This window comes from Aotus nancymaae, unplaced genomic scaffold, assembly GCF_030222135.1.
Source record: "Aotus nancymaae isolate 86718 unplaced genomic scaffold, 86718_ANA_hifiasm-v0.15.2.pri h1tg000004l, whole genome shotgun sequence".
Classification (NCBI taxonomy): Eukaryota; Metazoa; Chordata; class Mammalia; order Primates; family Aotidae; genus Aotus; species Aotus nancymaae.
The window spans coordinates 65,127,398-65,199,486 of NW_026988415.1; the positions used below are offsets into that span (position 1 = coordinate 65,127,398).

The 72,089-nt window shown below is 37.6% G+C and overlaps 1 protein-coding gene across 5 annotated transcripts; it reads right to left on the reverse strand.

Moving 5' to 3' along the window:
- Nucleotides 1–19,171: 19,171 nt before the first annotated feature.
- On the reverse strand, nt 19,172–31,260 carry LPAR4 (lysophosphatidic acid receptor 4). 5 transcript variants are annotated; one of them, XM_064362866.1, is made up of 5 exons: nt 30,965–31,260; nt 29,797–30,037; nt 28,812–28,861; nt 27,735–27,836; nt 19,172–23,111 (listed from the first exon to the last, which is right to left on the reverse strand). In XM_064362866.1, the coding sequence occupies exon 5, from the start codon at nt 23,030–23,032 to the stop codon at nt 21,920–21,922; it is 1,113 nt and encodes a 370-aa protein (XP_064218936.1). In that variant the 5' UTR covers nt 23,033–23,111; nt 27,735–27,836; nt 28,812–28,861; nt 29,797–30,037; nt 30,965–31,260; the 3' UTR covers nt 19,172–21,919. The 5 variants fall into 5 exon arrangements, 4 of the variants coding, with proteins under 4 accessions (XP_064218936.1, XP_064218938.1, XP_012311168.1 ...); XM_064362868.1 differs by lacking the exon at nt 30,965–31,260 and adding an exon at nt 30,812–30,914; XM_012455745.2 differs by lacking the exon at nt 29,797–30,037.
- Between the last annotated feature and the right edge of the window lie 40,829 nt (nt 31,261–72,089).

Consider the following 72,089-nt stretch of genomic DNA (forward strand, 5'->3'; position numbering starts at 1 on the left):
AAAGCAAACGAAAATGTAAAGTGGGAAAGGGACATCCTTTTCAACAAATTGTGCTGGGATAATTGTCAAGTCACATATAGGAGAATGAAACAGGATCCTCATCTCTTATCTTATACAAAAATCATCTCAAAATAGATTAACAACTTAAATCTAAGACCTGAAACTATAAAAATTCTGGAAAATGACATCAGAAAAACCATTCTAAACATTGGCTTACACAAGGATTTCATTACCAAGAACTCAGCAAATGCAATAAAAGCAAAAATAAATGGTTGGAACTTAATTAAACTAAAGAGTTTTTGCATGGCAAAAGAAATAGCAGAGTAAACAGGCAATCCAAAGAGTGGGAGAAAATCTTCACAATCTATACATCTTACAAAAGACTAATATTCAGAATCTATAACAAACTCAAACAAATTAGCAAGAAAAAAAACAAACAATTCCATCAAACTATGGGCTAAGAACATGAACAAATGATTCTCAAAAGAAGATATGCAAATGGCCAGAAACATAAAAAAATGCTCCATTTCACTAAGGATCAGGGAAATGCAAATCAAAACCACAATGCAATACCACCTTACTCCTGCAAGAATGGCCATAATCAAAAAACAATAGATTCTGGCACAAAAGTGATGAACAGGGAACACCCACACTGCTGAGGGAAATGCAAACTAGTACAACTACTTTGGAAAACAGTGTGGAGATTCCTTTAAAAAGTAGAACTACCATTTGATCCAGCAATCCCACTACTGGGAATCTACCCAGAGGAAAAGATATCATCATACAAAAAAAATAATTGCACACACATCTTTATAGCAGCACAATTTGCAATTGCAAAAATGTGGAAGCAACCCAAATGCCCATCAATCAACGAGTGGATAAAGAAAGTGTGGCATATCTATCTATCTGTAGATATAGATATAGATATAGATATAGATTAGATATAGATATAGATACACATTGGAATACTACTCAGCCGTAAAAAAGGAATGAATTAATGGCATTCACAGCAAACTGGATAGAGATTATTATTCTAAGTAACTCAGAAATGAAAAACTAAACATCAGATGTTTTCGCATATAGGTAGAAGCCAAGCTATGAGGATGCATAGGTGTAAGAATGAAACAATGGACTTTGGGAACTCAGGGGGAAAGGGTGGGAAGCAGGTGAGGGATAAAAGGCTATAAACTGAGTGCAGTGTATACTACTTGGGTGATGGGTACACCAAAATCTCACAAATCACCACTAAATGACTTATGTAACCAAACACCATCCATTTCCCAATAACCTATGGCAATAAAAATTTTTTAAAAATTAACTTACAAAAGAGACATATGTTTAAAAAAAAAAGTTGAGATTTTAACTCAGGTCTGTCCAATTCTAAGGTGGGTTCTTTGCTGGCTCTCACCTGGTGGTGAATTAGCCAGAGTAACTTCCCAGCAAATAGTGGATTCATGAGCCACGTACTCTGCTCTGGCTGTTGTTCTTCCCAAAGATAAGGTAATGGTTCCCTTCTGCGTTCCAGCAGAAATACCCTTCGTGCTGAATGTTTTCTTTCACCAGATCAGTAAAGCCACCACTCACAATCCATTGCCTGAACCTTAGAAATGCTTCTGATAGAGTAAATTTCTCACCACAGAAACACTTCTTACTGAAAGGTTTGGTGTATAGAAGTGCCTGTAACTTGGCTTGAAAGAAACTGAACACACTATTGACAGTTTACGATACAAATCCCACAGGCTAAAGACAACATTTTTAGAAGTTTCTTGGAAATGCTTGGTAGTTACATTATATGCCTGGAGAAGGCAAAAAAAATCAGAGGGGGATAGGGACTACTCAAGCCTTTTCTTTTCTTTCACAGTTCTCTGCTCCATTCTTGTGCTGTGTTTGACTAGGCCTTCTTCTTTGTCCACTCAAATGGAAGGAGTATGTTTCTACAATTAGAACTATACAAGACATTTTCTTCTCAAGAAGCATAAACTTGTAGTCATTTTTGGTTTTCCCTTGAGGCAAGAAGTGGACAAACATGAGGAAAAACCTGAACTATTTATGTAGGGCAGGGGGATATTCAGGAGCAGACTTTAGAGCGAGTGAAAGCACATGTTGGTTTCTACAGGCCATGCACATATATGAAGTATTCCACACATAGCTCATAAAGCGGCCTCCAGAAAAATGTATGACTAGCAGGTTTTCAGAGGCCTGGCCCTCAATCTCTTCACTTCTCACTCCCATGACCCCAGTTGCATGGCGTCATTTCAAAACAACCTCAAGATCCAACAAGAACATAAATACTCACTGACACTTTTGATTACTTGCTGAGGTGGCAGCCCAATCTCGAGCTGCAGGAGTCCAGGAGTGCTGTTTTTTCTGAGAGCTGTTTTCCTGACAACTCCAATGTCAGAGGGGTGGCAAGTTCATGTTTTACAGGTCTTACAGTCTGAATGGCAGTAGATATATAGTAACGTATGTCACTTGCAGTATTAATGGCAGGCTTGCTCCTGGGCACTGCTGAGAAATGTCTGAGTCCTGTGATAAAAAGGAGGGAGTCCATTATGGGGGAGGTAACCATAGCCCAGCCCCCTTTGGGTAGAATACGAAAAAGAGACACATGTGGGCTCAAAATATACTCAAGAGTGGCTGGGATTTGAAAGAAAACACAGTAAGTGAGTGTCAGTGTTGAGCGTTGGAGCTATTATGCACCAACTATGTGACTTAGACAAATTATCTAATTTCTTTTTAACCTAAGGGACGTCAGTTTCTCTGGATATGAAATTCAGAAAATAATATCTACCTCGTAAGATTGTTTTGAGGAAGTGCATTAAATGTGGTAAGCTACATGAAAATTTCTATCAATGTGTTTAATATATGGTAATGTGTTTTGAAAGACAAAATATTGTAATTGCCAGAACTGCTCTGTAATTTGTGGGGACATAGGATATAACATTTAAAGTCTCTTTCTGGCCCAGAGACTTTAACCATCTTTCTGGCGACCTCAGCCCTTCTTTGACCCTCATCCTGTCAGATATATTCCCTAAGAAAGAGTCCTAGATGTGTCTGCATGCCTGTCTTGTCTGCTCTTAACCATTTGCTTTGAATATATAGACTTGTGTTAATTCAATTTGTTAAGGAGTCACCAAAGTGCAGTGGGTACATTATGATCCTTGAAGTAATATAAACATAACTTTGAACTCTACCTCCACCCCTTTTGCTGTTATTCAGACTGAGATGGAATCCCAACTCCAACCCTCTCAAACCTTGGTTTTGTCATTTTCAAAAATGTGATTATATCTGTACCACAAAGTGGTTGTAAGGTAAAATTACATGAGATAATGTACAATAGAGTCTAAGTACAGTGCTGGGCACATAATAGGCACACAATAAATATTAACACCTCTTCCTGTCACATCCACCAAAGCCTGTGGCAGTCTGATTGGTGAAAATATATTGAGTATTTGTATTTTCTGTACATACAGAAAATAATGTATTTTATCCTTTCTATGTAAAAATATTTCAAAGAGTTAATTTTATATCATCTGGGCTCACTCCATATATTTCTGTACCCCACAGTCCATGTCTACAATAGCCCTGGAGCACTACCCATCTTTCGAGGAGAAGAACCACCATCCTTCACCCTACAATGGAGGATTGCTCACATTTATCAGATCAAGTGCATGCTCTCTAAGCATTCTTTAGATTCTATTGCTGTGGCAACCATACATATCAGTTTTTCCAGGACAGACCCAACTTTAAGTATTGTATCCTATGTCCCCATAAATCAGAACAGTCCTGGCAATTACAATACTTTGTCTTTCAAAATACATTTCTACCTCTGCTACTTTTACCCAGAAGCAGCATAAAATCTTTGATAGGCCATAGGACCACATAATATACTCAGAAATTAAGGTCACTGTACCCAGAGTGTTTTGCTGTATGTCCCACATGATGTAACACCTTCCCACTCACTCATTCTTTCACACAACAAGCATTTATTGAGCACTCACTATTTGCCAGGTGAATGGGGCCACAGAAGTAAATATGTTCTACAAGAAAGGCAGACATAAAAGAAAAGAAATTATAATATAATATGATAAAGAGGATGCTGTGGTAATCAAAAGTAGAGAATGGCTAGCTAGTTCTACCTGAGGATAATAAAAAGACTTTCCTAGAGGAAGAGGCATTTGGACTTGGATTTAAATGATAACTGTAAATAATAAATGAATGATAATTAGCTAAAATTTTGCTAAATAGATGCTGTTGTGGAGTTAAGAGGTATTCCATTATATTATTGACTTTCATTTTAAAAGCTCATATAGTATTTTATGTAATATTTCAGTTTCTCTAGAAAGCAACACAGCAGAAATATTCCCATAATAATAAGCCTACCCTCACTCCTATCTTTCATTAAAGAGAAATTCATAATACCTACTGTTTGTGGCCATCAGGTAGCTGAAGTTGCACTCCTATTAGAAACTGTCCTTTTCAAATATCATTACCTACTCACAAAACATGAGTTTTAAGGAAAGACATATAACATACATACCCCATATAAAGACACATTTGCCTATAACATATAATGTGTAATTCTATGACTATGTGCACATACTACACACACACACACACACACACACACACACACAGAGTAAACTCTATGTGCAGAAACAAAATTGGCAGCCAGAACTTCTTGAGCACAGTGTTTTAACTGGGGCTTAAACAACACTGAAATTGGTTGTTATATGCTATTTAAAATATTTAAAGGTTAACTAAAAACAATTACATTCACTAAAACAGTTTTGATGCCTTTGAATTTTGACTTTATAAAAAAATATATTAATTGCATTGATATTTGACTCACCATTTGTTAATTGAATGAAGATGGCCCTTCTTGTTAACCTTAATTGTCATGCCCTGTTTTCTAACTTAGTAAAAGGGTTTTTTCATTTACTTTTTTCTCTATAGCCTCAGCCCTAGCTTGCTGCCTAGCAAAGGCATGCCATTTGTCATGGGGGCCAGGCAAGACAGAGTGAACAGCTCACTGAAATCCATCTCAGCTTGTGAGAACAGCTAATCCCCAGGCATGCCCTGCTTTAAGGCGGGGTGTGTCAGGCACTCCCTATATTAAGGCTTAAACGTGAAGACAAAAATGCGCCCAGAACAAACCAAAGCTGTGGACAGAAACATAACTGCAAGTGTTTCAGCAGGAAAAAAAAACTGTTGAATTAACAGTGAAATAAAAAGTCTTCATGACCAAGAAGATAGTACCATTGGTTTTGCAATTTTCATCTCTTTCTTCTTGAGAATGAATCCAGGAGAAAACTTGGAGACTATGGTTAGAAATGAGTTAACTTCTGGTCAATATTTAAAAGCCAAGCACCTTCAACTGTCTGCAGAGGCAGCCAATATGAAAGGTGAAAAAAATAACCAAAAACACATCCAGCCCTGCTTAACCAAAACGGAATTTCTCTGTCCTTCAAGCCCTGGTCAGCTTTCACAATTCACCTTTGTTAGGAAACAAGCAGCTATACATTTCTCATATAAATTTCAACTAGCCACTGCTCATTTGCATCTCCTCCTTCAAACTCAGTCATCCCAATTCCTCTGAGGTTAGCTGACCAGCAGCTGAGAAGAGACCTTTTCTCTATGAATGCATAACTGGTCATTGATGAACAAACAGGCACTCAGTCTATCTGACCTAGGAAAAAAAATCCCTGACCATCATTCCAGATGTCCCTGTCGGTCAACACAATCTCCATATAATTTATAAGGTATTAAATATCAAAAATAATGGATCTTTTCACTTAGCATCTTGGCAGATGATGATAGCAGTGCATTTTATTTGAGGAGCCAGCACAGACTTCTCCTAGTAAAACTGCAAAGAGAAAACTGTGAGGATTGGCCCCAGAGCCTCCTAGAAAAATGCTGCCATTATACTCCATTACAGTTAAAGCTATGTAAGCACTTCCTGGATGACATCCAATCATACAGCACTTTTCCCTTCCTTCTTGCTCACTTTTTCTTTCTTTTTTCTTTTTTACTAAAAACATGTTCTTTCAATGGCTAGACAGTGGTTTCTAGTAAAGAAGCAGACTGCAAATCAACCAAGAAAATGTGTGCTGAAAGGAATGACAGATTTTTCAGAATCACCAGTAACAAGATACTTCTTTGTAGTCAACTTTATGTGCTTTGTGACATGCCATGTGGACTGGGAGCTCCAGTCTGATATGTAACTCAGAAGTGCCAACAAATACCAGAAGGTACAAATTAAATGACAGGAGACTACAAAAGGAAAAGTGGAGTTTTTTACTTGAGACCTGAATATAGTTTAAGAGTTTCAAATATGTTCAAGGTCTGTCTTCTTTCTTTGAGATCTTCCTTGAACATTTGGATATTTGGAAACCCTTGTAATCTGCAAAATACCCCAAATTAAAAAAAAAAAAGATAGTGTAATGACAGTAGCCACTCTAGGAAATTAAGTATGTAGTTTGCTAATTGTATTCTAAAATGAAAATACTTTGCTCTTCAATGTTCATATTCTGCTAAAAGTTTGCATAAAGCAATGTGAAAAGATGTCACATTTTGGTGTAAAGAGAAGGCTCAAGTGATAAATTGAGAGGCAGTGCAGTATAGAACTAGAGGATTAAGGCCATAGAGACCTGATTTCCCATCCCAGATATGCCACATTGATTCCCTGAAGAAATATTATTTGAGTGTCTATATACTAGATACCATATTGAAAAAGAAAATCATGATTGCTATGCTGATGGAGCTTACATTTTATGTGGGGTGGGGGAGTGATGTAGACAGACATGAAAAAATAAATCAAAAAGAAGAATTTCAGAGAGCACTATGAAGAAAATTAAAACAAGGTAATGTGATAAAAGTAACTGGGTGTCTACTATAGATTGGATGATCAAGGAAGGCCTCTCTGAAGAAGTAGCATTTGAACCTAAATGATGATATGAAGCCAGCCACATGAAGACCTGGTGGGAAAGTGTTCTATGCATACGAAACAGCAAAGACAAAGACCTTAGAAGAATGAGTTTCACTTAATATAATAAAAGAATGGAAAGAAGGCTAGTGTACCTGGAGTTCAAATGTGAAGGACAGAGTAGTAAGAGATGTGGCTGACCTCTTTTTAATGTTTTTTTTTCTTGTAAATTTGTTTAATTTCTTTATAGATGCTAGATATTAGACCTTTGTCAGATGCATAATTTGCAAATATTTCTCCCATCCTGCAGGTTGCCTGTTTTTACTCTGTTGATAGTTTATTTTTCTGTGCAAAAGCTTTTTCGTTTAATTAGATCTTATTTATCCATTTTTGCTTTTATTGCAATTGCTTTTGGCATCTTCATTGTGAAATCTTTGCCCATGCCTATGTCAAGAATGGTATTGCCTAGGTTGTCTTCCAGGGTTTTATACAGCTTTGGGTTTTATATTTAAGTCTTTAATCCATCTTGAGGTGATTTTTTTGTATACAGTGTAAGGAAGAGCTCCAGTTTCAATGTTCTGCCTGTAGCTAGCCAGTTATTGAATAGAGTCTTTTCCCCGTTGCTTGTTTTTGTCAGCTTTTTCAAAGATCAGATGGTTGTAGGTGTATAGCCCTATTTCTGGGCTCTTTTTTCTCTTCCATTGGTCTATGTGTCTATTTTTGTGTCAGTACCATGCTGTTTTGGTTACTTTATCCTTGCAGTATAATTTAAAGTCAGATAACATGATGCCTCCAGCTTTGTTCTTTTTGTTTAGGATTGCCTTGACTATTTAGGATCTTTTTTGGTTCCCTGTGAATTTTAAAATAGATTTTTCTAGTTCGCTGGCGAAGGTCTTTGGTTGTTTGATAGAAATTGAATTAAGTCTATAAATTGCTTTGGGCAGTATGGCCATTTTAACGATATTGATTCTTCCTATCTATGAGCATGGAATATTTTTCCATTTGTTTGTGTCATCTCTGATTTTGTGAGCAGTGTTTTGGACACTTTTCAAAAGAAGACATGCATGTGGCCAAGAAGCATAAGAAAAAAAAACAACATCACTGATCATTAGGGAAATGAAAATCAAAACCACAATGAGATACCATCTCACACCAGTCCAAATGGTTATTATTAAAAAGTCAAAAAGTAAGAAATGCTGGTGAGGTTGCAGAGAAAAAGGAACACTTACATACACTGTTGGTGGAAGTAAAAATTAATTCAACTATTGTGGAAAGCAGTGTGGCAATTCGTGAAAGAACTAAAAACAGAACTACAATTCAGTGAGAAATCCCATTACTGAGTACTTACTCAATGGAATGTAAATCATTTTATCATAAAGACACATGAACACTTATGTTCATTGAAGCACTATTCATAATAGCAATGATAGGGAATCAACCTCAATGCCTATCCATGGTATACTGGATAAAGAAAGTGTGGTACATATACACCATGGAATACTATGGCATCCATAAAAAAAAATGAGATAATGTACTTTGCACAAACATGGATGAAGCTGAGGCCATTATCCTTGGCAAACTAATACAGGAACAGAAAATGAAACACAACATGTTTTCACTTGTAAGTAGTAGCTAAATGTTGAGAGTACAGGGACATATTGATGGGAACAAGAGACACTTGGGTGTGCCAGAGGGTGAAGGGTGGGAGAAGAGAGAAGTTCAGGAAAAATAACTAATGGGTACTAGGCTTAATACCTGGGTGACAAAATAATCTGTACAACAAACACCCATGACACAGATTTACCTAGATAACAAATTTGCACATGTACCCCTGAACTTAATATAAAAGTTAAAAAAAGAAAGATGAGACTGAGCAGCAGGTAAGGGCCAGATCATAGGGTCCTTACCTTGATTAGATGTTGTACTTCATATCAAGACCCACTTACTATTTATGATATTTTGGGCATATTTATTAACACTTTGTCTCAGTTCCTTCACTTGTAAAGTGGAGATAATAGACTACCTACTTCCTAAAGTGTTATAAATATTAAAAGAGATAATATATGTAAAACACAATATCTAAGACATAGAAATAATTCAATAAATGTTTGTTGTTGTTATTATATATTAGAAATAGTCTATCCATAACTGATAGGAGCTTAGAATCAGATAGTCTGCGTTCAAGTCCTGGTTTTGTCACTCACAGGCTATGCAAGTCACTTAGGCTTCCTAAGCCTCATTTTTGTCATCAATAACAATAATAATATTAATAAATACATTTTCAAATGCTCAATATGCATCAGAAAGTAGCACACAAAATTATATGGCCTTAAATGAGCATTTGAAAATGCATTTATTAATAATGTTATTGTTATTGAAACTCTTTCTGGCCTTACATATAAGTGGAAATAGGCAGCCATTTTGTGGAATGTTTTCCAAAAAGTTTGACCTCAGGGATGCTTGAGTTCAATCTGCTGATTTTGGTAATAGGGGAACTCAGGCACAAAGAAAGGAAGGGACTTGCCCAAGCTTACACAGTGAGTAGAATTGAGTACCAAACCAGATTTGGGCTTCCAGCCCAAAGCTCCTTGTTACAGCACAGAGTTTGCACTCAGATCGTTCACTGGGAGCATGTTTTGCTGAAAGGAAAGGTGAGGAGGCAGTAAGGGAAGGAGGAGTGGAGAGAAAAGAGACAGCAAGAAGTGGGAGGGTTTGTGTGTGGGGTGGAGGTGAGAGAAAGAGAGAGAGAGAGAGAGTCTCTTGCCTAAAGCAAGAGAAAGCACAAGAAAGAGGATGTTTAGGCCATAACACGATTTGCATTCCTGACCAGAAGTCGGCTAGGCTTGGGCCTTCATTAGTCTTCTGGAATCCCTGTGGCTTGAACCAGAGCATAAACACCCAAAAATGTATTAACTAAGTGCAAATTTTGGACAACAGCACTTCAGGGTCTCATAACCCATTTAAAAACAAACATTAGAAATGCGATATTTAAGAATCAACTTTTTCGTACTTCCTTACATTCATTCAGAAGTTTAGTATTGGTTTTCATTTTATATATTTATTGAGAATAGAGCATCTTCATCTTGAGAATGTATACAACCATTAAAGTTAAATCCAGTCCTCCTATGGAGCATGAAATTCTGTTTCATGTACATTTGCTCTATTTCAGTCTATACCACTTATTATCATCTGTTCTTGTTACATTTTTTTATTTCAGTCTGAGAGCAAGTACTTCTTATTAACTGACCAGATTAGAAAAAATAATTATGGTGGACATCTTAGTCCATTCTTCTAATAAGCCTGTTGATCTGGTACTCCTGTTGCCAGCATCTTCACCTTCTACAAAATGGGTGGTCTTTTTCTTCATTCCATCTCGTGGAGAGGATAATTTGAAGGGCCACAGAAAGTTTTCAACAGTGTAGATCTCATGAATCAGATCTCCCACGCAAATGACACCATATTTACCAAGAGATCGATCAGTTAAAGAGTTATCTGTCAAAGCAATTCGCTTCTTATTAATTTTGCCATAAGCACACTTGTAGATTAGTTCATTTACTGACTTCAGATTTGGGTACTCCCATGCAATATATGGTTCTACAATCCTCAGCTTGTTAATTGAAGCCTTATTGAGTTTCACAAAGGTTCCATTGAAGATTTGATGAAGGCAAAGAAGCTGCAACACCTTGCAGACCTTTGGCCTCACACCATTAATACATCTGATCCTTATGATGAATGCCTATTTGGGTTCTGTAGTTATATAAAAGTTGCCAGCTTTTCTTGTCATCCTAGCCATTTGAATTTCAATTCTGTACACCTGCCTATATTCCTTGTGATAATGCTTTGCTGTTTCATAGATAAGCTTCCTCCTTGTTTTTTAGAAGCATTCTTGAGCAAACTTCTTTCTCAGGTGCTTGATCTTCAGCTTTGAGAAATTCCTCTGTTTTTTCTTAAGGGTTTCTGGCACCACAGAAACTTTTTTCTTCTTCTCTTTAACACCCTCCATGGTTCCGGCCAGAAAAGACTGTTATTACTTTATTTATTTTTTTTTTTAATTGCATTTTAGGTTTTGGGGTACATGTGAAAAACATGCAAGGTTGTTGCATAGGTGCATACGTGGCAGTATGATTTGCTGCCTCCCTCCCCTTCACCTATATCTGGCATTTCTCCCCATGCTATCCCTCCTCAACTCCCCACCCCCCCGCTATCCCCCCTCCACCCGAACAGACCCCCGTGTATAGTGCTCCCCTCCCTGTGTCCATGTGTTCTCCTTGTTCAACACCCGCCTATGAGTGAGAACATGTGGTGTTTGATTTTGTGTTCTTCTGTCAGTTTGCTGAGAATGATGTTTTCCAGGTTCATCCATGTCCCTACGAAGGATGTGAACTCCTCGTTTTTAATGGCTGCATAATATTCCATGGTGTATATGTGCCACATTTTTCCTGTGGAGTCTATCATCGATGGGCATTTGGGCTGGTTCCGGGTCTTTGCTATTGTAAACTGTGCTGCAATGAACATTCGTGTGCATGTGTCCTTATAGTAGAATGATTTATAATCCTTTGGATATATACCCAGTAATGGGATTGCTGGGTCAAATGGAATTTCTATTTCTAGGTCCTTGAGGAATCGTCACACTGTTTTCCACAGTGGTTGAACTAATTTACACTCCCACCAACAGTGTAAAAGTGTTCCTATTTCTCCACATCCTCTCCAGCATCTGTTTTCTCCAGATTTTTTAATGATCGCCATTCTAACTGGCGTGAGATGGTATCTCAATGTAGTTTTGATTTGCATTTCTCTAATGACCAGTGATGATGAACATTTTTTCATATGTTTGTTGGCCTCATGTATGTCTTCTTTTGTAAAGTATCTGTTCATATCCTTCGCCCATTTTTGTATGGGCTTGTTTGTTTTTTTCTTGTAAATCTTTTTTAGTTCATTGTAAATTCTGGATATCAGCCCTTTGTCAGACGGGTAGGCTGCAAAAATTTTTTCCCATTCTGTTGGTTGCCGATTCACTCTATTGACTGTTTCTTTTGCCGTGCAAAAGCTGTGGAGTTTGATTAGGTCCCATTTGTCTATTTTGGCTTTTGTTGCCAATGCTTTTGGTGTTTTGGTCATAAAGTCCTTGCCTACGCCTATGTCCTGAATGGTTTTGCCTAGGTTTCCTTCTACTGTTTTTATGGTGTTACGTCTTATGTTTAAGTCTTTGATCCATCTGGAGTCAATTTTAGTGTAAGGTGTCAGGAAGGGGTCCAGTTTCTGCTTTCTGCATATGGCTAGCCAGTTTTCCCAACACCACTTATTGAACAGGGAATCCTTTCCCCATTGCTTGTTTTTATCAGGTTTGTCAAAGATCGGGTGGTTGTAGATATGTTGTGTCACCTCCGACGCCTCTGTTCTGTTCCATTGGTCTAAATCTCTGTTTTGGTACCAGTACCATGCTGTTTTGATTACTGTAGCCTTGTAGTAGAGTTTGAAGTCCGGTAGTGTGATGCCTCCCGCTTTGTTCTTTTTGCTTAGAATTGACTTGGCTATGCAGGCTCTCTTTTGGTTCCATATGAAGTTTAAGGTGGTTTTTTCCAGTTCTGTGAGGAAGGTCATTGGAAGCTTGATGGGGATAGCGTTGAATCTGTAAATTACTTTGGGCAGTATGGCCATTTTCACGATATTAATTCTTCCTAACCATGAACATGGAATGTTTCTCCATCTGTTTGTGTCCTCTCTTATTTCGTTGAGCAGTGATTTGTAGTTCTCCTCAAGAGGTCCTTTACGTTCCTTGTTAGTTGTATTCCTAGGTATTTTATTCTCTTTGTAGCAATTGTGAATGGCAGTTTGTTCTTGATTTGGCTCTCTTTAAGTCTGTTATTGGTGTATAGGAATGCTTGTGATTTTTGCACATTGATTTTGTGTCCTGAGACTTTGCTGAAGTTGCTTATCAGTTTCAGGAGATTTTGGGCTGAGGTGATAGGGTCTTCTAGATATACAATCATGTCGTCTGCAAATAGAGACAATTTGACTTCCTCCTTTCCTAATCGAATACCCTTTATTTCTTTTTCTTGCCTGATTGCTCTGGCTAGAACTTCCAGTACTATATTGAATAGGAGTGGTGAGAGAGGGCATCCTTGTCTAGTGCCAGATTTCAAAGGGAATGCTTCCAGTTTTTGCCCACTCAGTACAATATTGGCTGTCGGTTTGTCATAAATAGCTTTTATTATTTTGAGGTACGTTCCGTCGATACCTAGTTTATTGAGAGTTTTTAGCATAAAGGGCTGTTGAATTTTGTCGAAGGCCTTCTCTGCATCAATTGAGATAATCATGTGGTTTTTGTTTTTGGTTCTGTTTATGTGGTGAATTACATTTATAGACTTGCGTATATTGAACCAGCCTTGCATCCCCGGGATGAATCCTACTTGATCATGGTGGATAAGCTTTTTGATGTGTTGTTGTAATCGGCTTGCCAGTATTTTATTGAAGATTTTTGCATCTATGTTCATCATGGATATTGGCCTGTAGTTTTCTTTTCTTGTTGAGTCTCTGCCGGGCTTTGGTATCAGGATGATGTTGGTCTCATAAAATGATTTGGGAAGGATTCCCTCTTTTTGGATTATTTGGAATAGTTTCAGTAGGAATGGTACCAGTTCCTCTTTTTATGTCTGGTAGAATTCGGCTGTGAACCCATCTGGGCCTGGGCTGTTTTTGGGTGGTAGGCTCTTAATTGCTGCCTCAACTTCAGACCTTGTTATTGGTCTATTCAGGGTTTCGACTTCTTCCTGGTTTAGGAATGGGAGGAGGCTACTGTCCAGGAATTTATCCATTTCTTCCAGGTTTTCTAATTTATGTGCATAGAGTTGTTTTTAATAATCTCTGATGATGGTTTGAATTTCTGTGGCATCTGTGGTGATATCCCCTTTATCGTTTTTTATTGCATCTATTTGGTTATTCTCTCTTTTCTTTTTTATTAATTTGGCTAGTGGTCTGTCTATTTTGTTGATCTTTTCAAAAAACCAGCTCCTGGATTTATTGATTTTTTGTAGGGTTTTTCGTGTCTCTATCTCCTTCAATTCTGCTTTGATCTTAGTTATTTCTTGTCTTCTGCTAGGTTTTGAGTTTTTTTGATCTTGCTCCTCTGGCTCTTTCAATTTTGATGATAGGGTGTCAATTTTAGTTCTCTCCTTTCTTCTCATGTGGGCACTTATTGCTATATATTTTCCTCTAGAGACTGCTTTAAATGTGTCACAGAGATTCTGGTATGTGGTGTCTTCGTTCTCGTTGGTTTCAAAGAACATCTTTATTTCTGCCTTCATTTCAGTGTTTATCCAGTCAACATTCAGGAGAAAGTTGTTCAATTTCCATGAGGCTGTGCGGTTCTGGGTTGGCTTCTGAATTCTGAGTTCTAACTTGATTGCACTGTGGTCTGAGAGACTGTTTGTTATGGTTTCTGTTCTTTTGCATTTGCTGAGGAGTGATTTACTTCCAATTATGTGGTCAATTTTAGAGTAGGTGTGATGTGGTGCTGAGAAGAATGTATATTCTGTGGATTTGGGCTGGAGAGTTCTGTAAATGTCTATTCGGTTTGCTTGTTCCAGGTCTGAGTTCAAGTCCTGGATATCCTTGTTAATTTTCTGTCTTGTTGATCTGTCTAATATTGACAATGGTGTGTTGAAGTCTCCCACTATTAATGTGTGGGAGTCTAAGTCTCTTTGCAAGTCTTTAAGAACTTGCCTTATGTATCTGGGTGCTCCTGTATTAGGTGCATATATATTTAGGATCGTTAGCTCTTCTTGTTGCATTGATCCTTTTACCATTATGTAATGTCCTTCTTTGTCTCTTTTGATCTTTGTTGCTTTAAAGTCTATTTTATCAGAGATGAGAATTGCAACTCCTGCTTTTTTTTGCTCTCCATTTGCTTGGTAAATCTTCCTCCATCCCTTTATTTTGAGCCTTTGTGTATCCTTGCATGTGAGGTGGATTTCCTGGATACAGCACACTGATGGGTTTTGGCTTTTTATCCAATTTGCCAGTCTGTGTCTTTTGATTGGGGCATTTAGTCCATTTACATTTAGGGTTAATATTGTTATGTGTGAGTTTGCTCCTGTCATTTTGATGCTAGCTGGCTGTTTTGCCCATTGGTTGATGCAGATTCTTCATTGTGTTGATGCTCTTTACCTTTTCGTGCGTTTTTGGAGTGGCTGGTGCTGATTGTTTTTTCTATGTGTAGTGTCTCCTTCAGGAGCTCTTGTAAAGCTGGTCTGGTGGTGATGAAATCTGTGAGTACTTGCTTGTTCACAAAGGATTTTATTTTTCCTTCACTTATGAAGCTTAGTTTGGCTGGATATGAAATTCTGGGTTGAAAGTTCTTTTCTTTAAGGATGTTGAATATCAGCCCCCACTCTCTTCTGGCCTGTAGGGTTTCTGCTGAGAGATCTGCTGTGAGTCTGATGGGTTTCCCTTTGTGGGTAACCCGACCTTTCTCTCTGGCTGCCCTTAGTATTTTCTCCTTCATTTCAGCCCTGGTGAATCTGGTGATTATGTGCCTTGGGGTTGCTCTTCTAGAGGAATATCTTTGTGGTGTTCTCTGTATTTCCTGGACTTGAATATTGGCCTGCCTTGCTAGGTTGGGGAAGTTTTCCTGGATAATATCCTGGAGAGTATTTTCCAGCTTGGATGCATTCTCTTCGTCACATTCAGGTACACCTATCAAACGTAGATTAGGTCTTTTCACGTAGTCCCATATTTCTTGTTGACTCTGTTCATTCCTTTTTACCTTGTTTTCTCTAATCTTCCCTTCTCGTTTTATTTCATTGAGTTGATCTTCGAGTTCTGATATCCTTTCTTCTGCTTGGTCAATTCTGCTGTTGAAACTTGTGCATGCTTCACGAAGTTCTCGTGTTTTGTTTTTCAGCTCCATCAATTCACTCATATTCCTCTCTAAGTTGTCCATTCTCGTTAGCATTTCATCAAGTCTTTTTTCAAGTTTCTTAGTTTCTTTGCATTGGGTTAGAACACGTTCTTTTAGCTCACAGAAGTTTCTTATTATCCATTATCTGAAAGCTGATTCTGTCATTTCATCACACTCATTCTCCATCCAGTCTTGTTCCCATGCTGGTGAGGAGTTATGCTGCCTTGTAGGGGGAGAGGTGTTCTGGTTTTGTGTGTTTTCATCCTTTTTGCGCTGGTTTCTTCCCATCTTTGTGGATTTATCTGCCTATTGACTTTGTAGTTGCTGTCTTTCTGATTTTGGTAATTTTAAGTCTGCAGCAGCTGAACTCATAAACCCCCTTTTCTTCTCCCCAGGTGTTCTGGCCCAGGGGGTTAGCGCTTTATGCTTTTCAGCTGTGTTGCTACCATTTTCCCTGCCCACAAGGTGGCAGTCTAGTCACACTCAGCCTGCAGAGGCTTCGCTGAGCTGTTTTGGGCTCCGCCCAGCTTCCGTGTGAGCTTCCCTGCAGTCCTGTGGGTGTAGTTAGAACTGCTTCCGCTATGCTGGCCCGCCCCTGTAGTGACGGAGTCTCTGTAGTGGCAGGTTGTCTTGGTTATGGAAAATTGCCCCGGGAACTGCAGGGTGTTTCCTGATGGAGGACGCCCCTCCCCCACAGAGCTGGACCGTCCTGGGTTCAGCCGTGTTTCCAGAGGGGCCCTCTTTGCCTGGTAATCTCTTGGCTTGCCTCCTTGCCACAGCTCCCCTTGCTGGCCCAGAGGGGACACAGTCTCGTTCACTTTGCTCAAGGAGCCGCTGCTCCCCACCCCCGGTGCAGGCCGAGCGGCTGCTCTGGTCCAACCAGCGGTGCTGGGAACCCGTGGAGCTTCTCCACCTGTGAATCTCCTGGTCTGTGGGCAGTTAAAATCCGCTGCCCTGTGTGCCGCTGCATCAGCCGAAGCAGCGGCTCTGAGATTCGTGGCGCTCCCTTGCCTGGGGGTCTCCTGGCTTGGCTCCCTGCTTCAGCTCCCCTTGCTGGCTCAGAGGGAACACTGTCTCTCTCGCTCTGCATAAGAAGCCACTGCCCCCCGCCCCAGGGCGTAGGCCGAGGGGCCACGCCACTCAAACCAGCGGTGCTGGCGACCCGTGGGGCTTCTCCTGCTGTGAATCTCCTGGTCTGTGGGCAGTAAAAATCCGTCTGGAAATGCGGCATCCACTCACCCTCTGTGCCTTCTCTCAGAGCTGCAATCCCGACTTCCTCCTAAGCGGCCATCTTGGATCTAATCTCTGTTATTACTTTTTAACTTGTTTGTTTGTTGGTGGCTTTCTTGCTCTGACTCCAGAGCATAAGTTTAAAATGACAAAAAAATTTTATGTTATTATCACCATTGTAGCCCCAATGCCTGGAAGAATGCCTGACACATGGTTGGTATTCAAGAAATTTGTTGAATAAGTAAATGAATGAACTCTGCATCCCTAGAAATTCTCCCAGCCAACTTGTTTCTCAGGAACTTCAAGCTCCCTTGAACTGGGTCTATTCAAGAAGTTCCAGGTTCCCAATTGAGGAAAGCGACCCATACTTTTGGTTTTGCTACCACCAACTTGAGGAAAAGCAACAATGTGAGGAGGAGACAACTTACCCTGGAACATCATTAGAAGGCATGAGGCCTCTTTGAGACTACCTTCTCATCTACAAGGTCTGAGCTGCTGGATGATAAACAGGAAGGAAAGCTGTCTGCTAGTGCCACACAAGGCATGCCAACTTGAAAACCTACTTGACTTCCTTCACTGCCACATTTTATGCCTCACAACATTAGACCTGCTCTTCTGAGGTCCTATGCTCAGTATCTCTCTAGATATTTGGGAAAGAAGAGCTTCATTCCCAGGCCCTCAGAGATGGAAGGAAGCAAAACAGTAGGCAGTATACGGTTCTTAAAAATCTGCATGCAGTGGAGATTTTTGACTCAGTAGCCTGTGCTCTTTTGGTTACTTGCTCTTAAATTATAAACAAACTGCTTCATATTTTATAAATAATTTCACCAAATCCACCAGAATTAGGAAACATTTGGAGGAAAGATTCCATGCCTATATGAAATGAGAACACAAGCTCCCAGTCACTGCAGGTGGTTTTGAAAAAAAGGGCTGTCTAGAACAGGTGGTATATGTTTTGATCTCAGTGGAACACAAAATGAGTTCAAGGGAGCAGGACAAGAAAGTCTGCAGTGCAAAAGCTCCACCACAAGCCAAGAGAGGCTGAGGCTTAAGAGATGATTTACCATTTATCAGGACAATCATCTCTTCCCATCCTGATCCTACTTCAGACAGTCATTTGAATTAACCAGACTCCTTTTCTAAGATGCAAACACCAAAAAAGATTAAAAACAGTCAAGGAGGGAAAAATGAGGGATCAATCATTCACACCTTAATGTAAATCTGTTCAGCCTATCACTGTCTTGCCAGAGCTTTATGTGTTGTGTTTTTGTTCAGGAAGAAGCAATATTTCTGGAGAGGCTGGGAAGAGATGTTGGAGAACACAAAGACCACAGGAAAAATAAGTAGAGAGCATGAAGTTTGGGAAACCGTATTAAACATAAGATGCAGGGATTGGGGGTGGAGACAAAAGGTAGAAGAGGGCATATAAAGATGTGAAACCAACAGCTTCTGTCCCTGTGTTTCTGAGGACCTGGCCTAGGACATCATTAGTGACAAAGCTTCTCTAATTTTAAATGTAGCCTAAGGCTGATCAAGCTAGTCATGATCAGAAAATGCAGAGTTTGCTGTCATCTCATGGGGAACTAATGCACTATATGGTGCTTGAGATACTAACATGGCCTTCCCTGAGAGTTAGAGGCATGAGCATGATATTCAGAAACTCTCTGTCTTGCTACCTCAGAACCATCACCTGTTCCTGGTATTAATCTGTTAACCACTTAGCTCCACATTTTTCTTATTGTTGTCAGATGATCTATTTGCCCCAACTTCTTTTCCCAGGCTTCCCAGTTGTTGTCCTAGAATACTTTGTCAAATCCTAGAAATTGAAATTTGAAGTCAGCTTGGCTAGCAACCCCAAATAAATCAAACTCAAGTTAGAAAAATCAGGAAAGGAAGTCTTTAGTCTTTTATCTTGATCCCTAAAAAGTTGCCCAGGGATTTGCCATTTGCCAATTCTTCATTAGTCTTCAGATAGCCTCAGAAATTAAGCACTGAAATTAATTTGAGAGCAAATATATTCTAATAATTCCTTTTTGAAAAGATGGAGGGAAGTTAAGGAGCAATGCCTTTGAGTGGCCACAAATAAAGTTGAATAATTAATCAAAATATAACTGCTATATAATTCAAATATATTTTATTTCATTTAATAAACATTTAAAATCCAAGTTGCAATTACAGCTGAAAATTTGCTTTTACTTTTGATGTAACATAGTCACTTTTACGTTTAGTTATGCATTACATTCTCTTGGTTACATTGTTATGTGACATTTTTATTATTAGCAATTTATATTAACTATAAAAATGGAAATTAAAAATGTGAAATATAAAAAAATTTAAACATGGAAATTACACAACAAGAAACATTTAATAATATATTTTATTTCAACTTAGTTAACATCCCATTAAATGGTTTGGTGTCATAATCATAAAATTTTATAATGTTAAGACGCAAGGGCACAAAAACGTTCACATATATTTTATAGTTACAAGAAATGAAAAAAAATGAATACTGAAAGAAACAAAAGATTATTCATACTTTTATTACTAATTTGATCTTACCATATAGTCTAACAACTGAACTGAACTTAACCTAATTTCATTTAACTGAACCTAATGCCTTACGTATTCCATCTATAGCCTTTTCTCATAAGACTATATAATGCGTAATTACTTTTAGGACTTTCATTTGGAAAAAGTAATGCTAATTTTGAGATTTTTTTACTGTTGTTTTAGCAGGTTTTCAATTTGTTCCTAACCCAGACACAGATTTTACAGTTTTTAAAGTTTCATTATGCTCACAGATTTTTACTTAAAAGTCTTACCATTTTTAAGTCTGCATGTCATCAGAAAGAAAAATAAGTTTATGAGTTATAAAAATTTGCTTATTTAGAATTTTTTTTTTTGTTATTGTTCTGTGCGTCTTAATTTTTTAACCACTTTCTGGCACAAGTTTCTGGTAAGCAACTTACAGGATACATTTTTCCTGGAAGTTTTATTTTAAAATTCTTAGCACTTTTAAATTGCCATGTTATCCAAATATTTTAAAAATTGATTAACGCACATTTAAAATATCTTTGTTGTTTTTCAGGGTTTAACATTTAATTTTGGTTTCTGTTGTTGTTGCTGCTGTGTATGTGTGTATGCGAGAGTTTATTTCCACTGCTTCTGACTTGAGCACAAATGTAACATCTTTCAAGCTCAGAAGTTATATTTACAAGTTTTAATATTCTTAAATACACACTTTCGTTTTAAAATAGTAAGAGTTTTAAAGATCTTTGTTGTTTCTGTTGAAGTAAATTATAAAAAATGTTTTCTCTTTTTTTGTAGATTTTAAAATACTGTTTTTAATTGCTTTTAAACTGGGTGCCAGTTTAGCGGCTTCCTAGCTGCATTTTAATCCAAAACATCATATGAATGTTATAGTGTTTTGTAAGATTTGCAGATGCTCGGAAAATGCAATCTCTAAAGTTTGTTTGTGCTTGTTTGTTTTACAGTAGTTTCATTTTTGGTTTTTTTCCCCACAATTTGTCCTTGACCAGGAGACAAATTTAGCCACTTTGTGGCTGCATTGTGCTTCACAATTTCATGCAAATAACATAGTATTTTTAAATTTACAGAGCCTGAACAAATGGTAATAAAAATGTTACAAATTATTTTTGAGTTTTTTTATTTTTATTTTTATTTTTCATGGGGTTCTGCAGTTTTTTTGTTTGCTTTGTTTTTTGTTGTTGTTGTTCTAGTTTGGTTTGGTTTATGTATTGTTTTTTTCTTAATTAGCTTCCAGTCTGAGGGCACAAATACAGCAGCTCCTGGCTATATTATGCTCCAAAATTTGATAAGAAAGAATAAGTATTTTCTGGTTAAATATCTCTACTCCTCCCTCCAAAAATTATTAATTCAGGTTTTAATAAATATTTCAAGTTTACAGTTTAATATTTTTGTATTACTTGATTTTTTCAATTTGCTCCTGACCTGAGCACAAATGCAGCCCCTTTCTGGCTGTGCTGTGCTCCAACATATAATATGGAGGATAAATATTTTATAGAACCTAGTATCCCAAAATGAAGATAATTTGACACTTTAAGAAAAAAAAAATGTGGTGTTGCTCAAGTTTTTTTATTGACATTTTGTTGTTTTAAGTAATTTTCCAGCTTTTACCTGCCAGATACATATTTAGCAGCTTTCTGGCTTTGAAGTTTCACATGAAAATTTTAATGTAGTGTAAAAACAATGAAGTTTTAAAAACTCATACTGCTGATGATTATAAATGTGTAAATCCCGTTTATTTTCTCTTTATTCCCACCCACATACATGACAACACAATTTATTTTCTGTTTTCAAAATGCACATAACATATTTTACCAATGTTAAAAATTAGATACATTTTGTATTAATAATGTTAGGCTAAAAATATTCTTGTGCTAAAATAAACTCAACGACAATTCAAAAATTTTTTAAAACCTAGCATATATCAGTAGTAACACAATTTTTTAAAAAGATCCCTGAATTTGTTCTATATTTATAGGCCCAACCCAATTACCAGATATCATTGTACTGGAAATACCTTTTTGAAAGTTTCAAAGTCATCTCCATATTATCAAATGTCACTGGCCACCTGCATAATGTGATACAATGAAATTCCAACCAAGCAGAAGAGTTTGGCAATCCATCTTGGTTGTTGTAATTAGACTTGACCTATAATTACTGAACAAAACAGCAATAAAAATGTACAGTATACCTTCAAACAAATGCATCTGACTGGATTTGATGCATTCTTCTCAGTATCTTAGCTTCAAATCTTTAGTTTATAGCATAGGAAAAATTATAGGAGAAACCATATCTGGACCTGAACACAATTCACATGCCTAAAAGGTGGATTCTAGCATTAATTCACCACCATTATTTGTTGTTTGATCACTCACTTCCTCTTGAACAGCTGGAAGGGAAGGCTTTGTGGTCAAAGGTGTTTCAGTCTTAAACAGGGACTCCATTCTGATGTGGGTATTGATATAGAATGACTTCTGAAAGGACTCAAGGGTGAAGTAATAGATGAAAGGGTCAAAACAACAGTTCAGAGTTGCAAGGCACAAGGTGATTGGGTACATGATCTTTGCAAATCTTTCCAAAAAGCAATTAGTAATAGCTTGGGAGCGCACCAGGGCATATAGGAAGAGGACAGAGTTGTAGGGTACAAAGCATACCACAAAGACTGCCATATGTACTGTGATCATTTTCAGAACTTTTTTCTTATTGGTTCCAATTTGAGACAGAGTAGCAGGCTTGCGAAGAGTTCTCAGCACTACAGAAGAGCAAGAGACATTCAATATCAGAGGAATGATAAACCCAACAACTTCAATAAAGATTGTGATCTTGGATAAATAAGTCTTCCAGACACGTTTGGAGAAGCCTTCAAAGCAGGTGGTGGTTGCATTGTTGACATTAGTGGTGGAGAACAAAGAGGCTGAAATACCACCACTGAGGACTAGGATCCAGACACCAGCACACACAATGGCAGAATTCCTCCTAGTCCTAATAGTACGAGATCGGAAGGGATAAACAATGGCCAGGAAACGATCCACACTAATACAGGTGAGAAAGAGCATGCTCCCATAGATGTTGGTAAGGAATGCAGTCCCAGAGATCTTGCAGAGGGTGTCACCAAATGGCCAGTGGCGGTTGAAGTTGTAAAATATTTTGAAAGGTAGGGTACAGACAAAAAGCAAATCAGAGATGGCTAGATTGGTGATAAAAATAGCGGTCTCACTTCTCATTTTCATGCGGAAACAGAAGACAAACAGAGAGACACTGTTGGTTATCAGACCCAGGATGAATACAACACTGTAGACAGCACCATTCAGATTATACTTGAAGGAATCATCAACAATGCAAGTATTATTGGCAGTAGCATTGCCCAACCTGGGTCTGAGGCTTGAATTTGAATCTTGGAATTGGAAGTCAATGAATCTTCTGTCACCCATGGACTTGTTTTTCAGGAGGCCTGCTGGCTGCAAGGGTTCACCACTCTGACACTAGGGGCCGGTAGAAAATACTTTCCTCCTATCAGAGACAAGATGGAACAAATAATCAAATTTGCCTTCCATCCATGATTTCTGCACAATAAGATATTCTGTCCACCCAGATTGGAAGAAAACATGCACATTCCATTTGGTTTGACAAGTACTTTGTTGAACATCTACCATATATTTAAAGGTACTACAAGAGTATGTTGCAGGAGCAGGAAAGCTCACACTCAACACAGTAAATGCAATATTATAGTATTGCAATGAACATGGGTAAGGTGTAGGTCACCAAAGAGTCCAAAAATATAAAACTAAGAGTTAAAACAGAATTTATGGGACTGCAAAACCTCTAACATTAAAGCCAGGCTTTATTCACTATTATAGGCTTGCACTTACCTTCTACAATAAGTACTGCCAGTACATTTATTTTATTTGGAAAATGCATTTATAATAGAAGCCGTTTCCCTTCTGTCCAAAGTCCCTCCAGTCTGCCCACTAGAGATCCTTTTATGCAGCATGATTCTAGCTCACTTGCTATATATTGTTTTGTGATTCTCAAGTTGATACATTTCAAATAGGTCTTCCGAGTTTTCCATTCAGATTTTTTATTATTTCAATCATTTTATTTTACTTTTTATTTGCATTATGTTTAACTGACAAATCATAATTGTACTACAATTATGCAAGTACAACGTGATATTTTAATATATGTATACCACAAGGTGATTATGTCAAGCTAATTAACATATCCATCCCCTCACTTCAGTTTATGTTCCCAGGAACATATACACTATACCCACAGCAAGCAGTATGCAAATGCCTGCCACTTCTGCTCTGCTGCTCTGAGTAATCAAACTTTGTGGGAGAGAAAGCACAGACAAGAAAGGATTACATTCTCAATCCTGAAGAGAGGGCATGGGAAAACTGCCACTATGGCCCTATTCATAGCTCCCCTTGCTTGAACACATACCACCTTTGCCGTCTAGAAGTGAGGGTGTGGTGCTGGGACTTAACACAGCATTAGAAGCAAGGAGTTCTATTTCTGACTCAGACACTGGTTCACTCTGTAACTTGGCTATACTCTTTCTCTTCCTTGAATAAACTTTACCCCTAAGCCTCACAGCTAAAGCTAGGAAGATTCAACACGGCTTATGAATAGCTTTATGAGCTTGCCAGTATTCGTCCCTACCTAACGACAGAGAAATATTATATAAGTTTGTTTAGTTCTCCCTTCCTGAAACAACTGTAAATTTATATCTCTGTCTTTTTTGGTACCCTGAAGTTCACATTAGAAACACACCCTTCTAGTGTCATGTATACCTTGTACCTCAGAAAGCCCCCAACTTGAGTTTCAGCCTTAACTACACGATTTACTCAAACAGGACAATCCAGGAGTGTGCCCCCAAGGTAATATCTCCTATACAGGTATGATTTAAAAACCAGAGAGGCATTTGGCTCTTGAGATGATTCTGAAGAAGAATTAATATTTGCCTCTTTTCTTACTGTTTCCTTTCTTTTGACTAAAAGAAACCATGTTTCTAACTATTAAATCCTCTTCAATAGCCAACATATTGTGCACTAAATGGAGGCAAAGGACCAACACTTGAGCTTCAGATGAGATGAAAAAGGAAAACTATATGCTGATGCAGTTAATTACATCTTCCACTGCAATAAGCATTAAACTACTATCTTCTGCAAAACTCTACTGCCAATTATTCCAACAATTAATCACCTAAGGGTGTCAGACATTGTTGGGTAGCTGCATTTTTACTGACACTGGACAGGAAGCAAGTTCCCTGGAGGTTGACCAAAAAGAAATCTGACCCTCAGCTTTTAAATTTGATCTACACATGGAGCTAATTCAGAGTGGCCACAGTTGCTCCCTTTTTAAATTTCTAATGATAGTAAAATACAGGTATACCATTTTTGGGGTCTTTAAGGCTCCTGGAAGAAGTAAAGTTAGCCTTTTAGCCCTATAATTTTGAATAATCAAATCACTTCACTTCATGAAGTGCTAAACTTAAACTTCCCAGTACCCTAGAAAAGTTATCTTACCGAAGGCCTTCTCTGCATCTATTGAGATAATTACAACAATCCTGCGTGATCTGCACATGTACCCCAGAACCTAAAGTACAATTAAAAAAAGAAAGAAAGGGAGACCAAGACACTTAAAAGAGATGAGATGATTAAACAGACATCTGGAAGAACACTCCAGGCAAATGCAACACCTAGAGCAAGTTGCCTCCATTGGGAATTTGCCTGATGTGTTCAAGGGAAGCCACTGTGGTTAGTGTAGACTGAATTATGGTGAAAATAGATAAGGAGATAGAAGAGGCGGGGAGCAGAGTAGGTAAGGCTGTGTTGGCAACTGTATGACTCTTTTTAGGACACTTATTCTTTCTTTTTTCTTTTCATTTACTATATGGTCCTCTTGCAACTAATTCTGTTGTAAATTAGAAGACATTTATCCAATTTTATTCTGCCTGAATGGCTACCCAGATATCCCAACACCCGTTAATGAATAGTCCATGTTTCCCCACTGATTTGAGGTCTAACTTTGTGATGTATTAAATGTGGATAATTGACCAGACACAGTGGCTGATGCCTGTATCCCAGAACTTAGGGAGGCCGAGGTAGGCCAATCACGAGGTCAGGAGATCGAGACCATCCTGGCCAACATGGTGAAACCCTGTCTCTACTAAAAATACAAATATTAGCTGGGTGTGGTGGCACACACCTTTAGTCCCAGCTACGCGAGAGGCTGAGGCAGCAGAATGGCTTGAACCTCAGAGGCTGAGGTTGCAGTGAGCCGAGATCACACCACTGCACTCCAGCCTGGCAACAGGGTGAGATTCCATCCCAAAATAAAATCAAAATAAATAAATGTGCATAATTATTTGAGTTATAACTAGATCCCTGCTCCAATGACCTTCTATTCTACCTGTACACACTAATTTCTTTTTGAAGATTTCCTAATTTTTTTAATAATTCAATGTGAACTACAGAATCATCTTCTCTATTTTAAAAAGAAAAGCCAAATTGTATTTTTATTGCAATACTATTAAAGTTATAAATTAACTTTGTAAAATTAATCATTTTGTGATGTGTAATGATGTGCAGTCTTTCTATCACAAAATAGTGTGTTTTCTAATTTTAAGGATTGTTTGTACTTTAAATCATATTTTAAAATTTCTTGAAATTGATCTTGTACATTTATTAAATTTTTCCCATGTACTTTTTTTAAAAAAAACAAGAAAAGCTAACTTGCTTTTGCTCCCTACTGAAGACAGTCCAGAACTCAGGAAGATAAGGTATTGAATGCAGAGTATTGTTTTTGCTTTGCTCCATGAGCGCAGGCCAGGTCAGAGTGCTTCTCATCTCCAGAGCATTTCCTTGTGACTCTAGTCAAAGCTAATGAAAGCTGATACAATAGTTTTCAGACGAAGATGAAATCCATTGTGTTCTTACCTATAGATACTTAGCAGTGAAATAGATTTAAAAATACACAAATGTTGTGAAAAATACAACTCAAAACAATCCTGCTGGAGCAACAGGGAATATATTCAGACTGTTGCTTCTCAAATTAGTGATTTCTAACAGATAAGCCTCCTTAAGGAAATTTTTTAGGTCAAGTCACAGACACAGGTCATAATCATACAGGTTTTATATCAATATTCATATGCATTGGTTGATGCTTCATAATAGTTTTCAAAACAAAACCTAACTTTATGGCATTCCATATGGAGGAAACTGTAGATAAATGTTTCACTCAAGAATAGAGTTAGGAAATTGATCTACATCAACCTCTTTTACTTTTGATGCAAGAAACATTCTTTTAAAAGTGGCGTATCTGTATCTTATCTGGTTTTCACTAAGATTATTAAGGCTGCTTTGTCCCTCCATTTTATTTGAGGAAAACAGGAAACTGACATGGGCCTCAATTTGATAAGATCCTATTCTCAGTGATTAACTTGATTTTTTGTTTTGTTTTGTTTTCACCAAAAAAGAAAAAAAAAACACTTCAGTCTCTCATTAACACTTCACTTGAAAACGCAGTCCAATCTTCGGGGAGTAATGTGGTCTGGTGCTCAACATGATGGGGCCAAAGATTGCATCAGCCCCACTAATGTGAAATTTTCCCTAGTACTTAGTTACAGAGTAAGACAACTGCAGATAAATTGCTCAACCTAATATTATGAAATTGTCTTGAGTCTTGAGACTCAATATCTCATCTCAGCAGAAGCCCCAGATCTTTTGGGAAAATATTTGGGTGTTCCCAAAAGAACTCATTTCCAATTTCTGTAAGGGTCATATATACCAGCCAGGATTTTAGCATTATTCCTTATATTTGAGCAGCCAAATCAGTTATCAATTTGGACACGAATTCATGTGACATACACCAACACTGAACCTGATAATAGCAATAAAAACGTCTCCCACATCTAAAGGTAAATCCCAATGGCAGAGAGGGGTTGAGCTAAAGAATCAACATTCATCTACATCAAAATTGCCTGAATTACAACAAATTACAATTCCTCCATCCTTTCTGGGTCTTACAATCATTTACTCTTTAGTAAGTTGGAACTATTTTTACAACAAAAGTTGGACAATTAAATTAGGAATTTGTAGAGAAAGTTATTATCAGGAGGGTAGGACTCACCACATTAGTTCGAACCAAATGTTGGCACCAATTTTATCTAAGACTGGAATAAACAATTAGCTTCCTGGAGGCACTGTAGTTATAGATTTCCTCCAATGGGTGCTGTGAAATAGAAATAGTCATAATAGTGTGCCATAAAGAGAGCTGATAGATTTTCAATAAAATGTATACCTTCAATAAAATGATCTTATAAAAGATCATACAATAGAAAAAAGTATTATACGATATAAAGCAGAGTAAATGAGAACCAATTAATTTTAAAATGGTATTTACATGGATTGGATTTCATTATTACACAATTGCATGTAACAATGTATTTTCCAACCTGTCACTATCGTGCTATATTTTATTGGTAGTACTGGCTCAACACTAAAGCATAAAATCCATATGTGGTAACCTATAATCATTTAACGATAATAAGTGACAAAAGGCATAAAAATATTTCCCCCACTTCCATAAGATAATGCATTACATTAAAAATAAGAAAACAAAGGAGAATTTTGTTTTGGCCCAAATTTACATTAAGTCTTTTTTTTCTTGGCCATAACTGTTACTATTGAGCAGGATCCTTAATAAGGGAAGAGGAAAGATGACTGGAATAACAGGTGAAGACTCCACTGTCTTGTCTCTTACCTACAGCCCACACAATTTCTCTCTCCCCTGAACTACAGTGATATAATCAAGGCTTCAATTACTGGGTATTAGCACACTGACTGACAATCACTGCACCTTTACCAGGATGTCCCAGACCTACCCAATATAGCATGTCTGTAACATCTCTAATTCAAACTCTGCACAAAATATTTGAATAGAACCAGAATTACTCTGCAATGGAATTCTTACAAATAGCAACTGCGTTTAGGTTTTACCCATTACAGTGCCTCTACCTGTAAAGTAGAATTATCTGCTAGCTCCAGACTTACACTATTGTTACATCTCATCCTTTTCTAAACAGAGGTAGCTTAAAATAAAGCAAACTGCTAAATAGTATTACAACTCTCCCAAAATGATTTTTCTATAAACTAAAAAACCAAAATAAATAAAATGATTAGATAATTTAAGATATATTGAGATCACCTTAATATTAAGGAGAGTTGATTTTCACACTCCTCCAGAGATCTGTATTCCTGGAATGAAATGAATATTATTTTACTGGTTTATCTTGAAGGAAGATAGAAGCATTAACATTTCTTCATTTTATGCTTTCACAGTTGATAAAGATTATATAGAAAACTTTTTATTCAAAATTCAAGCAAACTGGGAAGTTCAAATACCCAGAATTTTTTATAGTTGATATTAATTAAGTATAAACACACCCAGCCCCATCACGAGCTCTGTGAGAGTAAGTCACAGTCCATTTCTGAGTCTCAGTTTCTCTTCTCCTTTAACCTTTGGTCTTGATTGACAGAAAAGCAACCTTCAACGAGTGTCATGCTGGTGGCTTTACTAGCTGTTCTTTTCCACCATTTATTTTCACCTGCTTACATTCACCACTGTAAAACATTTTTTATTTCCTCAATGTCTGCAAGGATGGCCATTCATTTTTATTAGACTTAATTAAATGATTTCTAAATTTATTTAAAAATTAGAAATAAATAGTATTAATACCAGAAGCTAAGAATCACAGAGAAAGATGCCACTAATATCCAAATTCCCGTACTTTCCTCATCCTCTGTCCTGCTCACTTCAGCAGGCATATCAACTCTAATTGTTTAGGTCTCAGTCTTCAACCCTTCCCACCTGTTTACTGGTCACTTCAGCCTTCAGAACGTGAGGTTATCAGCATACTTCAGGACTTAGCCATGTAGAATCATTAGATCATTTACCCTTTGCATTGTTCTGATAACTGATTATTTATCCACTTAAAGTAAGGCTGGATTACCATGGTAGGTAACCTTTCATCAGGCTCCCGATCTCCAATATTCACAAACAAATTACAGGTTTTTTTCTTCCCCCATCAAGAAGGCCAAGGGCAGACTATATATGATGGCCATATACACAGACAAAAGACAACTGCACAATTAGCCGCTGACCACACCACAGCAAGGGCAACAATTCTTACTGCATTTTCTCACAAAGGCAATTGAGATCAAGTTTTAGCTAAGCTTGGCCTGAATGTTGCTGTGAGGCATCTTCTAGGTTCTCCCTTTAACTTGCAGAGAGCACACATTCTGAAAGACCGGCCTGATTGTTCCAATAAGGCTTCATTCCCATCTCTAATTGGCAGGAGATGCTTCAGAATGTAGATGCCATCAAGTTTATCAGGTGAACTCATCCTTCTTGGCAAGAGTGCAACTTTTCATCTGTGACAAGGCAAAGGATTTTATAATCTATGTTGATGGGGTATGATGTTTGGAATTTTGTTCTGAAAAATAAACGTGTTGTAAAGCCATTGGATAATTTGAATCTCAGGTTATTATTATTGTCTTCATGTTAGTCAAGAAAAAGAAAGATGTTATAATTTGCTAAGGTAGCAAAGTGAATAACCTCACCAAGCTCTGAAATGTACTACTGAATTTATCTGGACTTTTCCACACTGAAATAATGATAAATTACATTGCTGAATTTCCTTTTAAAAAGTAACTGAAATAAGTATTTATAACTCAACAAGATCCTTTTACTGAAAATACTTAAAATATACAACAAGAGAATTTAAAGATGTCACATTGATGCATTTGTATGGCAAACAGCAATTAATTTTACATGTAATAGCAAATTCGGTTTATGACAGAATTAGTTTTTCATTCAAACATGATTCTTCCTTTATAGGCAAGTTCATGAATTATTCAATATAGCAAATGTCACATTCTCCATAAATCAATTAAGCATCAAAGACATGTCATGTAAAGTTTTACTAGAAGAAACCTCATCATAATACAAGCCACGTTATCTCACAATAAATTGTAAACCAAAGAAACACAAAACAAGTCAACATACTTTCTAAGTTGTTCCACACTGTGATTTTAAATTAGCTCTTTAGAACAACTGTGTTTACATGAAACAGCAGCCTGAAAATCCTGTATCTCTTTCACGGAAACAATATTATTGCCAAAACAATGGAAATTCTTGTTTTTTACCATTCAACACGAAGATCCTTGTTCAGTACTTCAGAGTTGAAGTCTCACTTCTTTCCTTAAACTCTCAAAGCATCAGTATTTCCACTGTAGTTTGTTATGCTATTCCCCCACCCCCAAACGCCAAAATCAAATCTTTCTCAAAGAGAAACTTACCCCAAGAAAGAGTGTGCTAGATGAGAGAATGTGCTGATGCCTGTAGATAATTAGCTAATAAACATGTAAATGGGCAACTCGCCCTTTGGAAGTGCATATTTTTATCCATTTTTTTTTTTCTCAGGGAAAGGTTAGCCCAGTCTAAAGTAGCAGACTCTGGGCTGCCGCAGCTTCTTACTGCAAACCGCTCATTCTGAAAATGTGAGCTTATTTACATTTATCTCTTTCCCTTTGTTAACGACCGGCTCTCTTGAATGCTGTAGCCCGCATGCCTTCAGCAAACAGGACACAAAAAGGCCTGAAGTCTGAGCTGGAGCTGGAGCCGAGGCCCAGGGGAACTCTTGGGGGTCTCAATAGGAAATGCTTTTCATTGGATAAGGAGGCATTATTAGGAGTCTAGATCCCGCCCAATCCCCTGTGCTCCATCGTTCCCTTAGTCACCAGTCACTGGACTGAAAAAGTTTTTCCTTAAAGAGCATTGCCCAGGAAAAGCAGTTTCACAGTCAAGAATTAATGGCTTAAGTGCCACTTGACAATATAAAAAGTGTCTTTCCTGACCAATTAATCCACAGAGAAAGCCTGTGTGCCTGTCTTTGCTGCAAGACTGCAGAGGAGGAGACAAACCTTCAAACGAGGAGGAGTGTTTCAATTATGCATAACATGTTCGCTCCTACTTGTTTAAAATAATTACACCAATAATATTGAAAATAATAAGTAGAAGGCAAGGAAAACGCAAAAATGAAAGGTACCATAAATATATTCCTATCACACTGTGCAAAATTCAAACTCCCACCACAACAAAAATATAAATTAAAATTTAATACTATACTCACTTACTTAAGCCAGATACATGCCCTCAGATAGAGATGTACTAGGGTCCCAGAGCGCCTGACACCCACCTTCCAAGGACTAGGGAGTGTTTTGTAGCAAAAGGAGGGTCTACACTTCTTAAATAACTCTTAAATAACTGCCTCAGAGTAAATCTAATTACCAGGAGAATTTCAGAGTTCTGCTAAAAAACAAAATAAATAGTACAGATGCAATCTGTTTATAATAGAGAGTTATCTGCAATTGTTCACCTCCTCCTACTTCCCTCATGGCAAGTTTTTCTTTTCTAATTTCCTACAGGTTTACTGCCTTGGTCACTCACACTTTTTTTTTTCTCCCTATATTTTCCTCTTCCCCTCCCTCTCCTTGATCTGATTTTGTGGCAGAAACCCACTCATCCATCTGTAACTTCATTGTTGGCCCTTCCCCTCTGCCAGCCCGCCCCTGCAAGCCTTCTCTAGTCTATCTCCACCCACTGCCAACACCAACAACAACAGCAGCCCCTCCCCCTTCTCTGGAATGAAATTCTCTGACCAGGGATAAGGTGCTTTCTTTCTCCTGGCAGAGCAGAGCCCCTGGAGTCTTGGGGGATCCTCTATCTGCTTCAAAACAGTTTGTGTAATTAAGCTGCCTCCCAAGTAGGACATGTTTTAGGCTTGTTTATTTCCCTATTTCTTCAGTTCTATTGTGGCTGCTCTCACTAACAGTGAAGGCCAGTAAACAAGTTAGTGTGAAGCTGACACGAGCCCTATTACCTCTGACTGTCTCTAAAATAAAACCACTTTCTCTGTTGCTTTCTCTTCCCCATTCCACCCCCAACCTCTGTTCCTTTTATTCCTCTCTCTGTTTATCTCAAATATGTCTATTTCTGTCAGTTGCTGACATTGTCTGTGTCTTTATAAATGGTCTTTTATCAACTCTCATCCTAGACCAGCACTTGGTGCATTTGTCAGTCCACAAGAGAAAGATACAATCTCTGACCTGTAGTATGCCACAGTCTAGGCAGGGACACAAGGACATATGAAAAAAGTGGGATACCAAAGGAAAATTTTGAAAAAAAAAAAAAAAAAAGGCAGCTATATGGAGATTGAGTTCTGTAATAGATCAGAGGATGGTGATGAAGTCCCACAGATAGGGCCAGGAGGATTTCCTAGAAAAAGTAGCATTTGTGCTACATTTGGATGGATGATTCAGTATTAAATAAATCAGGAATGGAAGGGGATATTTTTCTAGGTGACCAGAACCAAGTGATCAAATGCAGAAGATGTGAAGTGAGAGTAGGTGAAAGGAAGACCAGTTTATAAAGGGAAAATAAGGGTAAGGAGAAAAGCCTTTGGGAGGAGTACTTTATTGTAGCAACTGAATGTACTATAGTGATAGAAGGGTTAACCTATAGTCATGATCACTGTCTGTCTATATGATCAGCTCACTACCTTTCTCCTCTTTGAGTTAATACCCATCAGTCTTCCAATTCTTCTGTCTTCATTTCTCCCTCAAAGACACAAGTACTTTTCTGATTAATCTTACCAATGTAGCAGATCTTTTACAATGCCACTGGGTCACATGCTCTTTTAGCATCAGTCTTCCTCCCTTCCTCTGAGTTTTAGCCTCATTGATCCTCTGCAGCCCCTAGAATGAGACAGGATTTCTCATACCACAGATATTTCTAAGTGCTATTTCCTCTGCCTGGAACACTCTCCTCCCTCCCTAATCTTCCTTTCACCAATTTAATTCTTATTCCTCCTTCAAATCCTATCCCAATAATCATGACTTCAGGGAATCCTTCCTTAACCCCTAGTTTAGGTCATATCCACATATTATATGTCCTATAGCATCATGGGCCTTTCATGTATTACATTTTTTACTGGTATATTTTACATACTGTTGTGTAATTTGTTTGTGTGACAATTTTATTAACATTGATCTCTCACAACTGTAAACTCCAAGAGAATAGGATTCATATCTGCTTAATCCAAAATTGATAGTGATGTTGGCAAAAATTATTCTCCCTGACCTTCTGTTTTACGAACCAAAGCAACAACTAGACTGTTTTTACTTACCAGCTGAAAATATGTATCATTTTGCCAATTTTTAAACAAATTTACATCAAGATGTTATTTTAGGCCAAAGAATACACACAAAGAAAAAAAAACCCACTAACAACAAAGTACTAAGGTTTATCCACTACAATCCCCTTTTCCTTTACCTCACTTATTGCTGCAAACCTTAGAGTTTTGCTTGCTCCAAAATTTGTAAGGTGGAAGGGGGAAAATAAAGTTTTCCCAGGGCTCTTTTCAATCAGCCAATTTATATATGTAAAACATAACTCAACATGTCCTTTTTTAAAAAAAAGACATTCATTGACTTGTTGATGTCCATGCTACTGGGGGAGGAAATAAATATGCAGCTTAAAAAGTGCATTCAGAACTATCTAGGGGAATATGCACTTCATTTTATATCTGTTTGAAAAGAAAGTAACTGAAATATAACTAATTTTCAACTGGAAATATAAACATTTGATTAAGAACAGCCAGATGCTTGGGACCATCACACTTCAAACCCAAATCAATTTTTTTTTCTGCCAACAAAATCAAAGGACTGGGTGAAATCACCCATAGTGCAAGTGATTCAGCACTATGCTAGGTTCCCTAGAAACAGTATAAATGTAACCAAAGGATTTTAACCATGCCTATACAGGTCCAGCTAACAGTTTTGGTAATTCTGATAGTCTTCAAATGAACACAGTACCTGGACCATGTTCTAGGGAAAGGGAGCCAGTTAATTACTAACTTTGTATTAATTAGTGGATGTCTTTTTTTCATCTGAGACAGGGTCTCATTCTGTTGCCCAGGCTGGAGTGCAGTGGTGTGATACCTGCTCACTGCAACCTCTAATTAGCAGATGTATTGAAGTCTTTCAGGAAACAAAGAAAGGCAAAATCCTGGATCCTACATTCATTTCTTTTTTATGCAATCTTCTTTTACTTCAATGGAAAAAAAAGCATCACATGGCCAGGTACCCAATCAACTAATTTAGGGCACTAGATCTCTGAAAGGGCATAAAATTTGTTTTCAAGCAAATTCCCTAGAAGATTTTTAGTGCGTCCTTCATACTGGATTACATTTACTTCCTAGTGTTTTATCAAACAAATGAGCTTTCCTCACTAACTGAATCAGCTTAGAAAACAAGTTTTCATTGCTAGAAGTGGAGCTGGTAGTTATAGAAAAATAAGCTTTTTTTTTTTGTTATTGTACTTTAGATTCTGGGGTACATGTGCAGATCGTGCAGGATTGTTGCATAGGTACATTCATGGAAAGGTGGTTTGCTGCCTCCATCCCCCCATCACCTATACTTGGCATTTCTCCCCATGTTATCCCTCCCCACCCTCCCCCCAACTGGCCCTCCCCTAGCCTCCCAACAGACCTCAGTGTGTGATGCTCCCTCTCTGTGTCCACGTGTTCTAATTGTTCAACACCCACCTATGAGTGAGAACATGCGGTGTTTGAGTTTCTGTTCTTGTGTCATGAGAATGATGGTCTCCAAGTTCATCCATGTCCCTACAAAAAACACTAACTCATCATTTTTTATGGCTGCATAGTATTCCAAGTTGTATATGTGCCACATTTTCTTTGTCCAGTCTATCATTAATGGGCCTTTGGGTTGATTCCAGGTCTTTGCTATTGTAAACAGTAGTGTGATGAACATACACGTGCATGTGTCTTTATAAGAGGAAGATTTATAGTCATACCCAGTAATGGGATTGCTGGGTCAAATGGAATTTCTATTTCTAAGTCCTTGAGGAATCACCACACTATCTTCCACAATGGTTGAACTAATTTACACTCCCACCAACAGTGTAAAAGTGTTCCTATTTCTCCACATCCTCTACAGCATCTGTTGTCTCCAGATTTTTTAATGATCGCCATTCTAGCTGGCATGAGATGGTATCTCAATGTGGTTTTGATTTGCATTTCTCTAATGACCAGTGATGATGAGCATTTTTTCAAATGTTTGTTGCCTTCATATACGTCTTCTTTTGAAAAGTGTCTGTCCATATCCTTTGCCCACTTTTTGATGTGTTTGTTTGTTTTTTTCTTGTAAATCTGTGTTTGTTAGTTCTTTGAGGATATTGGACATAAGTCCTTTGTCAGATGGGTAGATTGCAAAACTTTTTTCCCAATCTGTTGGTTGCCAGTTTGCTCTGATGACTGCTTTTTTGCTGTACAGAAGCTCTGAAGTTTAATTAAGTCCCATTTGTTTTGTTGCCATTGCTTTTTATGTTTCAGTCATGAAGTCCTTACCTATTCCTATGTCCTGAATGGTTTTGCCTAGGTTTTCTTCTAGGGTTTTTATGGTGTTAGGTCTTATGTTTAAGTCCTTAATCCATCTGGAGTTGATTTTAGTGTAAGGTGTCCAGTTTCTGCTTTCTGCACATGGTTAGCCAGTTATCCCAACACCATTTATTAAACAGGGGATCCTTTCCCCATTGCTTGTTTTTGTCAGGTTTGTCAAAGATAAGATAGTTGTAGATGTGTGGTGTTGCTCAGACGACATGATTGTATATTTAGAAGACCCCACCGTCTCATCCCAAAATCTCCTTAAGCTGATAAGCAACTTCAGCAAAGTCTCAGGATACAAAATCAATGTGCAGAAATCACAAGCATTCCTATACACCAATAACAGACAAACAGCCAAATCAAGAGCAAACTCCCATTCACAATTGCTACAAGGAGAATAAAATACCTAGGAATACAACTAACAAAGGAGGTAAAGGACCTACTCAAGAGAACTACAAACCACTGCTCAAGGAAATAAAAGAAGACACAAACAGATGGAAAAACATGCCATGCTCATGGTTAGGAAGAATCAATATCATGAAAATGGCCATACTGCCCAAAGTAATTTACAGATTCAATGCTATCCCCATCAAACTAATAATGACCTTCTTCACAGAACTGGAAAAAACCACTTTAAACTTCCTATGGAACCAAAAGAGAGCCCGCATAGCCAAGTCAATCCTAAGCAAAAAGAACAAAGCTGGAGACATTACACTGCTGAACTTCAAAGTATACTACAAGGCAACCGTAATCAAAACAGCATGGTACTGGTACCAAAACAGAGACATAGACCAATAGAAATAAACATTTTTACCAAAGAACTTTGGAAAAAGCCCAGGAACTTTGCATATTTGGCATAGGTTAGAAAAACTTCAAGGTAACAATAAAAATAATGACAGTAGAAAATATTTTATCAGCATTATTACATATCAAGTACTATTCTAAGTGCCTTATATATATTTATTTACCAAATTGCACAACTCCATGATGTAGTTACTGTTATTCCTATTTTATACTTGAGAAAAATAAGGCATGGAGAAGTTAAGTAAATTTCTGAAGCTCACACAGCTAATAATGCTTCCATTAATTTTGATAATTTCTAGGCTAATAGTTATAATCATATCTTCATTTGGTTGTGCACTCAGAACTCTGTCCAAATCATCTTGTTCATGAGCAAATATAAGGATTCTATCTTTTATGATGCAAACTTCTCACTACAATTTAACCAACCTTGCTAACAAAATGTGTGGCTTTTGAACTGTTCAAAGGTTTGAAAATCTGTTAATATGCGATCTAAAATTACAGTCTGTCTCTCAAATGAATGGGAGAAAAGTGACTTACCTAAGACAACAAAACTAATAAATACTACAATCAAATCAAAATGTAAGTGTTTTGGAATTATGTTAATGTAAATATGAAGTCAATTTTGATAAGTAAATCTATATATTCAAAACCCAAAAGCAATCCCTAAAAAATTTCAAAAATATAGTTTAAAATTATTAAACTAATGAAAAAGTTGCACAGAAAATAGCCACTCAAGCCAAAATAACTACTTGGACAGGACCACTTGAGCTTGCATAAGTCTGTAAAGGTTGGCAATGCCACTCCCAAATGCCACAGCCATAGCAGTAGCACTGGTATCTGACACCATGCACATACTTCTCCCATGAATCTCCAATTTGATAAAATGTCCCAGTCTCTGAATCCTGGCATTGGTCAACGGGATCACACTTCCATCTGCCCCAACCCTGGCTGAAGCACGTGCAGTTCAGTATGTGCCCTTCTTCATGACGCTTGTGGAATGTGTCATTCACATTGTAAGTGATGTCATCAACAATGCACTGATCTCGAAGCTGTGAGTAGGCAATGCACGTCCATTCCCCATGACCATTCCCAACACACGTGCACCTCATCATGTGACCCATGTCATGCTGCTTATCCCACTGATCTCTGATGTGGTACATGACCCCTTCATTGGTTGTGCAGATTTCTTTGTGGGCAGCCATGGGGCAGAATCTAAACTTCTGGCCGGCATCATAGTTCTGTGTGGTTCCACACCACTTCATGTTGTCTCTTCTGCACTCAGAAGTGCAATCAGTGTAATTGTGGTTGTTGTACAGGAAGGGGAAGTGGCATAAGGCACCATTGGAATTTCCTCCTAGAGTCTGAACCAAAACAGTATGGTCTGTGCAGAAGAGGAATGCAGGACAAAAGGAGTCATGACACATATAGAAACAAAAAAGCAAACTTGCATGAAAACATAAAGCATGTCAATAACATTAAATATTATTGATTAAATAATTCAATCAAAAGTCACAGATTATAAGACTGAATTATAAACAAAGTTAAAATATATGCCGTTTATAAGACAAATGTAGATTCAAAGACACAAAAACGTTCAAAGTAAAAGGATGGAAATATTCCTTAAAACAATAGCCAAAAATAAGGAGATGGAGTGGCTATGTTAACATTGACAAAAATGGATTTCAAAATAAATAAGCACCTATTACTGAGATTTTTAAAATAAATAATCACATATTACTGTGGTACATTTTATAATGATAAAATGATTAATCCATCAGTAAGATTTTATTATTATAAATATATACACACCATACACAGAGGCACAAAATACATTAAGCAATAACTTATATAATGGAAGAAAGAAAGACAATCTAACAATAATAGTTTGAGACTGCAATATCTCACTTTCAGCAATGGAAAGATCAAGTACACAGAAGATCAAGAAGAATACAGAATAATTGAACAACACTATACCCCAACTAGATCTAAGAGGGCTTTATAGAACATGCCACTGAACAACAACAAAATATATTGTACATTCTTTTCCAGTGCCAATGGAATATGTGGCAAGTAGACCATATAGCAGGCCATAAAGAAGCCTCAATACATTTAACAAAATTAAAAATAATATAAAATATGTTGATGATTCACAATGATTTTAAATTATAAATCATCAACAGAAAGAAATTTGGAATTTTTTTCATGTGGAAATTAAACAATACACTCTTAATTACCAGTGGATTAAAGAAGATATTATAAGAGAAAATAAGATGAACAAAGATGAAAACACAACTTATCAAAACTTACGAAGTTCAGGAAACTTGAAGTAAACTTATGGTTGAAGGAAATTCATGGTGGAAGAATACTACATTAAAAAGGAACACAAACATTGATTCTTTGATTAAATCAACAAAATTGACAAGTCTTTGGCTACACTGATCGAGAATATAGAAAACTCATGTTACTAAAATCAGGAATGAACGAGCAGATATTAATACTGACCTTAAAGAAATAAGAAATTATCACAAGGAAGCATTATAAACAGTTGTATTCCAAAATTTTAGACCACATAGACTAAATGGACACATTTCTAGAAATGTACAAATTACTTAAACTGAATCGAGGTAAATGGAAATATGAATGGACATATAATAAGTAAAGAGACAAAGTTAGGATTTAAAAAAACATGCAAAGAAAATTTCAGTAGCAATTGGCTTCACTGGTTGATGTTCCAATTCATTACCAACAAAACTTTTTCACAAACTTTTTTTTGTTTTTTAATTGTACTTTAGATTCTGGGGTACATGTGCAGATCATGCAGGATTATTGCATAGGTACATACATGGCAATGTGGTTTGCTACCTCCATACCCCCGTCACCTACATCTGGCATTTCTCCCCATGTTATCCCTCCCCGACCTCTCCACCCCACCCCATTGCCACTCCCTTGCTCCCCCAACAGACCCCAGTGTGTCTATGTGTTCTCAATGTCCAACACCCGCCTATGAGTGAGAACATGTGGTGTTTGATTTTCTGTTCTTGGGTCAGTTTGCTGAGAATGACGCTTTCCAGATTCATCCATGTCCATACAAAGGACATAAACTCATCGGTTTTAATGGCTGCATAGTATTGCATAGTGTATATGTGCCACATTTTCCTTGTCCAGTCTATCATCGATGGGCATTTGGGTTGGTTCCAGGTTTTTGCTATTGTAAATGGTGCCGCTACTAACATACATGTGCGTGTGTCTTTATAATAGAATGATTTATAATCCTTTGGGTATATACCTAGTAATGGGATCGCTGGGTCAAATGGAATTTCTATTTCTAGGTCATTAAGGAAGTGCCACACTGTCTTCCACAGTGGTTGAACTAGTTTACACTCCCACCAACAGTGTAAAAGTGTTCCTGTTTCTCCACATCCTCTCCAGCGTCTGCTGTCTCCAGATTTTTTAATGATCACCATTCTAACTGGCATGAGGTGGTATCTCAATGTTTTGATTTGCATTTCTCTAATAATCAGTGATGATTAGCATTTTTTCATATATTTGTTGGCCTCATATATGACTTCTTTTGAAAAGTGTCTCTTCATTTCCTTCACTCACTTTTGGATGTGTTCGTTTGTTTGTTTTCTTGTAAATCTGATTTAGTTCTTTGTAGATTCTGGTTATTAACTCTTTGTCAGATGGGTGGATTGCAAAATTTTTTTCCATTCTATTGGTTGCTTGTTCACTCTATTGATTGTTTATTTTGCTGTCCAGAAGCCCTGGAGCCTACTTAGGTCCCATTTGTGTATTTTGGCTTATGTTGCCAATGCTTTTGGTGTTTTGGTCATAAAGTCCTTGCCTACGCCTATGTCTGGAATGGTTTTGCCTAGGTTTCCTTCTACTGTTTTTATGGTGTTAGGTCTTATGTTTAAGTCTTTAATCCATCTGTAGTTAATTTTAATGTAAGGTCTCAGGAAGGGGTACAGTTTCTGCATTCTGCACACTGCTAGCTAGTTTTCCCAACACCATTTTTTAAACAGGGAATCCTTTCCCCATTGCTTGTTTTTGTCAGGTTTGTCAAAGATCAGATGGTTGTAGATGTGTAGTGTTGCCTCCAAGGACTCTGTTCTGTTCCATTGGTCTATATCTCTGTTTTGGTACCAGTACCATGCTGTTTTGATTACTGTAGCTTTGTAGTGTAGTTTGATATCAAGTAGCGTGATGCCCACAGCTTTCTTCTTTTTGCTTAGGACTATCTTGACTATGCAGGGTCTCTTTTGGTTCCATATGAAATTTAAGGTGTTGTTTTCTAGTTCTGTGAAGAAAGTCATTGGTAGCTTGATGAGGATAGTGTTGAATCTATAAACTACTTTAGGCAGTATGACCATTTTCATTATATTGATTCTTCCTAACCATGAGTATGGAATGTTTCTTCATTTGTTTGTGTCCTCTCTTACTTCCTTGAGCAGTGATTTGTAGTTCTCCTTGAAGAGGTCTTTTAAATCCTTTGTTAGTTGTATTCCTAGTTATTTTATTCTCTTTGGAGCAATTGTGAATGTGAGTTTGTTCATGATTTGGTTCTCTGTTAGTCTGTTATTGGTGTATAGAAATGCTTGTGATTTCCACACATCGATTTTGTATCCTGAGACGTTGCTGAAGTTGCTTATCTGTTTAAGGAGATTTTGGGGTGAGATGATAGGGTCTTCTAAATATACAATCATGTGATCTACAAATACAGACAATTTGACTTCCTCTTTTCCTAATTGAATACACTTTATCTTTCTTTTCTTGCCTAATTGCTCTGGATAGAACTTCCAATACTATATAGAATAGGAGTCATGACAGAGGGCATCCTTGTCTAGTGTTGGATTTCGTAGGGAATGCTTCCAGTTTTTGCCCATTCAGTATGATATTGGCTGTAGGTTTGTCATAAATAGCTTTTATTATTTTCAGATATGTTCCTTCGATATCTAGTTTATTGAGAGTTTTTAGCATAAAGGACTGTTGAATTTTGTCAAAGCCTTGTCTGCATCTATTGAGATCATCATGTGGTTTTTTTCTTTGTTTCTGTTTATGTAGTAGATTGCATTTATAGACTTGCATATGTTGAACCAGACTTGCATCTCCGGAATGAAGCCTGCTTGATCATGGTGGATAAGCTTTTTGATGTGCTGTTGCAACCAGTTTGCCAGTATTTTATTGAAGATTTTTGCATCTATGTTCATCATGGATATTGGCCTGAAGTTTTCTATTTTTATTGAGTCTCTGCCAGATTTTGGTATCAGGATGATGTTGGTCTCATAAAATGATTTGGGAAGGATTCCCTCTATTTGTTTTTTTTTTCAATTGCATTTTAGATTTTGGGGTACATGTGAAGAACATGCAAGATTGTTGCATAGGTGCATATGTGGCAGTGTGATTTGCTGCCTTCCTCCCCTTCACCTGTATGTGGCAATTCTCCCCATGCTATCTCTCCCCAGCTCCCCACCCCCCGCTGTCCCTCCCCTATTTCCTCCCAACAGACCTCAGTGTGTAGTGCTTCCCTCCCTGTGTCCATGTGTTCTCATTGTTCAACACCCACCTATGACTGAGAACATGCAATGTTTGATTTTGTGTTCTTGTGTCAGTTTGCTGAGAATGAAGGTTTTCAGGTTCATCCATGTCCCTACAAAGGACGCAAACTCATCGTTTTTGATGGCTGCATAATATTCCATGGTGTATATGTGCATCATTTTCCCTGTACAGTCTATCATCAATGGGCATTTGGGTTGGTTCCAGGTCTTTGTTATGGTAAACAGTGCTGCAATGAACATTCATGTGCATGTGTCCTTATAGCAGAATGATTTATAATCCTTTGGATATATACCCAGTAATGGGATTGCTGGGTCAAATGGAATTTCTATTTCTAGGTCCTTGAGGAATCACCATACTGTCTTCCACAATGGTTGAACTAATTTACACTCCCACCAACAATGTAAAAGTGCTCCTATTTCTCCACATCCTCTCCAGCATCTGTTGTCTCCAGATTTTTTAATGATCACCATTCTAACTGGCGTGAGATGGTATCTCAATGTAGTTTTGATTTGCATTTCTCTAATGACCAGTGATGATGAGCATTTGTTCATATGTTTGTTGGCCTCATGTATGTCTTTTTTTGTAAAGTATCTGTTCTCCCTCTATTTGTATTGCTTGGAGTAGTTTCAGAAGTAATGGTACCAGCTCCTCTTTGTACATCTGGAAGAATTCAGCTGTGAACCCGTCTGGACCTGGACTTTTTTTGTTGGTAAGCTATTAATTGCTACTTCAACTTCAGCCCTTGTTATTGGTCTGTTCAAGTTTCAACTTTTTCCTGGTCTAGGCTTGGGAAGGTGCAAATGTCCATGAATTCATCCATTTCTTCCAGGTTTACTGGTTTATGTGCATAGAGTTATTAGTAGTAATCGCTGATTGTAACTTATATTTCTGTGGAGTCAGTGGTGATATCCCCTATATTGTTTTTTATTGCATCTATTTCATTCTTCTCCCTTTTATTTTTTATTAATCTGCCTAGCAGTCTGTCTATTTTGTTGATCTTTTCAAAAAACCAACTCCTGGATTTATTGATTTTTTGAAGGATTTTTTGTGTCTCTATCTCCTTCAGTTCTGCTCTGATCTTAGCTATTTCTTGTATTCTGCTAGCTTTTGAGTATTTTTGATCTTGCTCCACCAGCTCTTTCAATTTTGAGGATAGGGTGTCAATTTTAGATCTGTCCTTGCTTCTCTGGTGGGCATTTATTGCTATAAATTTCTCTCTAGACACTGCTTTAAATGTGTCCCAGAGATTCTGGTACTTTGTGTCTTCATTCTCATTGGTTTCAAAGAACATCTTTATTTCTGCCTTCATTTCATTGTTTATCCAGTCAACATTTAGGAGCCAGTTTTTCAGTTTCCATGAAGTTGTATGGTTCTGATTTAGTTTCTTAATTCTGAGTTATAATTTGATTGCACTGTGGTCTGAGGGACTGTTTTTTATGATTTCCGTTCTTTTGCATTTGCTGAGGAGTGATTTACTTCCAATTATTAGGTCAATTTTAGAGTAGGTGCTATGTGGTGCTGAAAATAATGTACATTCTGTGGATTTGATGTGGAGATTTCTGTAGATGTCTATTAGGTCCGTTTGGTCCAGATCTGAGTTCAAGTCCTGCATATCCTTGTTAGTTTTCTGTCTCGTTGATCTGTGTAATATTAACAGTGGAGTGTTAAAGTTTCTCACTACTACTGTGTGGGAGTCTAAGTCTCTTTGTAGGTCATTAAGAACTTGTTTTATGTACCTGAGTGCTCCTGTATTGGGTGCGTATATATTTAGGATCATTAGTTCTTCTTGATGCATTGATCCTTTTACCATTATATAATGACCTTCTTTGTCTCTTTTGATCTTTGTTGGTTTAAAGTCCATTTCATCAGAGACTAGGATTGCAATTCCTGCTTTTTTTTGCTCTCCATTTGCTTGATAAATCTTCCTCCATCCCTTTATTTTTAGGCTATGTGTGTCCTTGCACGTGAAATGGGTTTCCTGAATACAGCACACCAATGGGTTTTGACTTTTTATCCAATTTGCCAGTCTGTGTCTTTTGATTGGAGCATTTAGTCCATTTACATTTAAGTTTAATATTGTTATGTGTGAATTTGATCCTGCCATTTTGATGCTAGCTGGATGTTTTGCCCATTAGTTGATGCAGTTTCTTCATTGTGCTGATGGTCTTTACCATTTGGTACATGTTTGGAGTGGCGGGTACTGGTTGTTCCTTTCCTTGTTTAGTGCTTATTTGAGGAGCTCTTTTAAGGCAGGCCTGGTGGTGATGAAATCTCTCAGCAATTGCTTGTGCATAAAGGATTTTCTTTCTACTTCGCTTATGAAGCTTAGTTTGGCTAGATATGGAATTCGAAGTTGAAAGTTCTTTTCTTTAAGGATGTTGAATATTGGCCCCCACTCTCTTCTGGTTTATAGCGTTTCTGCTGAGAGATCCACTGTGAGTCTAATGGGCTTCCCTTTGTGGGTAACCCGACCTTTCTCTCTGGCTGCCCTTAGCATTTTTTCCTTCATTTCAACCCTGGTGAATCTGGCAATTGTGTGCCTTGGGGTTGCTCTTCCTGAGGAATATCTTTGTGGTGTTCTCTGTATTTCCTGCACTTGAATGTTGCCCTGCCTTGCTAGGTTGGGGATGTTCTCCTGGATAATATCCTGAAGAGTGTTTTCCAGCTTGGATTCATTCTCTCTGTCACATTCAGGTACACCTATCAAACGTAGATTATGTCTTTTCACATAATCCCATATTTTTTGGAGGATTTGTTCATTTCTTTTCACTCTTTTTTCTCTATTCTTGCCTTCTCATTTTATTTCATTGAGTTGATCTTCAGTCTCTGATATCCTTTCTTCTGCTTGGTCAGTTCGGCTGTTGAAACTTGTGTATGCTTCATGAAGTTCTCGTGCTGTGTTTATCGGCTCCATCAGGTCATTTATATTCTTCTCTAAGCTGTTTATTCTAGTTAGCATCTCATCTAACCTTTTTTCTACGTTCTTAATTTCTTCGCATTGGGTTAAAACATAGTCTTTTAACTCAGAGAAGTTTGTAATTACCCACCTTCTAAAGCCTCCTTCTGTCAATTTGTCAGATTCATTCTCCATCCATGTTTGGTCCCTAGCTGGTGGGGAGCTGTGATCCCTTGGAGGAGGAGAGGCATTATGGTTTTTGGTGTTTTCATCCTTTTTGGTCTGGTTTCTTCCCATCTTAGTGGCTTTATCTACCTGTGGTCTTTGTAGTTGGTAACTTTTGGATGGGGTTTCTGAGTGGACATCCTTTTTGTTGATGTTGAAACTATTTTGTTCTGCTTCTTAGTTTCCTTATAACAGTCAGGCCTTTCTGCTGTTGGACCATTGGAAGTCCACTCCAGACCCCACTCACCTGGGGATCACCCGCAGGGGCTGCAAAACAGCAAGAGTTGCCGCTGGTTTCTTCCTCTGTTATCCTTGTCCCAGAAGGGTACCCGCCAGATGTCAGCCTGAGCTCTCCTTTAAGAGGTGTCTCTTTGGGTATACAGGGGTCGGGGAGTTGCTTGAGGAGACAGTCTGTCCCTTATAGGAGCTCAAGTGCTGTGTTGGGAGCTCCGTTGTTCCATGCAGAGCTGCTGGGTAGGTAGTTTTAAGTTTGCTGCAGCTGAACTCATAACCACCTCTTTTCCCAGGTCCTCTGTCGCAGGAAGGTCAGCTTTATTTATAAGTTCCTGTCATGCTTCTGCCTTTTTTCATAGATGTCCTGCTCCACACAGAGTAGTGTAGTCACAGTCTGCCAGCATAGTCATTGCTGCCCTGCTGCAGGCTCTGCCCAGCTGCTGTGTGAACTGCTTCAGTAGTGGCAGACTGCCTCAGTAGTGGGGGACACCCTTCCCCTGACTGAGCTGGACCATCCTGGATCCAGCATGCTTGCTGCAAAACTCTCAATCCAGAGTGTTTCAGATTGCTTGTTTTGTGGGGGTGATACCCACTCAGCCAGATCACCTGGCTCCCTGTCTCAGCCCTCTCCCTTTCAGTTGAATGGGCTGCTCTGTCTCCCAGGCATTCCAGGCACCAGTCTAAACGGCCACCCAGACTTGTGTGAGTGTCTGTGCACTGATGCAGCACCTGCTGAAACCACAGTGCTGAAAACTTGTGGCACTTTTTGGCCCAGGAATCTCCTGGTTTGTGGTCAGTGAAAACTTGTTAGGAAATGCAGTGAGCACTCACCCTCTGCACTGTTCTTGCTGGGAACTGTGCTCCGGGGCTGTTCCTATTCAGCCATCTTGGTTCTCTCTCCCCCACAAACGTTTCTTAAAAATAGAAGAGAAGAGCCAGGCACGGTGGCTCATGCCTGTAATCCCAGCACTTTGGGAGGCTGAGGCAGGAGAATTGCCTGAACCCAGGAGGTGGAGGTTGCAGTGAACCAAGATCATGCCATTGCACTCCAGCCTGGGTAACAAGAGCAAAACTCTGTCTCAAAAAAAAAAAAAAAAAAAAAAATAGAAGAGAAGAGGTCAGGCATGGTGGCTCATGCCTGTAATCCCAGCACTTTGGGAGGTCAAGGCAGGAGGATCATGAGTCAGGAGATCCAGACCACCTGGCCAACATGGTGAAACCCCATCTCTACTAAAAATACAAAAATTAGCTGGGCATGATGGCACATGCCTGTAGTCTCAACTACTCAGGAGGCTGAGGCAGGAGAATCTCTTGAATCCAGGTGATGGAGGTTGCAGTGAGCTGACATCATGCAACTGCAGTCCAGCCTGGCAACAGAGAGAGACTCCGTCAAAAAAAAAAAAAAAGAGGAGAGAACACATCCCATTTCACTTTATAAGGCAAATATTACTGATATGTTTTGGATCTGTATCCCCACCAAATGTCATGTTGAAATGTAGTCCCCAGTCACTCCAGTCCATTTGTGGTGATTGGATCATGAAGGTGGGTTTCTCACGAATGGTTTAACATCATTCTATTGGTGTTATCCTCGAAATAGTGAGTTCTCCTGAGATCTGGTTGTTTAAAGGTGTGTGACACCTATTCCATCCCATGGTCCCTCTCTTGCCATGTAACATGCCTGCTCCAGGCTTAACTTTTGCTATGAGTAAAAGCTCTTGAGGTTTCCCTGGAAGCTGAGAAGATGTCAGTACAATGCTTCCTGTACAGCCTTAAATTCATGAGTCAATTTAACCTCTTTTCTATATAAATTACCTAGTCTCAGGTATTTCTTTGTAGTAATGCAAGGATAGCCTAATACAGAAAATTGGTACTGGGAGTGGGGCATTGTTACAAATATACCTGAAAATACTGCAGTGACTTTGGAACTTTGGGCAGAGATTGGAAATGTTGGAAACCTCAGAGGGCAGAAAGATGAGGGAACACTTGGAACTTCTTGGAGACTGGTTAAATGGTTGTGATCAAAATTCTGATATTTATATGGAAGGTGAAGTCCAGGCTGTTGAGGTCTCAAATGGAAATAAAGAACTGTTTGGCAAATGGGGCAATGGTCACTCTTGTTATGCTTTAATGAAGAACTTGACTTCATTGTGTCATACTCTAGGGATCTATGGAGGTTTTAACCTAAGAGTGATGACTTAGAGTATCTGGTGGAAGAAATTTCTGAGCAGTAAAGTATTCAGCATGTGGCCTGGTTGCTTCTGATTACCTATACTCAGAAGAAGTAACATAGAAATTGTCTAAAGTTGGAACTTAGATTTAAAAGAGAAGCAGATTGTAAAGGTTTGGAAAATGTATAGCCTAGCCAAGTGGGAAAAAAGGAAGAAAGGATTTTCAGGGGAAGAATCCAAGTAGGCTGTGGAGCAACCACTTTTTAGAAAGATTTACATGAGCAAAAAAGAGCCAGGTGCTGAAAGCCTAGACAATGGGGAAAAAAAGCTTAGAAGGGATTGCAAGGATCTTTTTGGCAGCACCTTCCATTATAAGCTCAGAGGCCTAGGAGGAATGAATGATTTAGGGGTCCAGGCTCGGGACTCCACTGCCCTGTACAGACTTGGACCACTACTCCTTGCATCTAGGTCACTTTGGCCTCACCCTAAGCTCAAACAGTCCCAGATATAGTTCCAGCCACTGCTTCAGAGGGTGCAAGTCACAAGCCTTGGCAGCTTCCATGTAGTGTTAACCCTATAGGTGTGCAGAGTATAAGAGTGAAGGAGACTTGGCAGCCTCCATCTACATTTTAGAGGATGTATGAGAAATCCTGGGTGCCCAAACAAAAGCCTGCTGCAGGGGCAGAGACCTCATACCTAACCTCTACTAGGACAATGTCAAAGTGAAATGTGGAATTGAAGGCTCCAAACAGAGTCCCCACTGGGGCACTACCTAGTGGAGTTGTGGAAAGGTGGCCACCATTCTTCAGACCAGAGAATGGTAGAGCTACAACCAGTTTGCACCCTGCACTTCAAAAAATTACAGGCACTCAACTTCAACCCATAAAAGCATCCATGGGGGCTGTACCTGCAAGGCCATGAGGGCAGCACTACTCAAGGCCTTGTGAGTCCACCCCTCACACCACTGTACCCTGAATGTGGAACATGAAATTAATAGGGACTATTTTGGAGATTTAAGATTTAATGACTGTCCTGCTGGGTTTTGAACTTGCATGAGACTTGTAGCCCCTTTCTTATGGCTGATTTCTGTCTTTTGGAACAGAAGTGTTTATCCAAAGCCTGGATCTCCATTGCAACTTGGACACAAATAACTTGTTTTGATTTTACAGGTGCATAGATGGAAGGAACTCATCTCTAGATGGGGCTTAGGAATTGGGACTTGGGATTTTGAGGTACTCCTGGAATACGTTAACACTTCAGGGGACTATAGGGAAGGTATAACTGTATTTTAAAAGGTGAAAAGGGCATGAGATTTGGCAGTCCAGGGGCAGAATGATATGGTTTGAATTGGTATCCTTGTCAAATCTCAACTTGAAATGTAGCCCTCACTGTTGGAAGTGGGGCCTGTTGAGAGGTAACCGAATCATGAGGGTGAATTTCTCGTGAATGGTTTAACATGACCCCATTTGGTGCTGCCCTCATGATAGTGAGTGAGTTCTCACAAGATCTGATTGTTTAAATGAGTGTTGCACCTTCCTCTTCTTGAGCCCTCTCTTTCCATGTGATGTGCCTGCTCCTGCTGCTCCTTCTGCAATCAGAAAAATCTTCCTCAGGCCTCCCCAGAAACTGAGAAGATGCTAGTGCCATGCTTCCTGTACAGCTGGCAGAATTTTAAGCCAATTAAACTTATTTCTTTATAATTTATCCAGTCTCAGGTATTTCTTTATAGTAATGCAAGAACAGCCTAAAACAATTGCCCAGATACCAAAACAAAGATTTCCTAGGAAATGAAAGCAACATCCTATTATTACCTGTGAATATAGACATAAAAATCTTTTGAAAATACTAGCAAACCAAAATCTAAAAAAAATAAAGAGGATTATAGACCATGACTGAGAATCAGCTCAGCAATGAAAAGTTAGTTTAACCTATAAAAGTCAAACAAAGTAATTCTCCATATTACTAGGATAAATGACAAACTACATGAACAATTCAATATATGCAGCAGAAGCAGATGAAAAACCAACAGCCTTTCAAGATAAAAACCACTCAACATACTAGGAATATAAAGAAAATACCTTAATGGGATAAATGACATCCATTAAAAAATCCACAATTAACATTATACTCCATGGCGAAAAATCAAAAGATTTTCCACTAAGATCAAGGACAAAATTAAAATGTCTGTTTTCACCACTTTTATTCAATATTTTACTGGAAATTATGGCCAGAACAACTAGGCAAGAATGAGAAATAGCATTCAAATTGAAAAGGAAAAAGTAAAACTATGCCTATTTATAGATCATATAATTTTGTGAAAAAAATCTAAAGAATGTAGAGAACAACTATGAGAGATTGTAAGCAAGGTCAGCAAGGTTATAAGACACAAGATTAATACACAAAAATCAGTTTAATGTCTGTTCACCAATAATGAACAATGTGAAAATAAAATTAAGAAAAAATCCTATTTATAAATGAAACAGGAATAAATTTAAACAAAGAAATGCAAGACTTGTACACTGAAAACTACAAATGATTGCTAAAATAAGTTTAATGATATCTCAATAATAGGAAAATAACTCATGTTTATAAACTGAACAGCACAATATTTTGAGGATAGTGATACTACTCAAATTGATCCACAGATTCAACACATTTTCTATCAAAGCCTCAGCTGACTTCTTTGTCAAATATTACAGGTAAAATTTACATGGAAATGCAAGGAACCCGGAACAACCAAAATAACATTTTTAAAATAATTAAGTTGATGGACTCATCCTTAACCAATTCAAAACTCACTACAATGCTATAGCAACCAGTATTGTGGTACTGGCTTAAGGACAGACATATGTATAGATCGATGGAGTAGAAATGAGAATCCAGAAACCAATCCACATTTGTATGGTCAATGGATACTTGACAAGGGCACCAAGACAATCAAATGAGGAAAAAAATTTTTTTTCATGAATTGTAGTGGATATATATATATATCCACCTAAATATAAACACTCAAAATAATAGAGCCACACAAAAAAATAACTCAAAGTTAAGAGCTAAAATTATAAAATTCTTAGAAGAATCAAGTATAAATCTCCATGATTTGGGGTTAGGCAATGTTTTTTTAGATTCGGTATTAATAGCATAAACTATAAAAGAGATGATTAAAAAGTTGAACTTCACCAAAAGTAAAACTTGTTTGCCAATAACCTAATAAAGAAAATTAATGGTCTTAAAATGCCAAGGTCACCCCACCCCTAACCCCTAGAAGTGGTGGCAGCATGGTGCAGAGAGCATCTCTAGGAACTGGGGTAGGCAGAACACAACCATTTCGTGGCTTGAACTCAGTACTGTTCTGTTAGAGCAAAAAGGAAAACCAAACTCAGCTGACACTCATCCACGGAGGAAGAATTTAAACCAGCCTTAGCCAGAGGGAGTAGCGAATCTCATTGGTTGGAATTTGAGTTCTCACAAACCTTGCCACTGAAAGCTAAACTATTCCGTGTCTCCAAGTAAACTTGAAAGGCAGTCTAGGCCATAAGGATTGCAACTGTTAAGCACCCTAGTGCTCAACTAGGTGCAGAGATGGTGGACTAGAGGGGAGTATGTGACATATTGAGATGCCAGGTGTGACGCCTAAGGGAATGCTAATAATATCCCCCTCAACCCCAGGCTGCATATCTCATGGACAAAAAAACAAAAAAACACAAAAGCCCTTCCTTCTACTTGAGGAGAGGAGAGTGAAGAGTGGAAATAACTTGGTCTTGCATCTTGGTTATAAGGCCAGCCATAGGAGGATAGGGCACTAGTCAGAGTCATTAAGCCCCTATTCCAGGCCCTATCCTAGCAGCATTCATCACCTGCTAACTGAAGAGCACTTAGGCCCTGAATAACCAGCAGTGATACCCAGGTACTATGTCGAGGGCCTTAAGTGAGGCTCTGATATTTGCTAGATTCAGGTGAGACTCAGCATACTACCAGCAATAATGGCTACAGGGCAAAACTCCTTATGCTTGAGAAAAGCAAAAGGAAAAGTAAACGGGATTTTATCTTGCATCTTAGGTACCAGCACGGCCACAGGGTAATAGAGCACCAAGTAGGCTCTTGAGGTCTCTGATTTCAGCACTTAACTCGGATGGCATTTCTGGACTGCCCTGGGTCAGAGGGGAGCCCACTCTTTACCAACACTGAGTAGTGAAGGATGACTCCCAGGCCAGGTAGCATTCATCACAAGCTGACAGAAGAGCCCTTTGGACTTAAGGGAACATCGATGGTAGTCTGGCAGTACACCTCCTGGCCTGGGATGTTGAAGACTAATGGGCAAGGCTCCTCTGCTTTAGAAAAGAGAGGGGAAGAATGAAAAAAACTGCATGCTGCAGTTTGAGTGCCAGGACAGCTGTATTACAATGCAATGACAGGTAAACTTCTAAGATGTTTTACTCCAATCCCTGACTTCCAAACAGCACATCTTGACACACTCATGCCTGAGAAACCTCACCACATCACTCTGAAGGGAAGGATACAAACCTGTTTGGCTTCACCATTGGTTACTTGTAGAGTACCAGGACCCTGAGCAAACATAAAGCAATTGCCAGAGAGTGGTTAGAGTAGGACTTGTGTGAGATCCAGTGCTGTGCTGGCTTCAGATCTGAACCAGCACTGTCATAGTGGTGGTGGCCAGAAGGGTGTTTGTGTCATTCCACGCCCAGCTTTAGGTATCTCAGAACAGAGAGACTCAGTATGTTCTGGAAACATAAAGGAAAGAGAGGAAGAGTCTCTCTTCCCAGTAATCCAGAGATTTCTCCAGATCTTGTCCAAGACTATCAAGATAATACCTCTACGAGTCTGCAAGAACCACAGAGTTACTGGGCTTCAGGTGCCTTCTAAAGCAGACACAGCTTAGATTGCAATACCTAAATCCTTTCAAATACCTGGAAAGCCTTACCTAGGAGGACAAGTAAAAATAAGTCTTGAAAGTGAAGACTACAATACATATCTAACTCTTTAATGTCCTGACACCAAAGAACATCTACTAGAATCAACACCATCCAGCAAAACATGACCAGGTGTGGTGGCTCACAACTGTAATCCCAGCACTTTGGGAGACTGAGATAGGTGGATCATGAGGTCAGAAGTTCAAGACCAGCCTGGCAAACATGGTGAAACCCCATCTCTACTAAAAATACAAAAAATTAGCCGGGAGTGGTAGCACACACCTATAATCCCAGCTACTTGGGAGGCTGAGGCAGGAGAATTGCTTGAACCCAGGAGGCAGAGATTGCAGTGAGCAGAGATCATGCCATTACACTCAGCCTGTGCAACAGAGCAAGACTCTATCTCAAAAGAAAAAAGAAAAAGAAAACATTACCTCACCACATGAACTAAAAGGCACCAGAAACCAGTCATGGAGAAACAGAGATATGTGACCTTTTACACAGATAATTCAAAATAGTTCTGCCAAGGAAATGTAAATAAATTCAAAATAACACAGAGAAGAATTGCAGCATTCTAGAAGATAAATTTACAACGAGATTGAAGTAATTAATAAGAATCAAGCAGAAATTCCCTCACTGAGAAATGTAGTGGCATACTGAAGAATGCTTCAGAGTTCGTTATTAGCAGAATTGATCAAGCAGAAAAAGAATTACAGAGTTTGAAGACAAGCTATTTGAAAATATGCAGTCAAAGGAGAAAAAAGACTAAAAGACAATGAATCTTGCAGGATCTAGAAAGTAACCTCCTAAGGACAAATCCATGAGTTATTGGCCTTAAAGAGGAGGTAAAAAGTAAGTAGGTATAAAAAAACTTATTCAAAGGTATAACAGAGAGCTTCTCAAACCTTGAGAAAGATATCATTATCCAAGTACAAGAATTGTATAGAACACCATACAGATTTAACCCAAAGACCACCTCAAGACATTTAATAATGAAACTCCCAAAGTTCAAGGATAAAGAAAGGATCTTGAATGCAGCAAAAGAAACAAATAACATATAAAGAAGCTCCAAAATATCTGACATCAGACTTTTCAGTGGAAATCTTACAGGCAAGGAGAGAGCAGCATGACACATCTATTGTGGAAATAAATAAATAAATAAACCTTTTTATCCCAGAATAATATACCTACTGAAAATATTCATCAAACATAAAGAAGAAATAAAGACTTTCTCAGACAAACAAATGCTGAGGGATTTCATCAATGCCAGACCTGTCCTACAGGAAATGCAATGGGAAATATTTCAATCAGAAATTTTAAAAAAATAGTTATGAGAAATAAGTACTCACCTGAAGGCACAAAACTCACTGATAATAGTAAGTACACAGAAAACAGAGTGTTTTGTAACACTACAAGTTTGCTGTGAAAACCACTCTTATCCTAAGTATTAATAGACAGACTAACTGATAAACCAATCAAAACCCAATACTATTCAGGACATAGTACAATGAGATATAAATAAAAATTACACAAAGTTAAAAATTTGAGGGACAAAGTTAAGGCATTGAGTTTTTATTAGAATTCTTTTCACTTGTGTGTTTTTTGTTTTTTACAATACAAAATGTTAAGTTGTAATCAGGTTAAAATAATGAGTTATAATATAGCATTTACAAGCCTCATTATAACATCAAACCAAAAAACATACAACGGATACACAAAAAAATAAAAAGCAAGAAACTATATCATATCACCAAAGAAAATAACTCCTACTAAGGGAATACAGAAATGAAAGAGGAAATACAGAAATGAAAGAAAGAAAGAAAAGACCACAAAACAACCAGAGAACAAATAACAAAAGGACAGGAATAATTCCTTACTTATTAATAATATTAATAATATTGAATGTAAATAGACTAAACTCTACAATCAAAAGACATTGGCTGGATGAATAAATAAAAACACAAGATCCAGCGATCTGTTGTCTGCAATGAAGCCACTTCACCTATGAAGACACATAAAGACTGAAAATAAAGTGATAGAAAAAGACACTTCATGCCAATGGAAACCAAAAATGAGCAGGAGTCACTATGCATAGATAAAACAGATCTTTAAACAAAAAATAAGAAAAGACAAAGAAAATCACTAAATAATAATAGAGGGGTCAATTCATCAAGAGAATATAATAATTTTATATAAATATTTATGCACCCAAGACTGGAAAACTTAGATATATAAAGCAAATATAATTGGAGATAGATAAAAAGAGATAGGCCCCAGTATGATAATACCAGGAGACTTCAGTACCCCACTTTCAGCACTGGACAGATGCTCCATTCAGAAATCAAGAAAGAAACATCAGATTTGAACTGCACTATAAACCAAATAGATCTAATAGATATTTTCAGAACATTTCAACCAATGGCTGCAGAATACACATCCTTTTCATCAGCACATAGACTATCCTCAAACATAGACTATCTGTTAGGTCACAAAACAAGTCTTAGAACATTCAAAAAATTGAAATAATATCAAGCATCTTCTCTGACTACAATAGAATAAAACTAGATATCAATAAAAAGATGAATCTTGGAAACTATACAAATACATGGAAATTAAACAATATGCTCCCCAATGACCAGAAGATCAATTAAGTAATTAAGAAGAAAATTGACTGCCGGGCACGGTGGCTCACGCCTGTAATCCCAACACTTTGGGAGGCTGAGGCGGGTGGATCACGAGGTCAAGAGATCGAGACCATCCTGGTCAACATGGTGAAACCCCGTCTCTACTAAAAATACAAAAAATTAGCTAAGCATGGTGGCACGTGCCTGTAATCCCAGCTACTCAGGAGGCTGAGGCAGGAGAATTGCCTGAACCCAGGAGGCAGAGGTTGCGGTGAGCTGAGATCGTGCCATTGCACTCCAGCCTGGGTAACAAGAGCGAAACTCTGTCTCAAAAAAGAAGAAGAAAATTGAAACATTTATTGAAACAAATAATAATAAAACCACAACATACCAAAACCTATGGGATACAGCAAAAGCAGTACTAACAGGACAGCTTATAGCTGTAAGTGCCTACATTAAAAAAAATACTTCAAATAAACAATATAACAATACATCTTAAAAAACTATAAAAGCAAGAGCAATCCAAACTCAAAATTAGTAGAAGAAAATAATAAAGTTCAGAGCAGAAACAAATGAAATTGAGATGCAAATACAAAAGATGATTGAAGCAAAAAGTTGGCTTTTTTGAAAAGTTAAGCAAAATTGTCAAACCTTTAGCCAGACTAACTAAGAGAAAAAGAGAGACAATCCAGATAAAATCAGAAATGAAAAAGGAGGCATTACAACTGATACTGCAGAAATTCAAAGGATTCATGGCTGCTATGAGCAACTATATGTCAATAAATTGGAAAATCTAGAAGAATTGGACAAATTCCTAGACACATACAACCTACTGAGACTGAGCCAGGAAGAAATCTAAAACCTAAACGGACCAATAACATAATGAGATCAAAGCCATAACCAAAAGTATTCCAGTAAAAAAAAGTCCAGGACCCAATGGTTTCACTGCTGAATTCTACTATGCGTATGAATAATTAATATCAATCCTACTCAAAATATTCTGAAAAACATAGGAGGAAATACTTCCAAACTCATTCTGCAAGGCCAGTGTTACGCTCACACCAAAAACAAAGACACACGAAGAAAAAAAAAATACGAACGAGAAACACTACAGGCCAATATCTCTGATGAATATTGATGCAAAAATCCTCAGCAAACTACTGAATTTGTTGAGAATTCAACAATACATTTGAAAAATTATTTCTTATGCCAAGTGAGATTTATCTCTGGCATGTAAAAATCATTCAACATATGCAACTCAATCGCTGGGATACATCACATAAAGAGAATGAAGAATAAAACTACAATGATCATTTCAATGGATGCTGAAAATGCATTTGACAGAATTTAAGATCGCTTCATGATAAAACCCCTCAAAAAACTGGGAATATAAGAAACATACCTCAACATAATAAAAACCATATATGACAGACCCACAGTGAGTATCATACAGAATGGGGAAAAACTGAAAGTCTTTCCTCTAAGATTTGAAACACAATCACAATGTCCACTGTCATTACTTTTATTCAACACAGTACTGGGAGTCCCAGCTAGAGCAATCAGACAAGAGAAACATATAAAAGACACCCAAATTAGAAAGAGAAAAGTCAAATATTCCTTGTTTGTAGATGATATGATCTTATATTTAGAAAAACCTAAATATTCCACACAAAAACCTATTAGAACTGATAAACAAATTGAGTAAAGTTATAGTATACAAAATCAATATGCAAAAATCAGTAGCATTTCTATATGCTAACAGTAAACAATGTGAAAAAGAAATCAAGAAAGTAATCATATTTACAACAGCCACAAATAAAATTGAATAGCTAGAAATTAACCAAATAAATGAAACATCTCTATAATAAAATCTACAAAATAGTGATGAAAGAAATTGGAAAGGACACCAAAAAAAAAAAAGAAAAGAAAAAAATAGTCAATGTTCATGCATTGGAAGAATCAATATTATGGTGCTAAAAATACTGGATATCCACAGGCAAAAGAATATAACTACACTCCTATACCTAGCATGTATAAAATCAAATCAAAGTCAACTAAAGACTCAAATATAAGACCTCAAACTATGAGTCTACTACAATAAAACATTGAAAAAATTCCTCAAGACATTGATCTGGGAAAAAATTTCTTGAACACAAACACAGGCAACCAAAGCAAAAATGGACAAATGGAATCACATCAAGTTTAAAAGTTTCTATACAGCACAGGAAACAGTGACTAATGTAAAGAGACATTTCTATCACAGATTGATAGAAAAATATTTACAAACTACTCATTCAACAAGGGATTAATACCCAGAATATATAAGGAAATCAAACAACTCTATAGGAAAAAAAATCTAATAATCTGATCAAAAGATGGGAAAAATATTTGAACAGACATTTCTCAAAAGAAGACCATAAAAATGGCAAACAGACATGTGAAAAGGTGCTCAATATCATTGATCATCAAAGAAATTCAAATTAAATCTGTAATGAGATATTATCTCACTACAGTTAAAATGGCTTAGACCCAAACAGCAGGCAATAACAAATGTTGGTGAAGATATGGAGAAAAGGAAACACTCATACACTGTTGGTGGGAATGTAAATTAGTTATAAAAACACTATGGATAACAATGTGGAGGCTTCTCAAAAAGCTAAAAATGGAGCTACCATATTATCCAGCAACACACTGCCAGGTATATCCCCAAATGAAAGAAAATCAATAAATCAAAAATATATCTGCACTTCTGTTTGCTGCAGCACTGTTCATAATAGCCAAGATGCTGAAGCAACCGAAGTATCCATCAACAGATGAATGTATCGAGAAAATATGTGATATGGTTTGGCTGTGTCCCCACCCAAATCTCATTTTGAATTGAGTTCCCATAATCCCCATGTGTGGTGGAAGGGTGCAGAGGGAAGTAATTGAATCATGGGAGCAGATTTCCCCATGTTATTCTCGTGATAGTAAGTTCTCACAAGATCTGATCTTTGTATAAGGGGTCTCTCCCTTTGCAGGGCTCTCATTCTTCTCCTTCCTGCTACCATGTGATGAAGGGCATATTTTCCTCCCCTTCTGCCATGATTGTAAGTTTGCTGAGGCCTCCTTAGCCATGCTGAACTGTGAGTCAATTAAACCTCTTTCCTTTATAAATTACCCAGTCTCAGGTATGTCTTTATAGGCAGCATGAGAACAGACATATACAATATGGTACGTATACACAATGGAGTACTATTCAACCATAAAAATAAATGTGGTTCTGTCATTTGCAATGACATGGATGGAACTGGAGACAATTATGTTAAGTGAAATTAGACAGGCAGGGAAAAAGAAATAACACGTATTTTAACTTACTTGTGGGATCTAAAATTTGAAACACTTAAATGATGGATAGAGAGTAGAAGGATGGTTAACAGAGGCTGGTAAGTGTAGCGGTGGGAGGCGTGGGGAAGTGGGATGGCTAATGGGGACAAAAACTAGTTGAAAAGAGTGAATAAAACCTACTATTTGATAGAAAAACTGGGTGATTATATTCATTAATAATTGTGCATTTGAAAATAACTGATACCAATGTAATTGGAATTTTTGTAACATCAAAAATAAACGCTTGAGGGGAATGGGTACTCCATTCTTCCTGATCTGATTATTTCACATTGCATTCCTGTATAAAAACATTTTGTGTACCCCAAAAATATATACACTTACTATGTACCCCACTTACTATATATCCACAAAAATTCCAAATTAAATAAATTATACCAAAAAAAGCCACAAAAACTCCTTGAACATTCCATGCAGATGGTTCCCAAGTCCACCTCAATGGGAAAGGAGAGTTTCTACAACATTTGACTTTTAAGTAATGAAATGGAACCTGGAAATTTGTGTTTCAATTCTGTTGAAACTTTCTCAGCTTCAGATAGTCAAATGTAGAAGAACCACACACGCACCTTCTGTAATCTGCAGAGCTTTAGGTGTTGGTGTTCCAAACTCAGTTTTCACTCTTTATTAAACTTTCCCTCATTGTTTCTTCAATAGGCACTGGGTACATACTGTCTATTAATATCAATGACTTTTTTTATCTGGATGAGATACTTTTCCAATTAGGTTGCCAACTCTTTGAAGGCAGGGATCCTATTAATCACTTTTATTTCTCCTTTATGGTATCTGATATGGCAACTGTTTTAGTTAGGTCTCTTTTTTTTTGCAAGCAGAAAGACCCAATAAATCTAGCTCAATTAAAGGGGAGTGGTGGGTGGGTTGAAGATATACAGGAATCCCAAAGAAAGTGAAGGACACAAAGTATTTATATCCAGGTTGGCAGGAACTGGAGCTTGGATAGGAGTAAAGAAGTTACAAGTGCTAACTCCGGAGTTAGACCACCTATGTGCAAATCCTGGTTTTGCCACTTACTGTGTGACCTTATGTAAGTAAGACTTTATGCAAATTGGTGCTTCAATTTACTCATCCATCAAATAAGAATAACAATTATACTAACATCATATTATTATTATCAAGTGCCAAGGTGTAGATGTAGTTTCTCTCTCTCTCTCTCTCTCTCTCTCTCTCTCTCTCTCTCTCTCTCTCTCTGTACCCCTCTCTCCTCTCTTTCTCTTACCACTTCTCTTGGGCTTTATGGTCCCTTCTTTTTTGACATTATCCTTCATCTTTGGGTTTCCAGAGTTCTCTCTCTGTGAACCATTTTCCTCTTCCCTTACTCTATATTATTACTGCTCTCTCAAAATTTTGGCTTGAATGTTGTCCTTTAGCTTAGTATAGTTCAAAGTTATGCCCCTGTATTGTAGCAATTAAGAGCACAGGCTCTAAGTCAGATGACATGGATTTCGATCTCACCTCTGACACTCACTACCTGTGTGGCCCTTAGTTTTCTGTGATTTTATCTCCTCATTTGAGGAGATTTCTGTGATTTTTCCACATTTGAGGATTATCTCCTTCTTAAATTAGTGATGATGACAATAAAATCTATCTTGTAGACTGTTGTGAGGATTGAATGAAGTAAGATTTTACCTACTAGACACAGAAAGTGTTACATGAGCATTTGTTATCATTATATGGGAATTCTGAAAGTATTTCTTGGCTTCTGTTCCTGCTGCTAACTACTTCAGAGCAGAGTTTCTTTGGATTAGCTCATCTTTTGTAGGCTGGGATTCATGAGTCGCAAATTGATGTCAACCCTAGGAATAGAATTCTCTTTTTTAAGTATTCCTGTATGGTCCAGTTATGGGCAGGGTGATGGGGTCAAAAAATATAAAACATGGCTACTACCTTGACGGGAGAGCAAGGGTGAGAAGTTTATATTTCCTTAAGAGCGTGAACTGTTAAATGCTGTAGATATATCTAATATACTTGCATAGAGTTCCCAAAAATATTTCTGATGCTAAATAAGCTGGATGAATAATGCAGATATACATTAGGTTGAGCATATATGGGGTCCAGAGCTCTCCCTGGAAATATGTTTGAAACTAAATCCTAGAACCACAGAATGTCAAAGTTGGCTAGGGTCTTAAAGAGATCTCCTAAGTACAACCTTTCCTCATTTCCAAAATATTTACCCTATGTTTTACAGCTTGAAATATTGAAACCCTGAAATTAACATGACATCCCAAATCATACATTGACTTATCAAAACACTTTAGATATGCCAGAATTATTGCTATACCATTGACAATTTAATCGAAATACTTCTGTAAAACCATTTATCCTATATCTCAAATCATACTTCCCACCTAATTTTGTCAGTCCTATGGCCAATACTTAAGCAAGTGACTATTTTTATTTAGGTTCCTATATTCTTTCATATTGGTTTCTACCTAAAGATAGTATTCACAATATAATGTTTTTTAAAGAGTCCTTCAACCTGACCTTTGCCATGTCAAGGAACTACAGCCAGATATATTGGAAGAGTGAAGTTATCACATAATCTCATCCATAATTTAGCTTCAATGCATAAGGCACCTGTGTATTATATATTGTTATATCTACCAAAATGATTAAAAATGTAAAGGGAAATGTAAAAATTGTTTTAATGAAAAGGACTACATTTCAACAAAAGATACTAGTTTTCAGATCTTGTTATTTCATCCATTACCTGATTAGATATGTTATAGCACTTAATATTATTTCCTTATTGTTCACAAATTATCATCTGTAAACTTGTGACATGGAACATAGCATTAAATCAAAAGATTTATATAAGGAAGTATAACCATAATAATAGGTAAAAATAAATATAATAAACTCTCCTTCAATCTAAGCCCTTCAGTTCCCTCAAACATCCTTGTGCATATCTGCCTCTACATCTTTCCTTATCTTTATCTTTTATATACATACTTTAAGTTCTGGGATACATATGCAGAACATGCAGGTTTGCTATGTAAGTATACACGGGCTATGGTGGTTTGCTGAACCCATCAACATGTCATCTACATTAAGTATTTATCCTAATGCTATCCCACCTGTGGCCCCTCAACCCCCAATAGGTCCAGTGTGCGATATTCCCCTCCCTCCGTCCATGTGTTCTCATTGTTCAACTCCCACTTATGAGTGAAGGCATGCAGTGTTTCATTTTCTGTTTTTGTGTTAGCTTGCTGAGAATGATGGTTTTCAGCTTCATCCATGACCCTGCAAAGGACATGAACTCATCCTTTGTTATGGCTGCATACTATTCCATGGTTTATATGTGCCACATTTTCTTTATCCAGTCTATCATTTATGGGCATTTGTGTTGGTTCCAAGTCTTTGCTATTGTGAATATTGCCACAATAAACATACATGTGCATGTGTCTTTATAGTAGAATGATTTATAATCCTTTATATATACCCACTAATGGGATATCTGGGTCAGATGGTATTTCTGGTTCTAGATCCTTGAGGAATTGAAACACGTTCTTCCACAATGGTTGAACTAATTTACACCCCCACCAACAGTGTAAAAGCATTCCTATTTCTCCATATACTCTCCAGAATCTGTTGTTTCCTAAATTTTTAATGATCACCATTCTATTGATGTGTATTGGTATCTCATTGTGGTTTTGATTTGCATTTCTCTAATGACCAGTGATGATGAGCTTTTTTTCCATGTATTTGTTGGCTGCATAAATGCCTTCTTTTCAGAAGTGTCTGTTCATATTCTTCACCCAATTTTTGATGGGGTTGTTTGCTTTTTCTCAACACCATTTATTAAATAGGGAATCCTTTCCCCATTGCCTGTTTTTATCAGGTTTGTCAAAGATCAGATCATTGCAGATATGTCGTGTTATTTCTGAGGCCTCTGTTCTGTTCCATTCATCTATATATCTGCTTGGTACCAATACCATGCTGCTTTTGTTACTGTAGCCTTGTAGTATAGTTTGAAGTCAGGTAGAGTCATGCCTCCAGCCTTGTTCTTTTTGCTAAGGATTGTCTTGGCTATGCAGGCTTTTTTTGGTTCCATATGAAATTTAAAGTCAATTTTTCTAATTCTGTGGAAAGTCAATGGTAGCTTGATGGGCACAACATTGAATCTATAAATTACTTTGGACAGTATGGCCATTTTCACAATATTGATTCTTTCTTTACATGAACATGCAATGTTTTTCCATTTGTTTGTGTCCTCTTTTATTTCCTTGAGCAGTGGTTTGTAGTTCTCCTTGAGAAGTCTTTCATATCGCTTGTAAGCTGTATTCCTAGGTATTTTATTCTCTTCCTAGTAATTGCGAATGGGAGATCACTCATGATTTGGCTCTCTGTTGGTCTACTACTGGTGTATAGTAATGCTTGTGTGTTTTTCACACTGATTTTGTATCCTGAGACTTCGCTGAAGTTGCTTATCAGCTTTCTTTCCCTATCTTAATGTACAAATTTCTTTTTCCCTGATCAACATTTATTGAGATCTGAATTAACAAATCTCATTTTTGAAAGAGGGAACCTATAGCATCCATTGATGAACAATTTTCAAATGTCTTCAATAAAATACCAAATACATTAAAATAATGCTAAATGTAAACAAGTCTTTCTGTGATATATTCATATAAACAAACTCCTTGACTTTATTTTTAAAGGTACCACACATGGCTTTAACCGATCATTCTAAACTTCTCCCACAGCACTGTCCTCCATGAATCTGTCACTCATGTTGGAAAGGCTTACTTGTTTCCTTGTTAAAATGCCTTACATTTTTCAGCCTCTCTAATGAAACTCACTTACAATGACCTCCCTGCCCTTCACTGCAGATTTTAACCATCCAAATCCTACTGGTTGTCACAGGAGTTTGACAAAGTAAGAAAACCATGTGAATTGGCTATTACACAAGAAATACTTCATAGAGGAGGAGAAGAGGAATTAGATGAGCCTTGAAGCCAAAGTAAAGTTTAAAGAAATAGAGAGTAGAGGAAAAACCCTTTGGTTGGGAGTTAGGATAGGCAAAGTTGTAGAAGTAGAAATGCACAAGAATGGGCCAAGCACAGTGGCTCACGCTTGTAATCCTAACACTTTGGGAGGCCTAGGAGAATGGATCACCTGAGGTCAGGAGTTCGAGACCAGCCTGGCCAACATGGTGAATACCTGTTTCTACTAAAAATACAAAAATTACTTGGGCATGGTGGTGGGCGCCTGTAATCCCAACTACTTGGGATGCTGAGGCAGGAGAATAGCTTGAACCTGGGAGGCGGAGGTTGCAGTGAGCAGAGATCACATCACTGCAATGCAACCTGGGTAACAAAAGGAAAACTCTGTCAAAAAAAGAAGGAAGAAAGAAAGAGAGAGAGAGAAGAAAGAAAGAGAGAGAGAGAGAAGAAAGAAAGAGAGAGAGAAGAGAGAAAGAGAGAAGAAAAAAGAGAGAGAAAGAAAGAAAGGAAAAGAAAGAAAGAGAAGGAAGGAGAGAAGGAAGGAAGGGGGAAGGAAGGAAGGAGGGAAGGGAGGAAGGAAAGAGGAAGGAAGGAAGAAGGAAAGAAAGGAGAAAAAGGAATGGCAGAAGAATATTTGAAGGATGAAATCAGTTTTGTTAGTGAGAAAAAAATGACAGTGATAGTTTCCTAAGAATAATGGCCTCCAAGTCCACACTAGTCCCTTCAAAGAACATAACTTTATCCTTAAAAGGTAAAATTAAAAAAGAAAACTTATATTTATATTTTAAGTTCAGGAATACAAGTGCAGGTTTTTTTACACACGTAAACTTGTGTCTTGGGGGATTGATGTACAGATTCTTTTTATCACCCATGTATTAAGCCTAGAAGGGAGAGGATCAATACAAATATCTAATGGATCTCCTTTGTTTTTATGGCTGCATAGTATTCCATGGTGTATATGTACCACATTTTTTTTATCCAGTCTGTCACCAATGGATAGTTAGGTTGATTCCATGTCTTTGCTATTATGAATAGTGTTACAATAAATATACATGTGCTTGTAACTTTATAATAGAATGAGTTATATTCGTTTGGTTATATACCCAGTAATGGGATTGCTGAGTCAAATTGTATTTCTGTCTTTTTATTTATCTTTTTAAATTTTTCAATAATTTTTGGGGTGCATGTGGTGTTTGGTTACATGAGTAAGTTCTTTAGTGGTGCTTTCTGAGAGTATGATGCACCCATCACCTGAGTAGTGTACACTGTACCCAGTGTGTAGTCTTTTATCCCTCACCCTCCTCCCAGTGTTTCCCCATAGTCCCCAAAGTTCATTATAGCATTCTTATGTCTCTGTGTCCTCATAGCTTAGCTCACAGTTATAACTTAGAACACACAATGTTTGGTTTTTCATTCCTGAGTTACTTCACTAAGAATAATGGTCTCCAACTCCATCCATATTGCTGCAAATGTCACTTTTATGTTGCTGTTTATGGCTGAGTAGTATTCCATGGTGTGTGTCTGTGTGTATATATATAATTTTCTTTATCCATTTGTTGATGGGTGGGCATTTGAACTGGTTCCATGTGTTTGCAATTGTGAATTGTGCTGATACAAACATGCATGTGCAAGTGTATTTTTCATAGAATAACTTCTTTTCTCTAGGAAGATACCCAGTAGTGGGATTTGCTGGATCAATTGCTACATTTTGTTCTTTAAGGAATCTCCATACAGTTTTCCATACTGGTTGTACTAGTTCACATTCCACTAGCAGTGCAAAAGTGTTGTCTTTTCACCTCATCCATGTCAACATCTTTTTTTTAAATATGACCATTCTTGCAGGAGTAAAGTGGTATCACATTGTGGTTTTCATTTGCATTTCCCTGATCATTAAGAATGTTGAGCATTTTTTAATGTTTTTTGGCCATTTGTATATCTTCTTTTGAGAATTGTCTATTCACGTCCTTAGCCCACGTTTTGATGGGTTGTTTTTTTCCTGCTGATTTGAGTTCCTTATAGATTCTGGACATTAGTCCTTTGTCAGATGCATAGTTTGCAAACATTTTCTCCCAGTCTGTGTGTTGCCTGTATCCTTTTGCTGTGGAAAAGCCTTTAAGTTCAATTAAGTCCCATCTATTTATCTTTGTTTTCGTTGCATTTGCTTTTGGGTTCTTGGTCATAACGTCTTTGCCTAAGCAATTTCTAGAAGAATTTTTGTGATGTTATCCTCAAAATTTTTTTATTATTTCAGGTCTTAGATTTGAGTCTTTGATCCATTCTAAGTTGATCTTTATATAAGATAAGAGATGAAGATCTAATTTCATTCTTCTATATGTGGCTTGCTAATTATCCCAGCACCATTTGTTGAACAGTGTCCTTTAATCACATTACGTTTTTGTTTGCTTTGTTGAAGGTCATTTGGCTAATTTAAATTTGGCTTTATTCCTGGGCCTTCTATTCTGTTCCATTGGCCTATGTCCCTATTTTTTATAACAGTGCCATGCTGCTTTTGTGACACTAGCCTTATAATATAGTTTGAAGTCAGGGAACATAATGCTTCCAATTTTGTTCTTTTTGCTTAGACTTACTTTGGCTATGTAGGCTCCTTTTTGGTTCCACATGAATTTTAAGTTTTTATTCTAGTTCTGTAAAGAATAATGATGATATTTTGATGGGAAAATGAATTTGTAGATTGTTTTTGGCAGTATGGTTTTTTTCACAATATGGATTCTTCCCATCTATGAGCATGGGCTGTGTTTCCATTTGTTTGTGTTGGTTTTCTTACCGGAGGGATTTATAATTTATCTTGTAGAGGTCTTTCACCTCCTTGGCTAGGTATATTCCTAAGCATTTTATTTTATTTTACTTTATTTTATTTTATTTATTTTTTATTTTATTTTATTTTTGCAGCTATTGTGAAAGGGATTGAGTTCTTGATTTGATTCTCAGTTTGGTTATTGTTGATGTATAACTGTGCTACTTATTTGTGTACATTGATTTTGTATACTGAAACTTTGCTGAATTTATTTGTCAGATCTAGGAGACTTCTGGATGTGTCTTTAGGGTTTTCTAGGTATATCATTATATCATTGGTAATAGTTTGACAGTGACAGTTTGACTTTCTCTTTACCAATTTGGATACCCTTTATTTCTTTCTCATGTCTCATTGCTCTGACTATAACTTCCCGTACTATGCTGAACAGAAGTGGTGAGAGTGGGCATCCTTTTCTTGTTCGAGTTCTCAAGGGCAATACTTTCAACACTTCTCCCTTCAGTGTAATATTGGCTGTGGGTTTGTCATAGACAGCTTTTGTTACTTTTGATATGTTCCTTCTATACCAAATTTGCTGAGGGTTTTAATCATAAAGGGTTGCTAGTTTTGTCAAATGCTTTCTCTGCATTTATAGAGATGGTCATACTGTTTCTGTTCTTAATTATGTTTATGTGGTGTAATACATTTATTGACTTGTGTTTTGAAACAATTCCTGCATTCCCAGTAGAAACCCACTTGATCATGGTGGATTATTTTTTTGATATGCTGTTGGATTTGGTTAGGTAGTGTTTTGTTGAGGATTTTTGCATCTATGTTCATTAGGGATATTGGTCTCTAGTTTTCATTTTTTGTTATGTCCTTTCCTGATTTTGGTATTAGGGTGATACTGGCCTCATAGAATTATTTAAAGAGGATTCCCTCTTTCTCTATCTTATGAAATAGTTTTAATAGGATGGGTACCAATTATTTGAATGTCTAATAGAATTCATCTGGTCCTGGAGTTTTTTCTTGGCCATGTTTTAATGACCATTTCAATCTTGCTGCTTGTTGTTAGTCTGTTCAGAGCTTCTATTTCTTCCTGGTTTAATCTAGAAGGGTTGTATATTTCCAGGAATTTATTAATATCCTCTAGGTTTTCTAGTTTGTGTGCATAAAGTTCTTGATAGTAGTCTTGCATGTTTTTTTGTATTTCTGTGGTTGTAATATCTCCCATTTCATTTCTAATTGTGCTTACTTGTATCTTTTCTGTTCTTTTCTTTGTTAATCACACTAATGGTCTACCAATTTTGTTAACCTTTTCAAATAACTCTTTGAGACTTTTTGTTGTCAACATTTAATGCTATAGTCTATCCTCTTAGCACCACTTTCATTGTATCCTAGAGATTTTGATAGGTGGTGTCACTACTATCATTCAGTTCAAATAATTTTTTTGTTTCCATCTTGATTTCATTGTTTACCAAAGATCATTCAGAAGCAGATTATTTCATTTCTATTTATTCGCATGGTTTTGAGAGTTCCTTTTGGAGTTAATTTCCACTGTGATCTGAGAGAGTACATGATATAATTTTATCTTCTTAAATTTATTGAGACTGTATAGTTTAAGTCTATTGTTTGTTTGTTTACTCTCTGTCTTGATGACATGCCTAGTGCTGTTAGTGGAGTATTGAAGTCCCCCACTGGAATTGTCTTGCCATTTATCTCATTTCTTAGGTCCAGTAGTAAATGTTTTATAAATTTGGGAGCTTCAGTTTTAGGTACATATATATTTAGGATTGTGATATTTTCCTTTAAGACTAGTTCTTTTATCATTATATAATGTCCTTCTTTGTCTTACTTAACCGTTGTTGCTTTAAAGTCTGTTTTGTCTAATATAAGAACAGCTATTCTTGCTTGCTTTTGGGTCCACTTGCACGGAGTTCCTTTTTCCACTTCTTTAAGTTTGTCTGAGTCCTTATGTGATAAATAAGTTTCTTGAAGACAGCAGATACTTAGCGAATTCTTATCTATTCTGCCATTCAATATCTTTTAAGTGGAGCATTTAGGCTATTTATATTTAATGTTAGTATTGAGATGTGAGATACTATTCCATTCATCATGCTAGCTGTTGCCTGAATATCTTGTTTTCTTTTCTTTAAATGTTATTGCTTTATAGGCCCTGTGAGATTTATGCTTTAAGGAGGTTCTATTTTGTTGTATTTCAAGGGTTTGTTTCAAGATTTATAACTCCTTTCCATGGTTTCTGGAGCACTGGCTTGGTAGTATCAAATTCTCTCAGCATTTGTTTGTCTGAAAAAGATTGTATCTATCTTTCCTTTATTTATGATATATTATGTTTACTTTCACTGGATACAAAATTCTTGGCTGATAATTATTCTGTTTAAAGAGGCTAAAGATAAAACCCCAAACTCTTCCAGCTTGTAGGGTTTCTACTGAGACATCCTCTGTTGATCTGACAAGTTTTCCTATATAGGTTACCTGATGCTTTTGCTTCACAGCTCTTAAGATTCTTTCCTTCATCTTCACTTTAGATAATCTCATGACTCTGTGTCTAGGTGATAATCTTTACAATGAATTTCTGGGGTGTTCTTTGAGCTTCTTTTATTTGGATGCCTAGATCTTTAGCAAGCCCAGGGAAGGTTTTCTTGATATTTTCCTCAAATATGTTTTCCTAGCTTTTAGATTTCTCTTCTTCCTCAGGAACACGAATTATTCTTATGTTTGGTTATTTAACATAATCTAAAACTTCTTGGCAGCTTTTAAAAGTTTTTTAATCCTTTTTTTCTTTGTCTTTGTCAGACTGTGTTAATTAGAAAGTCTTGTCTTTGAACTCTGAAGTTCTTTCTTCTACTTATTTGATTCTATTGCTGAAACTTTCCAGTGTATTTTACATTTCCCTAAGTGCATCTTTCATTTCTACAAGTTGTCATTATTTTTTATTTATGATACTGATTTCTTTGAATATTTTTCATCCATATAGTTTATTTTTTAAAATTTAAGTTGGTTTTCACCTATCTCTGGTGTCTCCTTGAGCAGCTTAATATTCAACCTTTTGAATTCTTTTTCTAATAATTCAGAGATTTCCTTTTGGTTTGAATCCATGCCTGGTGAGCTACTGTGATCTTTTTGGGATGTTATAGAAACTTGTTTTTCTAGTTTATTCTCATTTCGGTAAACTAGTTCACAGGAAAAATCTACTACTCAAAAGCTGCTGTTCAGATTCTTTTGTCCCATTGGGACAAAATGTTCTTGAGGTGGTGGGCTCCCCCTTCCCCTAGGGATGGGGCTTCCTGAGAGCTGGACTGCAGTGATTGTTATTGCTCTTCTGAGTCTAGCCAACCATTGGAGCTCTGGTACTGCAGTGTATGTGCAAAGAATCCTGTGATGTGATTTGTCATCAGATCTCAGCTGTGGATACCAGTACCTGCATTGGTAGGGGTAGCAGGGGAGTTAAAGAGACTGTGAGGGTCCTTGGTTGTAGTTTCATTTATTGTGCAGGTTTTCTTCAATGCTGGTTATTCCAGCAGTGAAGTTGTCATGTGGACAGACTCAGGACCTCTGTTTAGCCAGGGTGTCACAAGAGGTGGAATTAGCTGTTGTTTTCTCCTTACTTGGAGCAGGGTTGTTTTGTTAGGCATTGCAGTAATGGCTTGAGTTGATTGGCTTCCAGCCAGGAGGTGGCACTTTGAATAGAGCATAAGCTATGGTAGTATAGAGGGGATACAAGCTTGCTCTAAGTTTGTCTGAATAAGTATTTGGTTTCTCAGGCTATGGGTGGGGCCACAGAGCTCCCACAAGTTTATGCCTTTTGTCTTTGGCTACCAAGGCAGTTAGAGAAAGACCATCAGGTAGGGGAGGGTTAGGTCTGTCTGAGCTCAGACTCTCTTTGTGTGGGGCTTGCTGTGGCCACTGTTGGGAATGTGGTGTGGTTCTCAGGCCAATAGAGTTGTTTTCCAAGGGGGATTATAGCTGCCTCTGCTGCTTTGTACAGGTCACCAGGGAAGTGGGAAAAAGCTAGCAGTAAGAGGTCTCACCAAGTTCTGATGCAGCCAGCAAGGACAGTCTCATTCCTGCTGTGCTCACTCAACAGCCAACAGAGATACTTTAAATCCAGACCTAAAGTGCACAGGGCTGAGATCTTGACCCAAGCTACAAGTTTATTGGCTGCAAAAGCAAGCACAGCTTTCAGGCCCCGCATTTTCCTGCCTGCCATTTGGCTTCTGTGCTCATATCTGTACTGCCTGTCCACAAGACCACTACTCCCATGGATTCTGCCTAGGAAAATTGGTGCTCCATTGAAATTATTACAAAATTCAACTGGAAGTCTCTCTCTCCCTGTGGCCCTTCCCCAAATCTACTGGCTGCCCTCCCCAAGGACCCCTGTGATACAAAATTAGAAATGGTTTCCCTGGGTACCAGGAGTGCCTACAGGGACCTTCCTACTGCTTTTTCTACTTTTATATATTGCTTGGATCTCTAAATTCATTTCAGCTCTAGTCTAGGTTAAACTTTTCTCTTGTGATCTGGATTTTCATGTTCCCCAGTGAGGATGTGTTTGGAGGTGAACTTTCCTCCTCTCACACTTTGGACACTCACAGTTTTTCAGCTATCTCATAGAATTTGCAGTGGAAAGCTGCTTCATTCAAAAGGTCTGTGAATTTTTTTAGTTTTCCCGGTATCTTTCTGCAGTGGCTCTTGAAGCAAAAGCTCATGATGTGAGTCTCCATACACTGTTCTGTTCATCTATTTGGAAGATACAAGTTAGTCCTGCCTCTTTTCTGCCCTTTTTTTTTTTTTTTTTTTTTTGGTATTTGTCTTTAGGTCCTTGAGGAATCACCACACTTTCTTCCACAATTGCTGAACTAATTTACACTCCCACCAAGAGTGCATAAGCATTACATTTTCACCACAACCTTATCCACGTATATTATTTTTTGACCTTTTAGTAATAGCCATTCTTACTAGTGTATGATAGCATCCCATTGTGATTTTGATTTGCAACTTTCTAGTGATAGTGATGTTGAGATTTTGTTCATCTGATTGTTGGCCAAATGTATTTCTTCTGAATCCTGCTGAATTTTTTAGCTTTGATATTGACAGAACCACTTTATTGAATACCCAAGCTTTTTACAATTCCCTATATCCTGTCAGTAATTAAGTCTTTCCAAATATCTCTTGCAAACACATCCTTCCCACATCCTAACATTTACTGACTCACTTAGGTTCTCATTACATTTTTGGACAACTGGAGTAGCCTCTTAACTGTTCTGTCTCATAGTTTAACCCTGTCAAGTTCTTCCCTTGCACTGTTGACAGAGCAATCTTTCTAAAGAACATCTTGAAATATGTCATTCTACTGCTCAAAATCCTTCAGTGGCTCCCAATTGCATCCAACAAATGTCCA

Excerpts from the sequence above, each read along its gene's own strand:
- LPAR4 (XM_012455745.2), bottom strand. The coding sequence starts at position 23,032 with ATGGGTGACAGAAGATTCATTGACTTCCAATTCCAAGATTCAAATTCA.